Raw genomic sequence first — 72089 nt, 5'->3', positions numbered from 1 at the left:
GCACTAAACACGCGCTCCGATGCCACACTACTGGCCGGGCATGACAGCCTTTCAAGGGCAAATTCAGCTAGTTGGGGCCAAAGGTCAAGTTTCGTTGCCCAGTAGTCAAGGGGATTGTCTACCTCGGTTGGCAGGGTGCTGTCCAAGTAGGCCCAAGCCTGTTGTTTGAGCTCCTGCTCCAGGTCCACCTGATGCTGCTGCTGCTGCGGCTGGTTAGTAGTTTCCTCACTGCGCTGGTGAAGAAAGCTACTCATCATCGACTGCAGACTGAGGCAGCCGCTGCTGGTGGAGCTGCCACTGCTCCTACCACCCCACCCCTCCCCTGCTGCCATGGCAGCGGAACGCGAGCGCACAGGGCCCACAGTGTCTGAGGATGGAGATTGGCGCAGAAAGGCAGAGACCAACTGACTACATAGGTGGTTTTTATAGTACGTTATTTTGGCCTCCCTCTCAGCAGGTGTGAAAAAGGCCACCATTTTTGAACGGTAGCGAGGGTCCAACAAGGTGGACAGCCAAAAGTCATCCCTCTGTCTGATGGTTATTATTCGGCTGTCGCTACGCAAGCAACCGAGCATGCTATGGGCCATTTGTGCCAAGGAATGCGAGGGACTCCCTGCCTCCATCTCCACAGCATACTGCCACGGTGCGTCTGGGTCCTCTGTCTCCTCCTCCTCTACCAGATGCTCCTGCTCCTCCACTCCTGTCCGCTGAGTGGAAAAACCACCCATTTCACTCAATAATTCCTGAGCACAAATGTCCTCCTCTACCTCCTCCTCTTCTTCCTGTCCTGCCCCCACAGGGGTCATGTGGCGTTGAGATCTGTGCGCCACGTCTACCGCACCCTGACCAGCCATTGTTAACAGCATTTGTTCCAGGACGTGCAACAGAGGAATGACGTCGTTCATCCCATAGTCCTGCCGACTCACGAATAGCGTGGCCTCCTCAAAGGGCCTGAGCAAGCGGCAGGTGTCACGCATGAGCTGCCAATGGCTGACATCGAAGTTACACAGGGGAGTACCTTTATCCGCTTGTAACATCAGGAAATCGGTGATGGCCTTTCGCTGTTCGTAAAGGCGGTCTAACATGTGTAGGGTTGAATTCCACCTTGTTGCAACGTCGCAGATCAGGCGATGCTGTGGAATTCCGTTCTGCCGCTGCAGCTCAAGGAGGGTGTGCTTTGCGGTGTAGGAATGGCTGAAATGCATGCAAAGTTTACGTGACATTTTAAGGATGTCTTGCAGTGGGATGGAGGATTTTAGGAACCGCTTGACAACCAGATTGAACACGTGAGCAATGCATTGCGCATGGCACAACCTTACTTGACGCAGAGCAGACACCATGTTCTTTCCGTTGTCGGTCAACATGGTTCCGATTTTCATTATGCGCGGAGACAGCCATCTGTCGATTTCTCTGTTCATTACACTGAGAAGTTCCTCCCCTGTGTGACTACGTTCGCCTGGACCTGGCAGCAGCATGAGGAGGCGGTATAGGGGCCCATGGCAGATTAGGGGCCTGGCAGCAGCTATAGGAGGCCCGTAATCTGCCAGCACCCTATGTCAAAAAATTCAACACACCAGCAGTGTGTGAGGAGACCTGAAAGTGGCACATGGCAGAGTGTGGCGATGGAGACAGCAGCAATGGGAGGCCGTACAGGGACCCATGACAGACTCTGGACCTGGCAGCAGCATGAGGAGGCGGTATATAGGGGCCCATGGCAGATTAGGGGCCTGGCAGCAGCTATGGGAGGCCCGTAATCTGCCAGCACCCTATGTCAAAAAATTCAACACACCAGCAGTGTGTGAGGAGACCTGAAAGTGGCACATGGCAGAGTGTGGCGATGGAGACAGCAGCAATGGGAGGCCGTACAGGGACCCATGACAGACTCTGGACCTGGCAGCAGCATGAGGAGGCGGTATATAGGGGCCCATGGCAGATTAGGGGCCTGGCAGCAGCTATGGGAGGCCCGTAATCTGCCAGCACCCTATGTCAAAAAATTCAACACACCAGCAGTGTGTGAGGAGACCTGAAAGTGGCACATGGCAGAGTGTGGCGATGGAGACAGCAGCGATGGGAGGCCGTACAGGGACCCATGACAGACTCTGGACTTGGCAGCAGCATGAGGAGGCGGTATATAGGGGCCCATGGCAGATTAGGGGCCTGGCAGCAGCTATGGGAGGCCCGTAATCTGCCAGCACCCTATGTCAAAAAATTGAACACAACAGCAGTGTGTGAGGAGACCTGAAAGTGGCACATGGCAGAGTGTGGCGATGGAGACAGCAGCAATGGGAGGCCGTACAGGGACCCATGAGAGACTCTGGACTTGGCAGCAGCATGAGGAGGCGGTATATAGGGGCCTATGGCAGATTAGGGGCCTGGCAGCAGCTATAGGAGGCCCGTAATCTGCCAGCACCCTATGTCAAAAAATTGAACACAACAGCAGTGTGTGAGGAGACCTGAAAGTGGCACATGGCAGAGTGTGGCGATGGAGACAGCAGCAATGGGAGGCCGTACAGGGACCCATGAGAGACTCTGGACTTGGCAGCAGCATGAGGAGGCGGTATATAGGGGCCTATGGCAGATTAGGGGCCTGGCAGCAGCTATAGGAGGCCCGTAATCTGCCAGCACCCTATGTCAAAAAATTCAACACACCAGCAGTGTGTGAGGAGACCTGAAAGTGGCACATGGCAGAATGTGGCGATGGAGACAGCAGCAATGGGAGGCCGTACAGGGACCCATGACAGACTCTGGACCTGGCAGCAGCATGAGGAGGCGGTATATAGGGGCCCATGGCAGATTAGGGGCCTGGCAGCAGCTATGGGAGGCCCGTAATCTGCCAGCACCCTATGTCAAAAAATTTAACACACCAGCAGTGTGTGAGGAGACCTGAAAGTGGCACATGGCAGAGTGTGGCGATGGAGACAGCAGCAATGGGAGGCCGTACAGGGACCCATGACAGACTCTGGACTTGGCAGCAGCATGAGGAGGCGGTATATAGGGGCCCATGGCAGATTAGGGGCCTGGCAGCAGCTATGGGAGGCCCGTAATCTGCCAGCACCCTATGTCAAAAAATTGAACACAACAGCAGTGTGTGAGGAGACCTGAAAGTGGCACATGGCAGAGTGTGGCGATGGAGACAGCAGCAATGGGAGGCCGTACAGGGACCCATGAGAGACTCTGGACTTGGCAGCAGCATGAGGAGGCGGTATATAGGGGCCTATGGCAGATTAGGGGCCTGGCAGCAGCTATAGGAGGCCCGTAATCTGCCAGCACCCTATGTCAAAAAATTCAACACACCAGCAGTGTGTGAGGAGACCTGAAAGTGGCACATGGCAGAGTGTGGCGATGGAGACAGCAGCAATGGGAGGCCGTACAGGGACCCATGACAGACTCTGGACCTGGCAGCAGCATGAGGAGGCGGTATATAGGGGCCCATGGCAGATTAGGGGCCTGGCAGCAGCTATGGGAGGCCCGTAATCTGCCAGCACCCTATGTCAAAAAATTCAACACACCAGCAGTGTGTGAGGAGACCTGAAAGTGGCACATGGCAGAGTGTGGCGATGGAGACAGCAGCAATGGGAGGCCGTACAGGGACCCATGACAGACTCTGGACTTGGCAGCAGCATGAGGAGGCGGTATATAGGGGCCCATGGCAGATTAGGGGCCTGGCAGCAGCTATGGGAGGCCCGTAATCTGCCAGCACCCTATGTCAAAAAATTCAACACACCAGCAGTGTGTGAGGAGACCTGAAAGTGGCACATGGCAGAGTGTGGCGATGGAGACAGCAGCAATGGGAGGCCGTACAGGGACCCATGACAGACTCTGGACTTGGCGGCAGCATGAGGAGGCGGTATATAGGGGCCTATGGCAGATTAGGGGCCTGGCAGCAGCTATAGGAGGCCCATAATCTGCCAGCACCCTATGTCAAAAAATTCAACACACCAGCAGTGTGTGAGGAGACCTGAAAGTGGCACATGGCAGAGTGTGGCGATGGAGACAGCAGCAATGGGAGGCCGTACAGGGACCCATGACAGACTCTGGACCTGGCAGCAGCATGAGGAGGCGGTATATAGAGGCCCATGGCAGATTAGGGGCCTGGCAGCAGCTATGGGAGGCCCGTAATCTGCCAGCACCCTATGTCAAAAAATTCAACACACCAGCAGTGTGTGAGGAGACCTGAAAGTGGCACATGGCAGAGTGTGGCGATGGAGACAGCAGCAATGGGAGGCCGTACAGGGACCCATGACAGACTCTGGACTTGGCAGCAGCATGAGGCGGCGGTATATAGGGGCCCATGGCAGATTAGGGGCCTGGCAGCAGCTATGGGAGGCCCGTAATCTGCCAGCACCCTATGTCAAAAAATTCAACACACCAGCAGTGTGTGAGGAGACCTGAAAGTGGCACATGGCAGAGTGTGGCGATGGAGACAGCAGCAATGGGAGGCCGTACAGGGACCCATGACAGACTCTGGACTTGGCAGCAGCATGAGGAGGCGGTATATAGGGGCCCATGGCAGATTAGGGGCCTGGCAGCAGCTATGGGAGGCCCGTAATCTGCCAGCACCCTATGTCAAAAAATTGAACACAACAGCAGTGTGTGAGGAGACCTGAAAGTGGCACATGGCAGAGTGTGGCGATGGAGACAGCAGCAATGGGAGGCCGTACAGGGACCCATGAGAGACTCTGGACTTGGCAGCAGCATGAGGAGGCGGTATATAGGGGCCTATGGCAGATTAGGGGCCTGGCAGCAGCTATAGGAGGCCCGTAATCTGCCAGCACCCTATGTCAAAAAATTCAACACACCAGCAGTGTGTGAGGAGACCTGAAAGTGGCACATGGCAGAGTGTGGCGATGGAGACAGCAGCAATGGGAGGCCGTACAGGGACCCATGACAGACTCTGGACCTGGCAGCAGCATGAGGAGGCGGTATATAGGGGCCCATGGCAGATTAGGGGCCTGGCAGCAGCTATGGGAGGCCCGTAATCTGCCAGCACCCTATGTCAAAAAATTCAACACACCAGCAGTGTGTGAGGAGACCTGAAAGTGGCACATGGCAGAGTGTGGCGATGGAGACAGCAGCAATGGGAGGCCGTACAGGGACCCATGACAGACTCTGGACTTGGCAGCAGCATGAGGAGGCGGTATATAGGGGCCCATGGCAGATTAGGGGCCTGGCAGCAGCTATGGGAGGCCCGTAATCTGCCAGCACCCTATGTCAAAAAATTCAACACACCAGCAGTGTGTGAGGAGACCTGAAAGTGGCACATGGCAGAGTGTGGCGATGGAGACAGCAGCAATGGGAGGCCGTACAGGGACCCATGACAGACTCTGGACTTGGCAGCAGCATGAGGAGGCGGTATATAGGGGCCCATGGCAGATTAGGGGCCTGGCAGCAGCTATGGGAGGCCCGTAATCTGCCAGCACCCTATGTCAAAAAATTGAACACAACAGCAGTGTGTGAGGAGACCTGAAAGTGGCACATGGCAGAGTGTGGCGATGGAGACAGCAGCAATGGGAGGCCGTACAGGGACCCATGAGAGACTCTGGACTTGGCAGCAGCATGAGGAGGCGGTATATAGGGGCCTATGGCAGATTAGGGGCCTGGCAGCAGCTATAGGAGGCCCGTAATCTGCCAGCACCCTATGTCAAAAAATTCAACACACCAGCAGTGTGTGAGGAGACCTGAAAGTGGCACATGGCAGAGTGTGGCGATGGAGACAGCAGCAATGGGAGGCCGTACAGGGACCCATGACAGACTCTGGACCTGGCAGCAGCATGAGGAGGCGGTATATAGGGGCCCATGGCAGATTAGGGGCCTGGCAGCAGCTATGGGAGGCCCGTAATCTGCCAGCACCCTATGTCAAAAAATTCAACACACCAGCAGTGTGTGAGGAGACCTGAAAGTGGCACATGGCAGAGTGTGGCGATGGAGACAGCAGCAATGGGAGGCCGTACAGGGACCCATGACAGACTCTGGACTTGGCAGCAGCATGAGGAGGCGGTATATAGGGGCCCATGGCAGATTAGGGGCCTGGCAGCAGCAATGGGAGGCCCGTAATCTGCCAGCACCCTATGTCAAAAAATTCAACACACCAGCAGTGTGTGAGGAGACCTGAAAGTGGCACATGGCAGAGTGTGGCGATGGAGACAGCAGCAATGGGAGGCCGTACAGGGACCCATGACAGACTCTGGACCTGGCAGCAGCATGAGGAGGCGGTATATAGGGGCCCATGGCAGATTAGGGGCCTGGCAGCAGCTATGGGAGGCCCGTAATCTGCCAGCACCCTATGTCAAAAAATTCAACACACCAGCAGTGTGTGAGGAGACCTGAAAGTGGCACATGGCAGAGTGTGGCGATGGAGACAGCAGCAATGGGAGGCCGTACAGGGACCCATGACAGACTCTGGACCTGGCAGCAGCATGAGGAGGCGGTATATAGGGGCCCATGGCAGATTAGGGGCCTGGCAGCAGCTATGGGAGGCCCGTAATCTGCCAGCACCCTATGTCAAAAAATTGAACACACCAGCAGTGTGAGGAGACCTGAAAGTGGCACATGGCATGAGAGACTGTGGACCTGGCAGCAGCATGAGGAGGCGGTATAGGGGCCCATGGCAGATTAGGGGCCTGGCAGCAGCTATGGGAGGCCCGTAATCTGCCAGCACCCTATGTCAAAAAATTCAACACACCAGCAGTGTGTGAGGAGACCTGAAAGTGGCACATGGCAGAGTGTGGCGATGGAGACAACCCACCGACTGTTTTGCTCGCTGCCAAGCTGCCACCCTCTTCTCCTGATGATGCGGAAGCAATAGCCTGATGACGACGAGGCTGCCAAGTGCGATCAGCCTCATCATCATCAATTAGGGTCTCCGCCTCACTACTAGCCCCCTCGGCTGCGTGTGGGTCAGGAGACAGACCTGTCTCTACACCAGCTACCGAGCCACTCTCCTCGCCACTACTTCTTCGCCTGGCTGCTGAAGAGGCGGATGTCTCCCCCCGTTCCTGACCGCCCTCTGTTAGCTCTTCCTCACTGTACTGGATGACACCGGGATCACTAGCCTCTGGCTGCGAATAGTGCTGCCTCGACCCCTTCCTCTGCTGCCACGTCTGCTCGCTCCTAAAACATTGCCTCCTCTGCCACTCCTCTGCATGTTGTCTGACATACTCTTTAATTAAACGATTCTGTGTCCCTGAGTAACAATTCTGTGTCCCTGAGTAACGTTTCTGTGGCCCTAAGTAACAGTTCTGTGCCCCTAAGTAACAGTTCTGTGGCCCTCAGTAACAATTCTGTGTCTGTCCCTGAGTAACAATTCTGTGTCCCTCAGAAACAATTCTGTGTCCCTCAGTAGCAATTCTGTGTCCCTGAGTAACAATTCTGTGTCCCTGAGTAACGTTTCTGTGGCCCTAAGTAACAGTTCTGTGGCCCTAAGTAACAGTTCTGTGGCCCTCAGTAACAATTCTGTGTCTGTCCCTGAGTAACAATTCTGTGTCCCTCAGTAACAATTCTGTGTCCCTCAGTAACAATTCTGTGTCCCTGAGTAACGTTTCTGTGGCCCTAAGTAACAGTTCTGTGGCCCAAAGTAACAGTTCTGTGGCCCTCAGTAACAATTCTGTGTCTGTCCCTGAGTAACAATTCTGTGTCCCTCAGTAACAATTCTGTGTCCCTCAGTAACAATTCTGTGTCCCTGAGTAACGTTTCTGTGGCCCTAAGTAACAGTTCTGTGGCCCTAAGTAACAGTTCTGTTGCCCTCAGTAACAATTCTGTGTCTGTCCCTGAGTAACAATTCTGTGTCCCTCAGTAACAATTCTGTGTCCCTCAGTAACAATTCTGTGTCCCTCAGTAACAATTCTGTGTCCCTCAGTAACAATTCTGTGTCCCTGAGTAACAATTCTGTGTCTCTCCCTGAGTAACAATTCTGTGTCTGTCCCTGAGTAACAATTCTGTGGCCCTAAATAACGGTTCTGTGGCCCTCAGTAACAATTCTGTGTCCCTGAGTAACAATTCTGTGTCCCTCAGTAACAATTCTGTGTCCCTCAGTAACAATTCTGTGTCTGTCCCTGAGTAACAATTCTGTGTCTGTCCCTGAGTAACGTTTCTGTGGCCCTAAGTAACGGTTCTGTGGCCCTCAGTAACAATTCTGTGTCCCTCAGTAACAATTCTGTGTCTGTCCCTGAGTAACAATTCTGTGTCCCTGAGTAACGTTTCTGTGGCCCTAAGTAACATTTCTGTGGCCCTCAGTAACAATTCTGTCTGTCCCTGAGTAACAATTCAGTGTCTGTCCCTGAGTAACAATTCTGTGTCTGTCCCTGAGTAACAATTCTGTGTCTCTCAGTAACAATTCTGTGTCCCTGAGTAACAATTCTGTGTCCCTCAGTAACAATTCTGTGTCCCTCAGTAACAATTCTGTGTCCCTGAGTAACAATTCTGTGTCTGTCCCTGAGTAAGAATTCTGTGTCTGTCCCTGAGTAACGTTTCTGTGGCCCTAAGTAACGGTTCTGTGGCCCTCAGTAACAATTATGTGTCCCTGAGTAAGAATTCTGTGTCTGTCCCTGAGTAACAATTCTGTGGCCCTAAGTAACGGTTCTGTGTCCCTCAGTAACAGTTCTGTGTCCCTGAGTAACAATTCTGTGGCCCTAAGTAACGGTTCTGTGGCCCTCAGTAACAATTCTGTGTCCCTGAGTAACAATTATGTGTCTGTCCCTGAGTAACAATTCTGTGGCCCTAAGTAACGGTTCTGTGGCCCTCAGTAACAATTCTGTGTCCCTGAGTAACAATTCTGTGTCTGTCCCTGAGTAACAATTCTGTGGCCCTAAGTAACGGTTCTGTGGCCCTCAGTAACAACTCTGTGTCCCTGAGTAACGTTTCTGTGGCCCTAAGTAACGGTTCTGTGGCCCTCAGTAACAATTCTGTGTCCCTGAGTAACGTTTCTGTGGCCCTAAGTAACGGTTCTGTGGCCCTCAGTAACAATTCTGTGTCCCTCAGTAACAATTCTGTGTCTGTCCCTGAGTAACATTTCTGTGGCCCTAAGTAACGGTTCTGTGGCCCTCAGTAACAACTCTGTGTCCCTGAGTAACGTTTCTGTGGCCCTAAGTAACGGTTCTGTGGCCCTCAGTAACAATTCTGTGTCCCTGAGTAACAATTCTGTGTCTGTCCCTGAGTAACAATTCTGTGGCCCTAAGTAACGGTTCTGTGGCCCTCAGTAACAATTCTGTGTCCCTGAGTAACGTTTCTGTGGCCCTAAGTAACGGTTCTGTGGCCCTCAGTAACAATTCTGTGTCCCTGAGTAACAATTCTGTGTCTGTCCCTGAGTAACAATTCTGTGGCCCTAAGTAACGGTTCTGTGGCCCTCAGTAACAATTCTGTGTCCCTCAGTAACAATTCTGTGTCTGTCCCTGAGTAACAATTCTGTGGCCCTAAGTAACGGTTCTGTGGCCCTCAGTAACAATTCTGTGTCCCTGAGTAACAATTATGTGGCCCTAAGTCACAGTTCTGTGTCCCTCAGTAACAATTCTGTGTCCCTCAGTAACAATTCTGTGTCTGTCCCTGAGTAACAATTCTGTGGCCCTAACGTTTCTGTGGCCCTAAGTAACAGTTCTGTGGCCCTCAGTAACAATTCTGTGTCCCTGAATAACGTTTATGTGGACCTAAGTAACGGTTCTGTGGCCCTCAGTAACAATTCTGTGTCCCTGATTAACGTTTCTGTGGCCCTAAGTAACGGTTCTGTGGCCCTCAGTAACAATTCTGTGTCCCTCAGTAACAATTCTGTGTCTGTCCCTGAGTAACAATTCTGTGGCCCTAAGTAACGGTTCTGTGGCCCTCAGTAACAATTCTGTGTCCCTGAGTAACGTTTCTGTGGCCCTAAGTAACGGTTCTGTGGCCCTCAGTAACAATTCTGTGTCCCTGAGTAACAATTCTGTGTCTGTCCCTGAGTAACAATTCTGTGGCCCTAAGTAACGGTTCTGTGGCCCTCAGTAACAATTCTGTGTCCCTGAGTAACGTTTCTGTGGCCCTAAGTAACAATTCTGTGGCACTCAGTAACAATTCTGTGTCTGTCCCTGAGTAACAATTCTGTGTCCCTAACTAACGTTTCTGTGGCCCTAAGTAACAGTTCTGTGGCCCTCAGTAACAATTCTGTGGCCCTGAGTAACGTTTCTGTGGCCCTAAGTAACAATTCTGTGTCCCTGAGTAACAATTCTGTGGCCCTAAGTAACGGTTCTGTGGCCCTCAGTAACAATTCTGTGTCCCTGAGTAACAATTCTGTGGCCCTAAGTAACGGTTCTGTGGCCCTCAGTAACAATTCTGTGGCCCTGAGTAACAATTCTGTGGCCCTAAGTAACGGTTCTGTGGCCCTCAGTAACAATTCTGTGGCCCTCAGTAACAATTCTGTGTCTGTCCGAGTAACAGTTCTGTGGCCCTAACTAACGTTTCTGTGGCCCTAAGTAACAGTTCTGTGGCCCTCAGTAACAATTCTGTCTGTCCCTGAGTAACAATTCTGTGGCCCTAACTAACGTTTCTGTGGCCCTAAGTAACAGTTCTGTGGCCCTCAGTAACAATTCTGTGTCTGTCCCTGAGTAACAATTCTGTGGCCCTAACTAACGTTTCTGTGGCCCTAAGTAACAATTCTCTGGCACTCAGTAACAATTCTGTCTGTCCCTGAGTAACAATTCTGTGGCCCTAACTAACGTTTCTGTGGCCCTAAGTAACAATTCTCTGGCACTCAGTAACAATTCTGTCTGTCCCTGAGTAACAATTCTGTGGCCCTAATAACGTTTCTGTGGCCCTAAGTAACAGTTCTGTGGCCCTCAGTAACAATTCTGTGTCTGTCCCTGAGTAACAATTCTGTGGCCCTAACTAACGTTTCTGTGGCCCTAAGTAACAATTCTCTGGCACTCAGTAACAATTCTGTCTGTCCCTGAGTAACAATTCTGTGGCCCTAACTAGCGTTTCTTTGGCCCTAAGTAACGATTCTGTGGCCCTCATTAACAATTCTGTGTCCCTGAGTAATGCTTCTCTGTCCCTAAGTAACGTTTCTCTGTCCCCAAGTAACGTTTCTGTGGCCCTAACTCTGTCCCTAATACAGAGCGGTCTGCCTCTCTTGAATGACTGGAGGCAAATGAAGAATTCTAAAATGGCCGCTATTTATAGCTCGACCATTACACAGTGCTGGCTGGCTGGCTGCTGATTGGCTAATGCGATCACATGTCATTAAGGAATGCATTATGGGTCAGCGCGCCTTGTCTGCGCGCCTTCCAAGACATCCCCGCTCCGTCGCCGCACATGTCCGCCGCCATTTTAGGAAAAATTTTGATTCGCGCGTCCGAAGTAGGCTATTTTTCGGATTCGGCGCGAATCGAAAATTTTCCAATATTCGACTCGAATTCCACTTCGCCTACTTCGATTCGCTCATCTCTAAAGGTGACCAAACTCCAGAAACCCTCCTGGACCCTAATGTACTTCTCGCTGGTGATCCTTGGCTGTCAAAAGCCTCACAGCGGCCCCACCAATCTGGGGATTTGACATGCCTTTTGCTCTCTCTCTTCTCCGTACTGTGCTGTGAGGACCATTAACCAGTTCAATCCCAAGCCTATTCTGGTAGTTCTCTTTAGAGATGAGCGAATCGAACCAGGCGAACCGGAATTCGATACGAATTTCAGGAAAAATTAGATTTGCGTCGAATCCGAATATTTGCCTACTTCGGGTGCGCGAATCGGATTTTTCCCGATCAGCCGGCAAAAGTGTCCCTGCAGAGAGCTCCGCTATTTCTGACAGTTCTCTGACAGAAGGAACACATGTACAGCGGTTGAAACATTGTATCTATTAGTTTCCATTTAGGATACAGATGTTTCAACCGCTGTACATGTGAAGAAGCTGTCAGAAATAGAGGAACTCTGCAGATACACTTTTTGCCGGTTTGGAATTCTTATTTTCATCCTACTTCTTCTTCTTCTTCTACTTCTTCATCCTCATCCTCAGAAGAAGAAGAAGAGGATGAGGAAGAAGAAGAAGAAGTAGGATGAAAATAAGAATAATTCCAAGCCGGCAAAAAGTGTATGTGCAGAGTTCCTCTATTCTGCAGATACACTTAGAGGAGCTCTGCAGATACACTTAGAGGAGCTCTGCACATACACTTTTTGCCGGCTTGGAATTAATCTTATTTTCATCCTACTTCTTCTTCTTCTTCTTCATCCTCATCCTCAGAAGAAGAAGAGGATGAGGATGAAGAAGAAGAAGAAGAAGAAGAAGTAGGATGAAAATAAGAATAATTCCAAGCCGGCAAAAAGTGTATCTGCAGAGCTCCTCTAAGTGTATCTGCAGAATGTCATTTATGGAAACAAATAGATACAATGTTTCAACCGCTGTATGGAGTGAATGTCCCACAACTGTCAGAAATAGACTATTTATGACAGTTCTGGGACATTCCCTCCATACAGCGGTTGAAACCGCTGTATGGAGGGAATCTCCCACAACTGTCAGAAATAGACTATTTCTGACAGTTCTGGGACATTCACTCCATACATGTCCCAGAACTGTCAGAAATAGACTATTTCTGACAGTTCTGGGACATTCCCTCCATACAGCGGTTGAAACCGCTGTATGGAGTGAATGTCACAGAACTGTCAGAAATAGACAGAAACTGTCACAGAACTGTCCTTTTTCTCATCCTTCTCCTTCTTCTCATCCTTCTTCTCATCCTTCTCCTTCTTCTCATCCTCCTTCTTCTCATCCTTCTCCTTCTCCTTCTTCTCATCCTTCTCCTTCTTCTCATCCTTCTTCTCATCCTTCTCCTTCTTCTCATCCTTCTTCTCATCCTTCTCCTTCTCCTCCTTCTCCTTCTCCTTCTTCTCATCCTTCTTCTCATCCTTCTCCTTCTTCTCATCCTTCTCCTTCTCCTTCTTCTCATCCTTCTCCTTCTCCTTCTCCTCATCCTTCTCCTTCTCCTTCTTCTCATCCTTCTCCTTCTCCTTCTTCTCATCCTTCTCCTTCTCCTCCTTCTCCTTCTCCTTCTTCTCATCCTTCTCCTTCTTCTCATCCTTCTCCTTCTTCTCATCCTTCTCCTTCTTCTCATCCTTCTCCTTCTCCTTCTTCTCATCCTTCTCCTTCTCCTTCTCCTTCCTCATCTCCAAGGGCATTTAAATTAAAGGTACAGTGTTCTGCACTAATTTAAAGGCTCTCTGAAGCCTAGAAACCCTTTTTATAAGTTAACTTTGTAGCGAATTAATTCGCATCGAATCGAATTTCTTCCTGGAATTTGCCGAATCAGCCAAATCGAATTTTTGAAAAATTCGCTCATCTCTAGTTCTCTTCATGTAAAAATCAGACTTTTTTGCTAGAAAATTACATATAACCCCCAACCATTATATATTTTCTGTAAGCAGAGGCTGTAGATAATAAAATGGTGGATATGGCAATTTTTTATTTCACAGTATTTGAGCAGTGGTTTTTCAAACGCAATTTAAAAAAAAGAAATTAATTAACTTTAATGCACAAAAAACACAAAATAATACCCCGTTGTTTAAAATATAAAAGATAATGTGACGAAATATCTAACATGTCACATTTTAAAATTGCATATGCTCATGCAATGGTGACAAACTTAGGTACTTAAAAATCTCCATAAATGATGCTTTAAAAGCCTATACTGTTTACCAGTTTAGAGTTATACAGGAGGTTTGGTGCTAGAATTATTGCTCTTGCGGTGATACCACATTTGGTGCGATTGCTGTTTACATGTGTAGGACCATTACATGCATTTGCCTTTGCATGTGAGCACAGTGGGATGGGGGCTCTTTAAAAAGGGGCTCCAACCTAGGTGCATGCTGCTCGCAGTCCTGAGGTCAGGTGACATGGTAACTGTTACTGCATTGCACACGGATTAATTTGAATTTCTATTAGCAATGGGGTTGACGGAGCAGGCATCAGGCCATTGGCATCTGCTGCCTGCCTCCATCTATTCCCTCTGCCCAGTCGGGAGTCCATAGCTGGGAGTGGGTTTATATCTCCAAGCTGTCTGTATCACTTTTTTGTAATCATTGCCGGCGGCTCCGCCTGTCACCCAGTCTGGAATTTGATGCTGGGAGTGGGTGCACTGTGCTGCCTGTGCCAATCCTGTTACTGAATATGTTGGGCTTGATGTTCAGGCGTTCATGTGTTTAGCGAACATGCAAACAGTAAGGCTCTTTGCCCGCCATGCCGCATAATGCGAAATTTCCTTGCTACTAAATATTCTATGGTCAACTGTTAGTGGTATTATAACAAAGTGGAAGCAACTGGGAACAACAGCAACTCAGCCACAAAGTGGTAGGCTGCGTAAAATGACCCATGCTAAAGTGCACACTGTGCAGAAGTCGCCAACTGTCTGCAGAGTCAATAGCTAAAGATCTCCAAACTTCATGTGGCCTTCAGATTAGCACAACAGTGGCATTGGACTATAAAATGTGTTCTCTGGAATGACTAATCACGCCTTTCTGTTTGGCAATCCAATGGACGTGTCTGGGTTTGGCGGTTGTCAGGAGAACGGTATTTGCCTAACTGCATTGTGCCAAGTGTAAAGTTTGGTGGAGGGGGGATTATGGTGTGGGGTTGTTTTTGAGGGGTTGGGCTTGGTTCCTTAGTTACAGTGAAGAGAACTCTTAAGACATCAGCATACCAAGACATTTTGGACAATTTCATGCTCCCAAATTTATGGGAACAATTTCAGGATGGCCCCTTCCTGTTCCAACATGACTGTGCACCAGTGCACAAAGCAAAGTCCGTAAAGACATGGATGAGTGAGTTTGTGGTGGAGGAACTTGACTGGCCTGCACAGAGTCCTGACCTCGCGATAGAACACCTTTGGGATGAATTAGAGCGGAGACTGCAAGCCAGGCCTTCTCGTTCAACATCAGTGCCTGACCTCACAAATGCGCTTTTGGAAGAATAGTCAAACATTCCCATAGACACTCCTAAACCTTGTGGACAGCCTTCCCAGAAGAGTTGAAGCTGTTATAGCTGCAAAAAGTGGGCCAACTCAATATTGAACCCTACGGACTAAGACTGAGATACCATTAAAGTTCATGTGCGTGTTAAAGCAGGTGTCCCAATACTTTTGGCAATATAGTATGTGTGCGTGTGTGTAATATATATATATATATATATGATCTGTGCATCAGCCCGTTGCAGGTCACATGACAATTGTAAACAATGGATGGCTTTCTTTCATGCCATCCATTGTATACAATTGTGTTGCTAGCTGTGATTGGTCACAGCGATCACATAATACAGACTGGGACAATCACAGCCCAACTGTTACATAGTTAGTCTGGCTGAAAAAAGACCAATGTCCATCCAGTTCAACCAACAACAAAAAAAGTTATAATCCTATACCCACAGTTGATCCAGAGGAAGGAAAAAAACCCAGCAAAGCATGATTCAGTTTGCTCCTGCAGGGGGAAAACTTCCTTCCTGATCCCCCAAGAGGCAACTGGATATTCTCTGCATCAACTTTACCTATAAATGTTAGTATCTAGTTATATTATGTATATCTAGGAAATAATCCAGGCCTTTTCTAAAGACAATCCACTGAGCTGGCCAGAACCAACTCTTAAGGGAGTCTATTCCACATTTTTACAGCTCTCACTGTGAAGAAACCTTTCCGTGTTTGGAGATTAAATTTCTGTTCCTCCAGACGTAAAGAGTGCCCCTTGTCCTCTGTGATGACCTCAGGGTGAATAATTCTACACTGAGTTCACTATATGAACCACTGATGTATTTATACATGTTGATCATATCTCCCCTTAATCTCCTCTTCTCAAGAGGGAATAAATTCCACTCCTCTAATCTTTCCTAATAGTGGAGCTCCTCCATGCCTCTTATCAGTTTGGTTGCTCTTCTCTGTACTTTCTCCAGTTCCCCAATGTTCTTTTTGTGAATTGGTGCCCAAAACTGAACTGCATATTCCAGATGAGGTCTTACTAATGATTTGTACAGGGGTAATATGATATCTCTCTCTCTGGAGTCTATACCTCTAATAATACAAGAGAGGATTTTGCTTGCTTTATAAACCGCAGCTTGACATTGCATTCCATTACTAAGCTTGTGATCTACCAGAGCTCCCAGATCCTTCTTCCCCATTGACTTCCCCAGTTGTACCCCCCCTAGTATGTATGATGCATGCATATTCTTAGCCCCCAAGTGCATAACCTTACATTTATCAACATTAAACTTCATTTGCCACATAGTTGCTAATTAAACAGTTCATTGAGGTTGGCTTGTAAATTGGAGACATCCTGTAAGGACGTTATTCCACGGCACAGCTTGGTGTCATCTGCAAAGACTGAAATGGGATTTTTAATCTCAAACCCTATATCCTTTATAAATATATTAAAAAGGGTCCCAACACTGAACCTTGGGGTACACCATGGACAACCCTAGACCATTCAGAGTATGAATCATTAACCACTACTCTCTGAATACTGTCTTTTAGCCAGTTTTCTATCCATTTACATACGTATTTTTCCAAGCCTGTAGATTTTACCTTTCATACTAGCCGTGTGTGGGGAACTGTGTCAAACGCTTTTGCAAAATCCAAGTATACCGCGTCCACAGCCACCCCTCTGTCCAAGGTTTTGCTCACCTCCTCATAAAAAGAAATCAGATTTGTTTGACAACTGTTGCTTAAAATATTTTTTTCCAGCAAGAACTCATCCATGTGGTCTTTTATTAAACACTCCAGTATCTTCCCAACTATAGAAGTTAAACTAACAGGTCTATAACTACTTGGTAAAGATTTTGATCCTTTTTAAATATTGACACCACATTGGCCTTACGCCAATCCAGTGGTACTATGCCCATCATTAAAGAGTCCCTAAAAATGAGAAACAATGGCTTTGAAATGACAGAGCTCAATTCTTTAAGGACCTGTGGGTGTATGCCATCCGGTCCAGGTGCTTTATTCACCTTTATTTTGTCTAAATATTTCTGGATCATATCAGTTGTGAGCCAATGTGGATCATCTGGGGCTGTGTCACTACCATGCCCATTATGGACAAGAGCTCCCCCATGCTCCTTTGTATACACAGAGCTGAATAAGATATTTAATAAATTTGCCTTCTCTTTGTCCCCAGTCACCCACTCTAGATTTTTTTGTAAAGGGCCTAGATGCTCGGACCTGAGCTTTTTACTATTAAAATATTTGAAGAATTTTTGGGGGTTGGTCCTGCTATCTTTTGCAATCTGTCGTTCATTTTCAATTTTTGCGGCCTTGATTTCCTTTTTACATATTCTGTTATATTCTTTGTAATGTTAAAACTATGATAGTGTTCCCTAATTTTTCTATTTTAAAAAGCGCTTTTCTTATTATTTATAGCTTTTTCAACTTTGGCCGTAAGCCACATAGGTTTGATTTTTAGCCTTTTAAACCTGTTGCCCATGGGAATATATTTTGCAGTGTGCTCACATACATTCTTTTTGTAGAACTCCCATTTCTGTGTTGTGTTCATTGATGCCAATATTTCCACCCAGTCTATGTATTGGAAAGCAGCTTTCAGCCTTGGGAAATTTGCTCTCTTAAAGTTAAGCATTTTCTTTTTTCCCGTATGTGCTTGTTTACAGCTAACAATAAATGAAATCATGCTATGGTCACTGCTACCCAGATGTTCTTTTATATGGACATCAGTGATAAGCTCTGCATGGTTTGAGATTAACAGGTCAAGCAGAGCATCATTCATAGTTGGGGCCTCTATGAAATGTACCATAAAATTGTCCTGTAGTAGGTTTATACATCTTTGCCCTTTAAGTGTTCCTGCAGTGCCATTACTCCAGTCAATTTCCAGGTAGTTAAAATCCTCCATTATTATCACTGTCCCAGCCCTTGCAGCCTTTTCGATCTGTGACCTCATCTTTTATATTTTACAAAAAATAGGGTAATTTATTGCTTTTTTTGTGCCCTAAAATTAATTTACTTGTATTTTTTTTGAAATGTTGCGGTACTATCATGCGGCATAAAAAAATTGGAAGACAGTTGATTGATAAAGGACATTATGTAACAAAGAAAATCCCTTCCCATTTCATGCTGTCAGCAATGGCACCACATGGAAGAGAAATGTCACAAGGCCAAAAAAAGAAAATAATTTCTTTACACAAGAAAGGTGAAGGCTACAAGAAGATCAGCAAAGCTTTACTTATCAGTCAGAATACTGTAACAAAAGCGATACAAGACTTTAACAAGGATGGAACTGCAACCATTTCACAGAGACGTCCAGGCTGCTCACGGAAGTTAACACCTCAACAGGAGCATCTTCTGCATCAACTAATTTGAGTACGACTAAAGATTTTGCAATCTATGTGTGATGGAGGGTAGGCAAGACAGAACGCACAAGGCAGATGGCAAACACTTAAAGCTTTTATTAAAACAGACAACAGTCAATCAGTGGGAAGTAGTGCAGAGAGAGAGCCCAAAATACTTTGTAATCCAGTCCCGGGCGGGCAAAGTTAAAGTCTCTACAGCAGTTTGTAATCCAACAGGGAGGTAGGAGGCAGTTCATAAACAGTTCAGATAACACAGGAGAAGCATACACTCACGCAGAGCTGATGTTGTAGTCTCAGGCAGAGCTGATGTGAAAGTCTCAGGCAGAGCTGATGTGGCTTCTGGGGTCCCCCTTACTCAAATGGGGCTCAGGCAGGGTCTGGCCACAGCTGGGATCCCTCAGTGGCTGCACAGCAGAATGGATGCACGGGAAGAGCCCAGCACCAACCTCTTAAACCCCGGGGCAGGATGAGAGATGGAGGGGGGTCATTAGCAGGATGATAATGGAGGGAATGCCTTGATTGAGTTTAGGGACATTTTGGATGATAATGGAGGGGATGCCTTGATTGGATTAGGGAACATTTGGCAAGAAAGGCACTAATTGCATTGGAGATGGGAAGCACTTCCTCTGGTACAAAAAGTAAGGCATTAATTAGGGATGTACTACATTTGGGCACAAGCCAGGATGGACAGGAAAGTAAACACAATAATTGAATTTGTAGCTGTAAACAGGAGGACGGGGGAGAATACATTATATGAATCTGGGGACCTTTTGGCCGGAGGAGGGTGGAGGGGGCTTATTAATTACAGCTAGGAGCATTTGGCCCACAGGAGTAGAACACTAATTTGAGGATGTACTTTCTCTGGACACAAGGGATTAATAAAGGACTTAATAACTGGGACTGGCAGAGAACCCATCTCATGACACTATGTTATATTATTAACCTTATTTTCATGTACCGAGCTAAACAAATGTTCTATAAAACTCCAGTTTTTTCAAAATTAAGGAAAATTGTTCTTGTGTTTTTTGAGATATTGATTAAAATCTTACTTTTCAAAAGGGGTGTTCTCATTTATGCTGAACACTGTATATTACCTTTTATTATTTCACCTCTTTTCTTTCTCTTTTTGGGGTTTTATGAATAGTGGGTTATTTTTTCATTCGTTTCCACATTGGATTGCTGATTATTATAAATTTTTGTGGATTTTTTTTATTTGTTCAAGCATGTATGCATTTTGGATGTTTACACTTTTTAGTCATCTCTTAATTAATTATTGTTTACACTACTTATGCACAAATTTGCTTGTTTGATTTAGATGTGTTAGAGTGTCTGTCGGGTATTTACTGTTTTATATTGATTGTTAGATACACTTATATTTATTTATATACTCTTTTGATTTGTATCTATTAGCAATTGATTGGGGGGTGTTACACCCTCAGGTGGGTGTATTACCTTTATTGATAGTGCTGCACTATTTCTTATACATTTTTTTGTTACTGATTGGTGTGGGAACACTTGTGGGTGCCTACAACTGTAGTGTAGTCTCTTTGGCAGCGCATAAGACACTATTTATTCATTGTTAAGAAATTAAATGAAAGATTGATCGATTTTCTCTATAACTTTCCTACAGACTAAATAATATACACTGATTTGGGTTATTTTCACCCAAGAAATGTAGCAGTATACATTTTGGCCTAAACTTATGAAGAACGGTTATTTATTTGCAAAATTTTATAACAGAAACTAAGAAAAACATTTTTTTTTTTCAAAATTTTCATTTTAACCTCCCTGGCGGTATGATTATTTCAGATTTTTGGTGCTGAAAGCGGTACCATTATTTTGCATGGAAATATGTAGTTTTTTTATTGTAGGCTGTAATATTTAGGAATAACTCACTGAAATCTGTCCGAACCAGAGTCTATTAAACATCCCGGGTATGATAAAATTTGAAACACAAAATCATAAATTATAATTTAATAAATAATCATAAAAAATAATAATATAATAATAATACATTTAATTCAATAATATAATCAAACCAAAAACACTGAAATTTGAAATATAGCGCCATAATAAGTTCGCACATTGCTGAGCAAAGTCGCAAAATCGTTTTCAGTGTCTGATGACGAATTTCCCCACAAATCATTATCACTCAATTCTGCAAGTGGTTCTGATTTACTATCACTGTTCTCTAGCTGATCTAAACCGCTTTTGACCTAAAGGGACACTTTTTGGACGCCATGGACGTTTCTCAGTTTCCAGGCAGAAAGAACAGACAAAATGCAGGCGGGGCGCAGGACAAAGCACTCGGGACAAAATGTATGTGAAATTGGTTGAGACAGCAATGTTTTACTATGTAAAATGTAAAAAAAAAAATGACATTATTTAAAATTTTAAAATTTCCCGCCGCCGGCGGCGGCGCCCGTACGTCCCGACGTCACAGGGACAGGACACAGAAGCCGGATGCCGGCATCGGCTGAAGGAGATGGCCGGGGACGCTGCAAGGGACACATCATGGGAGCGCAGGTAAGGTAAGTGAAGAACAAATGCCGGAGCAGTGCCGCATGGTATTCCCGAGTGTAGCTCGGGGTTACCGCTCTTGGTACTGAAATGTTACCCCGAGCTACACTCGGGAATACCGCCAAGGAGGTTAAAGTGACCCAGTGATGCTTAAATAACCCCAAAAGAAAGCTCTACTTGTGTGAACAAAATTATAAACAATTAGTGTGGGTACAGTGTTGCATGGTCACTCAATTGTAATTTAAAGTGTGTGAGCGCTGAAAGCTGAAAATTGGCCTGGGCAGGAAGGGGGTAAAAGTGCCCGGTATTGAACTGGTTAAACTATTATTGCTTGTACAGTGATGATCACTCTTAAACCAATCGTTTTAACTGTCATGAATGGCTTTCATTCATGACAAATTGCTTACTATTGTGATTGCTGTGACTGGCTACAGCTATCACATGATACAGGGCCACTGTGAATGGCCCTGTACCATGTGATCACTTTGACTGATCACAGAGACCACAATAATAAGCAAGCTGTCATGAATGAAAGCCATTCACGACAGTTGTGTTTACTTGTTATCATGTACAGTGGGGATCGAAAGTTTGGGCACCCCAGCTAAAAATTTGTATTAATGTGCATAAAGAAGCCAAGGAAAGATGGAAAAATCTCCAAAAGGCATCAAATTACAGATTAGACATTCTTATAATATGTCAACAAAAGTTAGATTTTATTTCCATCATTTACACTTTCAAAATAACAAAAAACAAAAAAATGGTGTCTGCAAAAGTTTGGGCACCCTGCAGAATTTATAGCATGCACTGCCGCCGGCAAGTATCACAGCTTGTAAATGCTTTTTGTAGCCAGCCAAGAGTCTTTCAATTCTTGTTTGAGGTATCTTTGCCCATTCTTCCTTACAAAAGTCTTCCAGTTCTTTGAGATTTCTGGGCTGTCTGTCACGCACTGCTCTTTTAAGGTCTATCCATAGATTTTCAATTATGTTGAGGTCAGGAGATTGTGAAGGCCATGGCAAAACCTTTAGTTTACACCTCTTGATGTAATCCCCCGTGGATTTCGAGGTGTGTTTAGGATCATTATCCATTTGTAGAAGCCATCCTCTCTTTAACTTCAGCTTTTTCACAGATGGCATCAAGTTACCATCCAAAATTTGCTGAAATTTTATTGAATCCATTTTTCCTTCTACTCCCTGTGCCACTGGCTGCAACACAACCCCAAAGCATGATTGATCCAACCCCATGCTTAACAGTTGGACAGAGGTTCTTTTCATTAAATTCTGTGCCCCTTCTTCTCCAAACGTACCTTTGCTTATTCCGGCCAAAAAGTTGAATTTTAACCTCATCGGTCCACAGAACTTGTTTCCAAAATGCATCAGGCTTGTCTATGTGTTCATTTGCAAAGTTCAAACGATGAACTTGGTGAGGACATAGAAGAGGTTTTCTTCTGATGACTCTTCCATGAAGACCATATTTGTACAGCCAGCCCCCCAAAAACTCTGATAGTGCAGTATGTTTGAAGAGTTTTATTAAGCAATGAAAACACACTCACATATCATAAACCAGGAACAAAAGATGGCCGCCGGCCTCCACGCTGCTCGGACGGCATGACGTCACCGGTTAGGCTCCACTATCAGAGTTTTTTTGGGGCTGGCTGCACCATTGAGCCCTCTCTTTTAAGGTGGATTTCGAGTGTGGGCTTAGTCGCCCTGCATTGATGAGTCCTTCATTGGCTATGTGAATACCTATTACTGCATACTTGATGACCCCCTGCTGGCTGGATGAAGGACCACAGTTGCTAGAATTGGTTTGCTGATTACCTGCCGTGCTGACGGTCTGTCAGATGATCCCTACACCTTCAGTTCCGGAGCACCAGGAGTGGTCTGATAACTCAAATGCGCAGTCTTATGCGCTTTCTAATTAGTGCATATTATATATCCACCTAAGAGCACGGAATCCACAATATTTGCACCTGTCATTGGGACTATTGTTGCGTCGTAGGAGACGGCATTATCAATCACTATAAGCACTTTATCTAACACCACTGTTTTTATTATATTTTTATTATTTCAATTTAATTATCAGTTTATGCAACTTTTTTGATTATCTGCGTTTATGTTCATCTTAGCGCTGCATTTTCTATATTATTATACTGTGAAGGTCTGGGTTTATACCTCTATGCTAGCTGCTTATGATCAATTTTTTTCCAAGCGCTCGTAATACTCTCCCCTATTTGACTTGTTATCATGTGATTGCTGTGATTGGTCACAACAATCACAGAGTACCTGGGCCAATAACAGCATCCTGGTACTGAGCACTGTGATCCGCGGTGTCCTCCGAACACAGTGGTCACAGGATTTCACCAAAATGTCCTCCTGGAACAGGAGAACACTCACCCGGCCATATATTTACATTGACCTGGCAGGAAGTAGTAAAAATCCAGTAATACTCTGCATCATCCTGCTCTGCACATGCTCAGTTGTTCTATATTTTTCAGCATTGTGCAGTAAATGTAGAAACCAATCTGTTGACAGCCTAAAGATATACTGCTGCACAATGGCTCTGGGCTTCAGCAACATGGCAGCCTCCAGCAAAAATGACAATTTGGAGCACACACTAATTTTAGTAGCATAATTATTTTTGTGGAATGTATGTTCCTTGCTAAAGAACATTATTTTTTTATCAAGGTCTTATAAGTAAAGTTCTGCTTTAAATGGTATTTGTGAATATCGTTCAACGGCATTATTCAGAACAAAGTAACATTATTGTTACATTGGGGTTGATTTACTAAAGCTGGGGAGTGCGAAATCTTGTACAGCTCTGTATTGAAACCAGTCAGTTTCCAGGTATTATTGTCAAACCAGAATTGAACAAGCTGAAGTTAGAAGCTGATTGGCTGCAATGCAGAGCTGCACCAGATTTAGCAGTCTCCTGTTTTAGTAAATCAACCCCTTTGTATTTACTCTGTTTCATTCATGAGAAGATCAAAGTAGTGACCTTTGATTTGTATATGATGTCAGTTTAAAGAGGACCTTGCACTACATAAAAGGTCTGCTGTTTACCTTGGCCTCTCCTCCCCCTTGCTAAAACACTTGAAATAAAGGTATAGAAGATACCTGTAAGGGAAGACAAAAATATATCCTATCTACCTTTCCTCTGGCTTATGTGATGCAGTGGGTTACGTCCTACATGGAGGTCCCAGGACCATTAACCCTTTAATAATGCTTAGCTGACCTTAAACAAATCCTTTCCCCTCCCCCTTTAGAGGTTATTTTTCTGCTAATTTTTTTTTTCTATGAGCTTGTGACTTTTTTTTTCATTTTATGTTTGTTTTGCAAAAAAGTTACCTCTAATGATGGTGTAATCCTACGTCTTGACAGCTGCTGTATAGTGCACAAATGCCAGCTTCATTGATGTGACTAATAGTTCCAGCATTCGTACAGTGCAACTGGGTGGGTAATTTACTCTCTGCTGTCTCTCCACTTGTTCATTCACAAAATGCCAAACAAAACAAACAAACCCCGCCCCCCCCCCCAAAAAAAAACAATGTATGTATTTCTTTGTTATGTTAAAGTGTCATTAAACCAACATCATAAAAAACTATCAATAAATGCTGTGCTACATGCTGTTCATATACACTCAGAGACTATTGGATTTGTTTTGTATTCTGCAAAAAACCTGGTTGACCTTGCTGTTCTCTACTCCCCCTTCTGTCCATGTCCCCAGTGCAGTTGGGGATTTTGCAGAGCAGTGTTGGCAGCTACTGCACATGTTCAGTTTTCAGTATGTTTCTATGGTGAGCATTTCCTCCCTATCATATCTGAGCAGCCAATGTAACTATATGTCACACATGTGGGCGCATACACAGTGTAAAATGACAGCCCACTCCCTCTTCCATTCCCAGTAACCAGCTAAACAGAATGAAGGTGAGATATTACAAGTTGATTGATGGAGGCTTCACCTCCCTGCTATTCTAAAACACAGGCTGGAGGGGCGTGACACAGCCTGTGACTGGCAGAAATCCTCCCACTTTATTGCCAAAAATAATAAAGATTTGATCTCAAATATATATTTGTATGACAATTTAAACAGTTAACTGATATTATTTATTTATTTTTACTCTGTATCCCAATTTATTTTGAACATTTGACCAGCAGCAGAGGACTAGAAGCTCCTCCTGCCTATGTTTCCCTGCAGACAGGCTGGGAAAGAGCTTGGCCATGTGACAGCTGTATATCAATTAGCAAAAAGGTACTTAGACATTTTTTTTTAATATTATTAAAATAATTACAATGCCATCATATTCCATATACAGAAAGAGACAGGATAATGTAAATTAAACAGTGTGTGTGTTTAGTGTCATTTTCAGTAATGATAAAGGTGTTCTCAGAATCCATAGGTCAATAGCAGAAATGCTCATTTTTCAGGTGCATAGGTGGTGTACATGTGTGGGAGCAGTGGAAAACAAGTGGAAAAAAATGATATGTGCATTATTATTAAATATGCAGGCATATAAAATTAATATCAAGTGATTCTGCTGGCAGATAAATAGACTAATGATGTTCTACCCTGCTCCAAAATGTTATGTGTACACGTGGGCAAGTTTAGCATTCATGTGACTAATAAAGTTATTATCTGCACATACCTTAATGCGCCTATGTCTATCCGGCAATGGACTTCAACAAAATGGTGGCCTGTAATCAGCGGTGCGCCTCGCAGGCTATTTAACCACTTGCCTACTGGGCACTTATACCCCTTTCCTGCCCAAGCCAATTTTCAGCTTTCAGCGCTGTCGCACTTTGAATGACAATTGCGTGGTCATGCAACACTGCACCCATATGAAATTTTTATAATTTTGTTTCACACAAATAGAGATTTCTTTGGTGGTATTTAATCGGTTTTCTTTTTTGCACTATAAACAAAAAAGGGGCAAAACATTTTTCATTTTTTCTTTCTATTATAAAATTTTTCAAACAGGTAATTTTTCTTCTTCACTGATGTGCGTTTATGAGGCTGCACTGATGGGCACTGATGAGGTGGCACAGATAGGCAGCACTGATGAGCTGGCACGGATGATGCTGCACTAATAGGTGGCACTGATGGCTTGGCACTGACTGATGGCACTGCTGGGTGGCACTGCTGGGCAGCACTGATGGGTGGCACTACTGGGCACAGGTTGGTGGCACTGATGGGTACAGGTGGGCAGCACTGCTGGGCACAGGTGGGTTACACTGCTGGGTATAGGTGGGCAGCACTGCAGGGCACAGGTGGGTGGCACTGATGGGTACAGTTGGGCGGCACTGATGGGCGGCACTGCTGGGCACTGATCATCAGTGCCCAGATGATCAGTGCCAATCCCTTCACTAACAATGGCCAGTTCTCTGCAGCACTTTCCTGACACTGTGACAGCGTCAGGAAAGTGCTGCCGATAACCAGCAACTGCATTTACCAGAGATCTGCTGTGTCATTGGACACAGCTGATCACATGGTAAAAGGCCGCCTTGGTTGATTGGCCTTTTACCGTGATCAGCTGTGTCCGTAGAGGGCACGTTCTGGGAGGACGTCCATGGACGCCCTCCCATAACTAGACAACCGCGTTGTAGCCGTCTTTTGGCTATAGCGCGGTTTTGGAAGTAGCTAAATGATGTTAATATCTGATGTCGGCAATGGACGTACCCCTGTGTGTGCACGAATCACGCTGGGTGGAGCCTAAGTGCTGACGTCAGGCCACTGTGTCCGCAACTCAGAGCGGTGGTCATCTTGGTATGTGATGCACTGAGTGCTCCAAGAGGAATGCTTTATATGGGATACTTTTATTAAAACTTCTACACTATATATCAACCCCTGGGCTTTGTGTGGTGACCATTTTTCCTTAGGACCTAACCGGACTGGTAAAGTTGCTGAAAAATGGATGACATAGACCTCATGATATATATGCTACTGACCAAGTAGCTCTCTGATGAGTGCATAGTGGTGGAGGACCTTGCACTGGATAAAGAGCACTTTGTGGGATTGAACACTACTGGTCGTGACTACTATTGACATCACAGCTTTATATATTTACATTGGAAGGACTTTGTTGTCTACTATTTTGTTTGTTACACTGTGACATTTATTTTGTTTAACTCACTGATTTGATTCACTTTGTTAGTTTTCTTGTGTGCTGCACTGTTTTTCATTTTCATTTATTATGTGCACATTATTGGCTTTTGGAGCTGGGTGGGATAGCAGTACAGTATTTATTTCTCTACAGATTGAATACTAAACATGCCCCTATGTGTACATAACATTGTATGTGCATATAAGGGCACACGTTGCTCATTCTGCTGATATCTAAATTAAAGTAGTATTGCCCCACCCAACATCTAGATGCATAGCAGTGCACAATAAAATATTACACGAGCCTTCCCTCAAATGTACTGTCAAACATAATGCAATACAATGCAGCCTGTTCCATCTACAACTTCCCCTTACCTCCTCATGTTGATTTCTCTTCCAATAAGGTTCCTGGATTTGATCATATAGGGCCTGGGTTCTGCTTGGCTGCTCTTAGGGTTAACTGGCAATTTTACTAGAAGGGAAGTCAGAGATATTTTTGCCTTATTTGGGGTACCGTGTGCCCTAACCCTCTCTTCCCCGCCGACAGAGGAAAGGATTCCCCCATCAACACTGACTGTGTTGATGGGGGAATCGAGTGATTTTCTTTCCACCTGAAGTGGAAGGAGAGAAAATCATACCATCTATGCACTGCCTTACACAGTGTAAGATTAAACAGTTTGTCCTGTCCTCACTACACGTTTCCCTGTGTGTAACTCAACATGCAGCTAAACCCTCCTATTGTGCAATAAACCAAACTAAATGTAATCTTGAAATGTTATTACCAAACAGGGTAGGGTGAAACTATTAGGAAAAGAGAAGGAAATACATACAATCAACCTATGAAACATACAGAACACAATGAAATGATTAGGCTGTAGATGGCAATAAGTCCATGCTCACCAGTGATGCTGCCTGTAGGGGATGTAAGTTCAGTCCAGAACATTTGCTGCAGAGAATTATGGCAGGTTCCTTTCCCTCAGTTCTTAAAATGGAGTCTGAGCTTCCAGGATGCACCTGTTTCTTTTATTAGAATGAAGGAGTTTTTTTATTTAGGCCTATACCTACAGTAGGTCCTATGCCTACAGTTGATCCAGAGGAAGGCAAAAAACCCAAGCAAAGCATGATGTAATTTGCTCCTGCAGGGGAAAAAATTCCTTTCTGTTCCCCTAAGAGGCAATCGGATATTTATTGGATCAATTTTACCTATAAAGGTTAGTAACCAGTTATATTCTGTGTATCCAAGAAAGAATCCAGGCCAAGTTGGGCTTGACCCTTAGTTCCAGTAAAGGGAACTCTTAAGGCGTAAGCATACCAAGATATTTTGGATAATTTCATGCTCCCAATTTTATGGGAACATTTTGGGGATGGACCATTCCTGTTCCAACATGACTGCGCACAAGTCCATAAAGAAATGGATAAGCGAGTTTGGAGTGGAGGAAATTGACTGGCCTGCACAGAGTCCTGACCTCAACCTGATAGAACACCTTTGGGATGAATTACAGTGGAGACTGCGAGCCAGGCCTTCTCGTCCGACATCAGTGCCTGACCTCACAAATGTGCTTCTGGAAGAATGGTCAAACATTCCCATAGACACACTCCTAAACCTTGTGGACAGCCTTCCCAGAAGAGTTGAAGCTGTTATAGCTGCAATGGGTGGGCCAACTCAATATTGAACCCTACGGGCTAAGACTGGGATGCCATTAAAGTTCATGTGCATGTAAAGGCAGGAGTCCCAATTCTTTTGACAATGAAGTGTATCAACCTATTTCCTGCCTAAACATTGCTCTTAAAGAATATGTAAACCCAACATTTCATATTCTTGATATATGCCTGCTGTACCAGGTACTTGTATGAAAAAATATCCTGTTCTCTTTGTTTCACTTCCTTTGTGTGAAATCCCTGGTGTTCCTGTCAGTCCCTTTTGCTTTCCTATTAAAAACTGACCACAATAGGCAGGAGAGCACAGTGGTTAGTTTGGTCAGTTTTCTGGCTGTGGTGGAACTCTCTTCCAATGATCAGACTCCTGCTGCCATGCACCCTGTGCACAGCCATTCACTGGGAAAATCAGTGTGTTGCTGTTTCTCCTCCATGAACTCCTTATGCAGCTGAGAGCAGAGTAGATGTAGCCAGGTGGTGGCTGGGCAATGCTGTTAATCCAGAGACACTTCTCATAATGTCACAGGGAGGGAGCTTTCCCCCCTAGTGCTCAGCAAGTAGATATTCACATCATTTCCTGAAAGCAGCCACTTACTGGAAGCAGATGATTGTGAGACTTGTAGTCCAAGCCCTTTGATTTAAGATGGAGCTAAAACGGCTTTGAACAACAATACCTAGTGGCTGTGAGCATGTAAAGGACACAGTGTGGGACAGACTCACTTCAGGGCAAGCAGGACAAGGATCTAGAATGCTGAGTGCCGCGGTAGTGCTATGGCCTAGCTAGAAGAGGGACCTTCTCTATCAGGGCCGGAATTAGCTTGACACGGTGTCACTGCGGTTGTGGCTGAACCACGGGGATGCTGTCCATTCTCCCATCCCCGCACACACTGAGGTGGACATCTCTAGACCCCTGAGCCTAATAGGGGCCAGCCAGGTGCCCTGCAACTTGCTATGGATTCCCAAGAGTCTGTAGGAGGACATCTTGATCACCGAACAGATGGTCAATCGGAGTGGTGAATGGGCAGAGGCCCACCCTACCTTTCACACCATAATTAAAAGTCACGGCGTGTGGACACCTTTACACCCCATCACTTGGAGGATTACAATTGAAGTCCACATAATACCTGTTTACCATAAGCTCCATTGGTTTATTGTGGTAACACATTTCCCTAGGCTCCATCAGAGCTAGATGAAGACTGAAGAACATTCTTTCTTTGAAAATCATCCTCCTTTAAAAAGGAACTTCATCTCCCAGTCAGTTGTGAAATATAGCTCTCTTGATTGCTCAGTATTTTCAGTAAGGACTCCTACTCTAGCCTGTTTATTACTGTCTACATCATTCTTTTGACGTCAGGGTCTAGAAGGGGCAGATTGACTTAAAGTCTTCTCTTCCCTCTTTTGTTTCTGGGCTCACAACAACCTTATATAGCCTGTTTAGCATAATTATTTAGCTTATTGCATTGTCATTGTTTACATCATCTGCTACCTTTTTGACTTGTTAAAAATCCTTCATCCCAGGCCAACACCTGAGTTTTGCTACTATCAGTTAACCCAACTTAGTAAATCTTAATTGTTGGTGTCCTGCATTTCAGTTTTCATAGTTATTTTGAATAGAATATGGCAGAACCCAGAGTGTCAGAGGTGTTGGGGAGTTCACAAAGTCGGGGCAACCAATGGGAACAAACCATTTCCAGCAGCCCCCTCAGGGGTAGCGCTACATATGTGATCACTTATAAAAAGGGTAAAATAGGTATTTACAATGTTTTTTATATGTATACATAAATATTTTGCCTTCCATTCCAATTTTAAATTGAATGGGTTGTTTTATTAGGTCAGGGTTTATATATAATTTAATGTTATGCCATGCACCATTAGCCTTGCATATATTTATGCTTGTTCTGCATGTTTCAGCTTTGATCCTAGTCAGACATTTTATGCATTGTGAACTCCTGACAAATGGTGGAATGGCATCCTTTTTCATCCTATGTCCAGGAAGTGCACTGACAGCTTTTGGTAGGATAGCTAGGACAGCTAGGATTATTGGCTACCAATCTATAGAAGTGGGTGTATTTGGATTTGGGGAATACCCCAAATAAGATGAAGCATGCCTTCTTGAATACAATCCATAATAATATAATTGAAGGAGTTCTATCCTGATGAGATTGCTGCCCAGTGTTGTCCTCATTCACCCATATCTGCCTGTGGGAGTGGTTTTAAGGGTTCTAGTTCATTACAAATACTAAGTACTAAAGTTCTTACAGATATCACCGGTCTATCCTGAGGAAATAGGATGCCGTTCCATCATTTGCCTGAAGTACGCAATACAGTAGGAGTTGCTAAACATGCAACACGCATTTTCTCACACTTGCATTCTGTAGACCGTAAACAGATCTTGAGCTTGGTTTTTTTTAGGATTTTATTAGGGGATCTGAACTTGCATGGGGTAGGGGTGTATGGGATGCCCAAGGAACAGAAAACTGAGGACAAACTCTCTAGCAACTATGTACAAGTTCAAAGAAGGATTTCTCATCTTAGAGAGCTCTCTAGCCTCTCCTGGTGTACCACCCCAAACCCCAAATAGTTCTCCTCTATCCAGATGTCTGGAGAAATCCCTGGGCAAGGGGATCCAGTGCCTGCCACTTTAATATGAAACAGTCCCGGGTATGGAGCTAATCATGTTTCCCACCAGAGTGCTCTTTTCCCTTAACTGGTCAGGGGGTATAGGATTACTCACTTTTCCTGTGAGCTGATGTAGGTAGGTGGCTGCCTTCAGGCCTTCTGCTGGGCTGGCTCCTTTCCTGGCTCCTCATGTAGTCCTCCCTCCAGGGACTGGTGAGGCAGAGTGATCCTCCTGTCAAGGCCCTAAGCCTGTAGGTATGCCTCTTCCCACTGGGTTCTCTTTACAGATTCCTGCATCTCAGCCTTCCTCACATCTTCCACCTGAAATCTCCTACTGTTGAGCAGGCTCAGTCGTACTTAAGGGCTGCTCTGGTCCCATGCCAAGCCTCCTGCTTTGGGATTGGCCAGAGTCCCTTGAGTATGCAGACCAGCCCCTCCTCACCCCCACCCACTGCTTCTAGAATCTTCTCCAAAATTCTAGAGCAGGGGGGTATCAAGGAACTGACCTTTAGAGCCTCTCAGCCCTGACCCAAATTTGATCCTGCTGACCATTCCTCAGGCTGTTGTTCAGCCTCTTTATCTAAAAAAATAACCAGCTATATATGCAAGGACAACAGTGCAAGGTCTAACATTCAGGCATGAAATAATCTATTATATTGATCAAAAGGAACCTTTTTAATGCAATTGTATGATGTTGACTATTATACAGTATGTGTGCAATAATAAAAGCTATTGTTTTAATTTGAGGTATGTTTTCTTGTGAGGCACCTTTATTGTCTGGCTATCTATCTTAAATGCCATTACAAAAATATGGCTGTGATACCAGCCCAGCTCGTATTTTTATGTACATTTCTGCTGGGATTCCATAAATTATTGGTTAAACCTAGAAGTGCTTTTTTACCACTACTATTCCTTTATACTGGCTTTTCAAAATCAAAAAAGAAACATTATAGAGGTTGGATAAAAGTTTTAGTGCAGAATAACACTTTTGGTAGTTACCCCCCTCCCAGCAGAGTTTTATACTCACCTGTCTGTACTTCTGCGAGAGCCACACTGCACTGTTCATGGGGAGCCACCATTGTAAAGTTTCCTGGCTAGTCCCTCGCTTCTTTTGTGAATGTGCAGAAAAAGCCCATTAATTCCTCTGGAGAGGCCATCTATTGTTGCGCTGCACAATAGAGGGCCTCTCTACAAGAACTGTTAGGATTTACTCCATTTCTGCCCAGAATAACCAAAAGAATAGGCTGGGAATTTGTAGCTGTGGCTGTGCAGCATGATTCTGGCAGTATGAGGACTAAAACTTTGGGGAAGTCTATCCCCCCCCCCCCCCCCGAGTATATCCCAATGTTCTGTTTTTTTTGTTCCCCCTGGTTCAAAAACCTTGTTCAATACTTCATGTGACATCATCGCTAAGTTGGTATCAATTATTGCAAGGTGTCAGAAGTTCAGTTGTCATTGATATAAGCACACCTCCAGAACTACATCTCCCAAGAGCCCTTTCTCTACATAGTGTGTGGGCAGGTTTTTTGGAGTCAAGGTAACATACGGTAATTATTTTTCATAGGAACTAAATCGGGGGTCGCCAATCTCAATTGTGAGCTACCAATCGATCCCTTCCAGTTAACTGGTTGATTGCTGGATGGAAAACTGTCAGCCAAATAGCTCTTGCATCCGATCAGAGCTTGTTTGGGTACTCTGACACAATGGCTGTCAAACTACAATAAGCACTATGAAAGATTTGTCCATCTGCGCTGTATAGCACAGTGGAAGGAATCTGTTAGATTCTTGTTCCGCCCGCAAGCTGACCAAAAAAACATCTAACAGTGTATGGCCAGCTTAATTTTGGATTCCCACCTTTGTGATTTTGATGTGTTATCCATTAAAATGAATGGATATGTATTGTGACACATAGTTACATAGTTAGTCTGGCTGAAAAAAGACAAAAGTCCATTCAGTTCAACCATTAAAAAAAAAAAAAAAAAGTTATAATCTTATACCCACAGTTGATCCTGAGGATCAAACAAAATCCAGCAAAGCATGATCCAATTTGCTCCTGCAGGGGAAAAAGTTCCTTCCTGATCCCCCGAGAGGCAATCAGATATTACCTGGAGCAACTTTACCTATAAATGTTAGTATACAGTTATATTCTGTGTATCCAAGAAAGAATCCAGGCCTTTTTTAAAGCAATCCACTGAGCTGGCCAGAACCAACTCTTGAGGGAGTCTAATACACATTTTCACAGCTCTTACTGTGAAGAAACCTTTCTGTGTTTGGAGATTAAATTTCTTTTCCTCCAGACGTAAAGAGTGCCCCTTGTCCTCTGTGATGACCTCAGGGTGAATAGCTCTACACCGAGTTCACTATATGAACGACTGATGTATTTATACATGTTGATCATATCCCCACTTAATCTCCTCTTCTCAAGAGAGAATAAATTCAGTTCCTCTAATCTTTCCTCATAGCTGAGCTCCTCCATGCCTCTTATCAGTTTGGTTGCCCTTCTCTGTACTTTCTCCAGTTCCCCAATGTTCTTTGTGTGAATTGGTGCCCAAAACTGAACTGCATATTCCAGAGGAGATGTTACTAATGATTTGTACAGGGGTAAAATGATATCTCTCTCTCTGGAGTCTATACCTCTTTAATACAAGAGAGGATTTTGCTCACTTTAGAAACTGCAGGTTGGCATTGTATGTCATTATTAGGCTTGTGATCTACCAGAACTCCCAGATCCTTCTCCACCATTGATTCCCCCAGTTGTACCCCCCCAGTATGTAGGATGCATGCATATTATTAGCCCCCAAGTGCATAACCTTACATTTATCAACATTAACCCTCATTTGCCACATAGTTGCCCAATTAAACAGTGCATTGAGGTCGGCTTGTAAGTTGGAGACATCCTGTAAGGACGTTATTCCACGGCACAGCTTGGTGTCATCTGCAAAGACTGAAATGGGACTTTTAATCCCAGACCCTATATCGTTTATAAATATATTAAAAAGTAAGAGTCCTGACACTGAACCTTGGGGTACACCACTGACAACCCTAGACCATTCAGATTATGAATCATTAACCACTACTCTCTGAATACGATCTTTTAGCCATTTTTCTATCCATTTACATACAGATTTTTCCAAGCCCGTAGACTTTACCTTACACATTAGCCATGTCTGGGGAACTGTGTCAAACGCTTTTGCAAAATCCAAGTACACCACGTCCACAGCCACCCCTCTGTCCAAGGTTTTGCTCACCTCCTCATAAAAAGAAATCAGATTTGTTTGACATCTTCTGTCTTTCATGAATCCATGCTGTCTGTTGCTTAAAATATTTTTTTCCAGCAAGAACTCATCTATGTGCTCTTTTATTAAACTCTCCAGTATCTTCCCAACTATAGAAGTTAAACTAACAGGTCTATAATTACTTGTTAAAGATTTTGACCCATTTTTAAATATTGGTACCACATTGGCCTTACGCCAATCCAGTGGTACTATGCCAGTCATTAAAGAGTCCCTAAAAATGAGAAACAATGGTTTTCAAATGACAGAGATCAATTCTTTAAGGACCCGTGGGTGTATGCCATCCAGTCCAGGTGATTTATTCACCTTTATTCTGTCTAAATATTTTTGGATCATATCAATTGTGAGCCAATGTGGATCATCTGGGGCTGTGTCAATACCATGCCCATTATGGACAAAAGCTCCACCATGCTCCTTTGTATACACAGAGCTGAAGAAGATATTTAATAAATTTGGCTTCTCTTTGTCCCCAGTCACCCACTCTAGAATATTTTGTAAAGTTCCTATATGCTCAGACTTGACCTTTTTACTATTAATATATTTGAAGAATTTTGGGGGGTTGGTCCTGCTATCTTTTGCAGTCTGTCATTCGTTTTAAATTTTTGCAACCTTTATTTCCTTTTTGCATATTCTGTTATATTCTTTGTAATGTTTAAACTATGATAGAGTTCCTTCATTTTTATATTTAATAAAAGCTCTTTTCTTATTATCTATAGCTTTTTTAACTTTGGCCGTAAGCCACATAGGTTTGATTTTTAGCTTTTTAAACTTGTTGCCCAAGGGAATATATTTTGCAGTGTGTTCACATACAGTCTTTTTGAAGAACTCCCATTTCTGTATTGTGTTAATTGATGCCAATATTCCCACCCAGTCTAAGTCTTGGAGAGCAGCTCTCAGCCTTGGAAAATTAGCTCTCTTAAAATTGAGCCTTTTTATTTCTCCCATATGTGCTCGCTGTTTACAGCTAACAATAAATGAAATCATGTTATGGTCACTGCTACCCAGATGTTCTTTTATATGGACATTCATAATAAGCTCTGCATGGTTTGAGATTACCAGGTCCAGCAGAGCATCATTCCTAGTAGGGGCCTCTATGAAATGTACCATAAAATTGTCCTGTAGTAGGTCTAAAAATGTTTGCACTTTAACTGTACCTGCAGTACCATTACTCTAGTCAATTTCCGGGTAGTTAAAATCCCCCATCATCACTATCCCATGTGAACATACAGTATATTGATGTGTGTTAAGATGAGATAAGTCTCTCAGCATCTGTGATATCCCCAAATCAATATGCATTTGTGCTCCTAAAATGAATCCAGCTTCATAGAGACATTCTTTAAATCCGTGTGAGCCTGAAAAAGAAAATTCAATATAGTGCATTATCCCACAAAACATTGGGAAATATAATAACCCAGTGCTGATAAAGTGTCACACTGCTTAGTGGTCACTTCTAAATGGCTGTATTAAACACCCTTACCCTATCAAAACTTGTAAAACGACTTCCAATACACAAAAACTGGTGCTCCAAACCATCCTTTCCTCTCTTCAATATTACTGGACTGAACACTTCCACAAGCATAAATGCCTCTCCTCATCCAATCATCCCTGCTCTGTTCAATCTCTATATGGCAGCATGATATGGGTCAAAACAAAGTCCTTATAGTGTAGTAAGTCATGGAAAAATGGTCTACTTTACTTTCCCCAATCTACCAGGGCCACCTCTGAGCACCATCCCTTGGTTTCACCCCCCATTCACCTCCTAGTACCTCTCCTTTTAGAGAATACAAAGCCAAGTATCATTTTGTGGTGCTAAGTAATTTGTATGGAATATGTTAATGATAACAAGATAAGCAGTAAAATAGATCGTCCGTACCCAGCAGCAATATACCCCCCCCCCCCCAGCAATAATAGCTACCCCCAGCAAAAATTGACCCCCGCAAAAAAATACCATGCCAGCAACAATAGACCCAACAAAAGCAACAATAGATCTCCCAGTGGCCAGCATCAATAGAATATCCAGCAATAGAGCCCCCCTGCACCAGTAAATCCCTTCCAGCAACATTTGACCCCAAGCAACAATAGATCCCCTACCCGCAATAACAGACCTTCCCACTAACAATAGACCGCTACACAAAAATATATCCCCCCAAGTGACAATAGATCATCCAGGATCATTAGACCGTCCAGCACACCCCAGTTCTAGAGGTGCCGGAACTGCGTTCCCGCTGAAATAAAGCCCTGCACACTACTATTGCATCATATGACGTCATCTGAATAAAACCAATGCAATTATTCTGTTCTTTTTTTTTCCAGATTCATTGACTTTCGTTACTATGTCCATTCGCAGATTCGCATATATCCGTATCTCCGAAAATCAAACTTTTGTCCTAAAAATCAATTCGTAACAGAATGCACACGTCTGATACAAAGTGCGATACAAAATATGTTGAAATTTTGTACTGAGTGTCAGTATGTATCATAACGCATATCGGCATACACTGAAGTATGAAGCCTGTGCGTCTTCAACGCCTCCATTGTCATTGACACATTTGGATGTTTTTGTATTGATTTCAATAGAAAACACATCAAGCAAAAAAATGAAGGTGTTAATCCAGCCTTGATCAGTACATTTTTTAATTCAGCTGGATTCGCATCTTTGCTTGATGCACGTTCCATTGAAATCCAAAATAAATTTTTGAGGGCAAGGGACTGATGTGAATGTACAATATATATGTAAAGCGCTGCCTAGGTTGATGGTGCTATAGAAGTACCTGAAACAAGGTTAATAAATTAAATAAACGCAATAAAAACATATGTAAATGCCTGTGTTAAGACATATGCCATGATACACACAAGTTATCATGTGTTGACATTTCTTACAACGTGCATTGCGATACAGGTTGACATTTAAATGAGTTTCTATTTATTCCAGTGGAAAATTTGTCAGAGTGAAAAGTGCATAGGTGTGAATCCAGCCTCAGAGGTCTATGGCCCGCTCACACTAGCCACACGGTAAAATGCTCCGTTTTCATGTTCAGGCTGGAGTCTATTTTGCCAGGTGGAGCAATGTGCTGTGTCATTTCCACATGCCTTGTCCTATGCTGCCATCTTTGTTCCTGGCATCATGGGCGCTGGCTGTCTCTTCCTGGTCCATGCAGCCCAGCCCCTTATGATGTGTTCCAGGCCCACCCTCCTCCAGCCGCTGAGTAGAAAGTGAAGCAATGTAACGTACTGATCCCAGCAGGCTTCAGAGTAGAGGGGACACTATTTCTTCCTAGGCCACAATGGCAGCCGGAGGCAAGGGGGATGGAGATACAAAAATTAAGAAAAGGAAAAAAAATGACAAATTCAGATTTCAGGATTTGAGGAGAGAGCACCCAAATGTCCAAGATCCACTTTAAGGCTCTGTTCAGGAATGTGTGTTTCCAGATTGTGAAAAAACAAGCGTCATACTTGTGATGCCAGCAATTGTTAACACCCCATACAGAGGAAGCAAATGTGTTTTGCTGCACACAAAAAATGCACAAATCAGAAGCAGCAAAATGCTCCATGAGCTACTTGGCCGCATTTGTGCCATTGGAATGCCCTCGGATGGGAAATTCACCAAAAAAGTGTGAAAAATTGCGCATTGCAGCCATGGGAGGTGTGAATGGAACCTAGGCCTCGCCAACACATGTACATTGTGCTGTGTTTTTCCGCACTTTTCTGGCATTTTTCACACAACATAGGGGAGCCCATTCACTTACAAGGGACCCTTCTACCCGCCATTTCAGGTAGTGAGCTGCGTTTTTTTCTACCGCTCTTTTTTGGCGTGACAAAATGTGCCTCTCAGCTGCGTTTGGGATGCCATTAAGAATGAATAGAAGTGCACATATGCCGCACGTGTTCCTGGAACGTCCAGGGGTGAACCAGTCTCAGACCCAACACACAGACCACTGAGGAAGGATGGGGGGCAGGGAAATGTGACTCCAGGCAGGGGGCACCCATGTGGTGTTTTCTCTCCTATATTATCTATAGGGGAGATCTGAGATCACTTTGTATACAGAGGTTGGCATGCTCCCCTGTCCTATGGCTGGCAGTGTGGAGTGAATGGACCGGGAGGAATGCGGCCCTCTCTATGGACTCAGCAGAGCGGCCTTTGTCTCCTGCCCGCCGTGCTGAGTGGGAGTCGTCTCCCTCAAGGACCATCTGTCGCGGGAGGAATGTGAGCGGCCTCTTTAAGGACGGCCAGGAGGAGTTCCTGTCTGTAGATAACAAAGCCCCCGCCATCCCCTTTAAGGCTCTTGACTTAAAGGGATGATAAGGCCGCTGGAATGAGGCGCTATGGGGGATGGGAAGGAGCTAAAGATGGCTGAGCTTCTACAAGCGAGGTGTACTTCAGTTGGCTGAAAGTTTGCCGGAGCGGACTGGACCAGAGGGGGTGGCCCGGCCTCAGTGTTCTGTGCGGAGGGGGAAGGTAAAGTGTTCCGGGCATGGCGGGGGAGAGGGAAAGGCCGGGCACGGCGCCGGGGGACAAAGAGAGCCCGGGGGACAACAATGACTGGACACGGGGCACGGCGGGGCTCTAGGCCGGACACGTGCGGAGAGACACCGACCTGAGGAGGAGTGCGGGGAGAGTCGGGGGTGGGGGGCCGGGGACATGGCTCAGGGCTATAGGGGGGTGCCGTGCATTATGGGGAGTGCGGGGGTGCTGTGCATTATGGGGGATACCGGGCAGGGGACGTGTTCAGGAGGTGCAGGACGGGGATGGGTGGGAGCACTGCATGAAAGGGGGGGGGTATGGAGTGGATCATGGGTGCACTGCATGGAGTGGATCATGGGTGCACTGCATGGAGTGGATCATGGGTGCACTACATGGGTCATGGCTTGTGGTGGTAGAAGTAGCAGTGTATGGGTCATGGTGGAAGCACATGGGGGGAGGGGTAGACTGGATTGTGGTAGAAGTGGCAGTGTAGGGTATACTGTAGGAGAAGCAGTGATTTAGTATGGGCACTGTCCCCTGTGTGGGAGGGCCAGCATGTGGCCTGTGTGGTTCTTGTGGAGGAAGAAGAATATTTGCAGGGAAGGTGCATGGGCTGTGTGAGAGGAGCGATGTGGTGGGGGCAGCACGCGGGCAGAGAAGGGCGATATGGTGGGGGCAGCACGCGGGCAGAGAAGGGCGATGTGGTGGGGGCAGCACGCGGGCAGAGAGGGGCGATGTGGTGGGGGCAGCACGCGGGCAGAGAGGGGCGATGTGGTGGGGGCAGCACGCGGGCAGAGAGGGGCGATGTGGTGGGGGCAGCAGGCGGGCAAAGAGGGGCGATGTGGCGGGGGCAGCACATGGGCAGAGAGGGGCGATGTGGCAGCACACAGGCAGAGGGCGGTGATGTGGTGGGAGAGGTAGGGAGGGACTTTATGGCAAAGGCAGTACGTGGGCAGAGAGGGGCGATGTGGCAGGGGCAGCACGTGGGCAGAGAGGGGCGATGTGGCGGGGGCAGCAGGCGGGCAAAGAGGGGCGATGTGGCGGGGCAGCAGGCGGGCAAAGAGGGGTGATGTGGCGGGGCAGCATGCGGGCAGAGAGGGGCGATGTGGCAGCACACAGGCAGAGGGCGGTGATGTGGTGGGAGAGGTAGGGAGGGACTTTATGGCAAGGGCAGCATGTGGGCAGAGAGAGGTAATGTGGCAGGGGCAGCACTTGGGCAGAGAGGATTGGTGTGGGGGGAGCAGTATGTGGGGGCAGCATGCAGGCAAAGAGGGTTGGTATGGCGGGAGCAGTAGGAAGGGACTTTATGACAGGGGCAGTGTGGTGGGGGCAGCATATGGGCAGGGAGGGTTGGTTGCATAGTTAAGCTGCTTGAAAAAAAAAAAAAAAGACACAAGTCCACCTAGTTAAACCAATAAAAGGGGAAAGAAAAACATTTATACAATCCTACACCCACAGTTGATCCAGAGGAAGGCCAAAAAAACCTCCAAAAAAAGCATGATCCAATTTGCTTCAGCGGGGTAAATAATTCCCTCCCGTTCCCCTAGAGGCAATCAGATATTCCCTGCATCAACTTTACCTATAAATATTAGTATCCAGTTCCATTATGTGTACTTAGGAAAGAATCCAGGCCTTTCTTTAAAACAATCTAATGAGCTGGCCAGAAGTAGCTCATGGTCCACATTTTCACAGCTCTTACTGTGAAGAAGCCTTTCCATATCTGGAGATTAAATCTCTTTTCCTCCAGACGTAAAGAGTGCCCCCTTGTCCTCTGTGATGACCTCAGAGTGAATAACTCTACACCGAGTTCACTATATGAACCACTGATATATTTATACATGTTGATCATATCCCCCCTTAATCTCCTCTTCTCAAGAGAGAATAAATTCAGTTCCTCTAATCTTTCCTCATAGCTGAGCTCCTCCATGTCTCTTATCAGTGTGGTTGCCCTTCTCTGTAATTTCTCCAGTTCCCCAATGTTCTTTCTGTGAATTGGTGCCCAAAACTGAACTGCATATTCCAGATGAGGTGTTACTAATGATTTGTACAGGGGTAATATGATATCTCTCTCTCTGGAGTCTATACCTCTTTTAATACAAGAGAGGATTTTGCTTGCTTTAGAAACCGCAGCTTGGCATTGCATGCCATTATTAAGCTTGTGATCTACCAAAACTCCCAGATCCTTCCCCACCATTGATTCCCCCCAGTTGTACCCCCCCTAGTATGTATGAGGCATGCATATTCTTAGCCCCCAAGTGCAGAACCTTACACTCACAAAGAAACGATCAGTCTAAAAATCGAATGGTAGGTGTATTGTAACGCTGAGAGACCGAATAGCAACAAAAAACTCAAATGCATGTCTAACAAATTCTGCACTGATTTGCATGTTCATGAGGGAAATAAGTATTTGATCCCCTTCACAAAACATGACTTAGTACTTGGTGGCAAATCCCTTGTTGGCATTCACAGAGGTCAGACGTTTCCTGCAGTTGGCCACCAGGTTTGCACACATCTCAGGAGGGATTTTGGCCCACTCCTCTTGGCAGATCCTCTCCAAGTCATTAAGGTTTGGTGGCTGACGTTTGGCAACTTAAACTTTCAGCTCCCTCCACAGATTTTCAATCGGATTAAGGTCTGGAGACTGGCTAGGCCACTCCAGGACCTTGATGTGCTTCTTGAGCCACTCCTTTGTTGCCTTGGCTGTGTGTTTTGGGTCATTGTCATGCTGGAACACCCATCCACGACCCATTTTCAGTGCCCTGGCTGAGGGAAGAAGGTTCTCGCCCAAGATTTGATGGTACATTGCCCCATCCATTGTCCCTTTGATGTAGTGCAGAATGTTTCTACCACCATGTTTGACAGTTGGGATGGTGTTCTTGGGGTCATAGGCAGCATTCCTCCTCCTCCGAACACTGCGAGTTGAGTTGATGCCAAAGACCTCGATTTTGGTCTCATCTGATCACTACACTTTCAACCAGTCCTCTTCTGCATCATTCAGATGTTCAGTGGCAAACTTCAGACGGGCCTGGACATGTGCTTTCTTGAGCAGAGGGACCTTGCGGGCACTGCAGGATTTCAATCCTTGTCGGCATAGTGTGTTACCAATTGTTTTCTTGGTGACTGTGGTCCCAGCTGCCTGGAGATCATTGACAAGATCCTCACGTGTAGTTGTGGGATGATTCCTCACTGTTCTCATGATCATTGACACTCCATGAGGTGAGATCATGCATGGTGCACCAGACCTAGGGAGACTGACACTTGTTTTGTTTCTTCCATTTGCGAATGATTGCACTAACTGTTGTCACCTTCTCACCAAGCTGCTTGGCGATAGTTTGGTAGCCCAGTCCAGCCTTGTGTAGGCCTAAAATCTTGTCCCTGACATCCTTGGACAGTTCTTTGGTCTTTGCCATGGTGGAGAGTTTGGAATCTGGAATTTGATTGCTCTTGTGGACAGGTGTCTTTTTATACAAAATGAGATTAGCAGCACTCCCTTTTAGGAGACTGGTTCTAATCTCACCCTGTTACCTGTATGAAAGACACCTGGTAGCCAGAAATCCTGCTGAATGATAGAGGATCAAATACTTATTTCCCTCATGAACATGCAAATCAGTGCATAATTTGTTAGACATGCATTTCTTTTAAATATTTTGTTGCTATTCTGTCTCTGTTACACCTACCATTCGATATTATTTATATATATATATATATATATATATATATATATATATATATATATATATATATAGTTCCCAACCCTGAACATTGTTGGTGTGTTGGAAGCAGTACGCAGGCATGGAGGGGCAGTGCGCGGGCAGTGAGGAGTGGTATGGCGGGAGCAGTATGAGGGCATATAGTGTGGTTTGTGGAGAAGGTCAGTAATGCGCAAAGCATCTGGCTGGACCTGTGGACAATGTGTTTCCCCAGGAACTGATAGTATGGCTTTTGATGGTAATGGCAGTAGTCCAGGAGCACTGCAGCTTCTATTGGAATCAGCAGAACCATGCCTGGAGTGGGCCTCATCAGTACATAGGAAATAAGGATGGTGAAATCTATTGATGTAAAGATTGGAATGGTGATTGGTTACTTGTAGGGATTCATTCACACAGGCCCACACATTGAAACCATCCATTGTGAATAGCAGTGAGGGGTGGTGCTATGCATCTTTTTGCTGCTGAAAAGCACCTAATGTAGTTATTGCAATCTTTGCACAACTCCGTTATCTGATTATCATAGTGTCACAGCTAAGTCTTTGTTGCCATCTGACAAGGTAGGGTAACTGTTCCCCAAAATGTGAGCATAGAGAATTAATTTTTTATTTTTTTATGTTCAACAAATAGGACAAACGGGGGGTGGCCTTTTGTTGATATGACCTTCTGAACACAATAAACTAGTATGAAGGGATGTTGGAAAACAAACTGAGGTTACAGGGATGAGGGAGGCTGGATAATGTGCAAGGTCAGCTTCTGTTGTGCCCTCAGAAATCAACTTGCATGCTGGCAGATGATTACGAGAACCCATTCTGAACCTGGGTAGCAGCCGAAAACTGTACATTGAAGTTATCACTGCCTGCAGTGCCAACAGCCACCACTAGAGGGAGACCTGCACAAAATATCAGTCTGGTTGGACAGAGGCGGAATCCTAATCCTACAATCTGGTCTAATCTATGGGCTCATTCATGTATGTGGAGCATTTTGTGGGAGCGTTTTAGACATGATTTCAGGCATGTTGTCTTTGTGCATTAGAATGCAAATTTTCACGAAAGAGCATCAACGATACAGCATGCCGGGCTCTTGTATGCTTTTATCAAAACTTGCATTCTAATATAGTTCAATGGTAGCTACGCATGTGTAAAATGTGCATAAAAATTGGATACACCAAAAACATTGCATAAATGGGAATCTGCCTTGAGGATTGTGTAGCAGCTAAGTCATTCCCAAGCGCGTCTGAGATCCTGCATGGTAGAATCCTTGTGTGGGGGGGGTGATGATGGCTTAGTGGTTAGCATGTCTGCCTTGCAGTAAATGGGTCATGGGTTCAATTCCCGACCATGGCGCCTCCTGCATGGAGTTTGCATGTTCTCCCTGTGCTTGCGTGGATTTCCTCCTACACTCCAAAAACATGCTGGTAGGTTAATTGGATCCTGTCTAAATTGGCCCTAATATGTGTATGTATGAATGTGAGTTAGGGACCTTAGATTGTACACCTCTTGAGGGTTAGGGACTGATGTGAATGTTCAATATATATATGTGTAAAGCACTGCGTAAATTGACAGCGCTATAGAAGTACCTGAAATAAATAAATATAGTGCCAGCAGTTTGCGCAGCGCTTTACAACATGAGGGCAGACAGTACAGTTACAATACAAATCAATACAAGAGGAATCAGAGGGCTCTGCTGGTTAAAGCTTACAATCTAAAAGGGGAGGGTCAAGTGATACAAAAGATAACTGTGTGGGATGAGCTGAGGGAGAGAATGAATGTACAGTTGTTAGGTGGAGGCATGATAGGCTTCTCGGAAGAGAAGTTTTCAGGGATTACCTAAAATTCGACAGAGTAGGAGATATTTGGACAGATAGAGGTAAGGGATTCTATATGATGGGAGAGGATCAGAAGAAGTCTTGTAGGTGAGCATGGGAGGCAGTGATAAGGGAACTAGAGAGCAGGAGGTCTTGGGAGAAACTAAAAGAGCAATCTGGTTGGTATTTTGAGACTAGGGTAGTGATGTAGCTGGGGGCCAAGTTGTGGATGGCTTTGTAAGTTGTTAATATTTTGAAATTAATTCATTGGGTGAGTGGCACCCAGTGCAGGGATTGGTAGAGAGGGATGGCATCCACTGAATGGATGGTAAGGTGGATGAGCCTGGCAGCAGCATTCATGATGGACTGGAGGGGGCATGGCCTATCTAAAGTTAGACCAATGAGGAAGGAGTTGCAATAGTCAAGAGAGAACCTGGGAGTGAATTCGTTTTGCGGTGTCATTGGTTAGGAAGGAGTCTATTTTGTAGATGTTGCGGATGTTGACAGCAAGCTTTGGAAAGTGATTGGATGTGGGGCCAAAAAGAGTCTAGGACAGCAATGGGCAAACTACGGCCCGGCGGACCTTTTAATCCGGCCCGCGGAGCTATGAGGATCTGTCCCCCTCGACGTATCTGCGCATGTGCCGGAGATCGCCGATCGGCTGCTAATGCCTGAAACTGGCACATGCGCAGATACGTCGAGGGGGACAGATCCTCATAGGAGACAGATTTTCATGCTACACCGGAACGGCGCGGGAACACTGCGAGAGGAACGCACAGAGCAAAGGTAAGTGAATTGACACAGGGGGGACTTGGGGACTTAATATGGGGGATGAATTACTATAGGGGGGGATGAATTACTATAGGGGGGGATGAATTACTATAGGGGGGATGAATTACTATGGGGGATTAATTACTATGCTTACTATGGGGGAATATTACTATACTTACTATGGATGACACATACACATCATTCATCTACTCTTGGTCCGGCCCCCGGGTCCAATATATGAACCCATTGCGGCCCTCAAGTCAAAAAGTTTGCCCACCCCTGGTCTAGGATTACACCTAGCAACCTGGAATAAATGGAAGGATTGATGGTTGGTTGTTCCTTTGACCTTGACAGAGAAGTCAGGGGAAGTGGCACGTGGCCGAGGAAATATTAGGTGCTCTGTTTTGGATAGACTGCGTTTTGAGTAAGTGGTGTTACATCCAGACTGATATGTCAGTCAGTAAGTTAGTGATGTGTGAGGAGACTGATGTGAGTTGAGGGGTAGAGAAAGATAGATTTGGGTGTCGCCAGCGTTGACATGATATTGGAGGCTATCGGCTGACCCAGGGAGGAGGTGTAGCTCCTTGAGAATAGGAGAGGTCTAAGAACAGAACCCTTGGGGGACCCCAACTGAGAAAGGAAGATGAGGAGGAAGTAGAATTTTAAGTGACCATTGAAGGTGCAGTGGGATAGGTAGGATGAGAACCAATGAAGAGCACAGTCACAGATACCATGGAAGTAAAGTTTTTTTTTTTTTTTTTTTTTCCTCTTAGTACATCGTTTGAGTTTTAGGAGAGCAGTTTCTGTGGAGTGTTGAGGGCGAAATCCAGATTGAAGGGGATCAAGGAGGTTATTCTTAATGAGGTGGTCACTCAGTTGGTTGTAGATCAGGCATGCAAGGAGTTTGGAGGAAAAGGGGAGCAAGGTGCCAGGGTGTAGGTTGAGGTTGGTGGGGTCCAAGGAAGGCTTTTTAAGTAAGGAGAGATTGAAGATGTGAGTTAGGGTGTAGGATAGAGCCAGTGGGTGACTGAAGTATTTGAGAGGGAATAGGGTCCAGGGGAAAGATGGTTAGGTGGGTGTTAGAAAACAGTTTAGCAACGTCGTCTGTAGTAAAAGGGTTGAATAAGGGTAGTGTTGAGTGTATCTGTGGACATGGGGTGTTAAGTGGGGGAGTTTTCTGTAGAGTGGAGATTTCATCGAGAAATTGTAAAGATGTGATTGGCGATCCCCTGGCTAGTGAGTGAGTTAGTGGGAGGAGGCAGCGGAGGACAAAGAGAGTTAGTTGACGGGACTGGATGAGAAGGTGTTGATGAGAGTGATAAGAGGTGTGCTTGGCAGTGTGGAGGCAAGAATTGTACTTCTGGAGGGCAGTTTTATATTGGTTGAAGTCTTTGTGAGACTTAGTCTTACACCACAGACGCTCAAAAACACGGCTATGTTTTTTGGGACTTCTGGTATCGTATCTTTGCCAGGGTTGTGGATGTCAGGGCCTGATTCTGTGTGTAGTGAGAGGGGCGAGCTCATCCAGGGCGGAGGACAGGGATCTATTGTACACGGCAGTGGCTAGATTGGGGGCAGGACAAAGGTGTTGTATAGTCATAGAGGTGATCAGTAGCAGAGTGAAGAAAAGAAGGGTTAAAGTGGTGAAGGTTTCTACGTGAAATTGTTAGGTGGTTGGAAGCAGAGGTGCTGCAAAACTGGGATCGAGCGAAACTAATAAAATGGTGATCAGAAAGAGGAAAAAGATGGTTGAAGAGGTTGGATGGAGTGCATAGGTAGGAGAATACAAGGTCAAAAGTGTGGTCACTTTTTCTCACTGCCCCCAGGCACACATGAGGCACTATTCACAAGGTAGTGTCACCACTTGCAGTTTGTCAGCTGACTGATCTAAGTAACCATTCCCACAGATCTGTCTCCGCCTCTGCCTGTGACCTGTACAATATTTCCATGCATTGACGCTAAACTGCATGCAATCAAATTGACTGCCTCTTCTGTCAGCCAAACACACTGCAATCTCACACAGATTAGCAGCAAAGTAAGCATTCAGGCACTAGTAACACAATGCAACCATCTCTGTATTTGTTTCAAGTTCTTTGCTTAAACTGTGTTATTTTTTATATTTAATATCTGCAGCAAGCGGTGCATAGAAAGGTGTACAAAGATGAAAAAAAAATACAAAAAGACAGCCAATCTTTTCTACAGATAATTTTCTATAAAATAAAAGGGAGGAAAAACAGAAATGAGTTTATAGTTCACCTTTTCCGGAAAATAGCCCATGATCCCAGAAGTATGTGCCAGTTACGTAAAAATGATCTGGTGGATCAACAGCTGCCCTTTTACTTTAAAGCCAGGATCCCACAGATAAAAGTTAAAACAAGATCACAGCTGCTAGTGCAGCGTTTAAACCTGTGCACTTACCAGACACCTCTAAAGAGGTAAACTAGTTAACCGCTTGCCCTGCAGAGGATTTACCCCCCCCCCCCCCCCTCCTGACCAGGCCATTTTTTGCAATGCGGCGCTGCGTTACTTTAACTGACAATTGCTTGGTCATGCAATGCTGCACCCAAATGAAATTATTCGCACCCCCCCTCACAAATAGAGCTTTCTTTCGGTAGTATTTGATCGCCTGTGCAGTTTCTTGTTTTTTTTGGGTTTTTTTAATATATATATATATATTGCAAAAACAAGACAATTTTGCAAAACAATATTTTGGACTTTTTGCTATTAAACATGTCCAGTAAAAAAATTAAGTCAAATTTTGTCATACATTTAGGCTGAGGCCGCAAATGGCAGCTCTGGTAGGGGCATGCGCCCCCTACCCGGAACTGCAAAATCACGTGTGTGTGTGGTGGGGGAACTCATAATTTCCACTTTAACGGCTATGATGCCTTGTCAAATGACTAATTCTGTTTACAATAGAAATGTTTATGTACGTTTATAATTTCCTAGTCCTTTCTAAAGTACACCGTAACAGCCACATACCAGAACTATGACATTTTGGGGTAACATACACTTTAACTACTACCTGCCAACTTGGCAGATATATGCGGCCTCTTGGTAGGTGGACTTTAATGCTGAGAGAGGGTGAATATGTGGCCCTAGGTAAAAACTAGCGTTCACAGTGCAGTAATTAATGGGTACTGGAAAGCTTCCAATAAATACTTGCAATTGGGAGCTTTCTGATCTTGTGATCGCTGTGACTGCCAATCCTAGCGGATTGAATGCTCGCCTCTACCTCCCGACACTTAGATCCTCTTAAAGTGCTGGGACAGCGATGCAGGAGGGGGTTAAGCCAAGGGACCCTCCAAAAGCATGTCAGTGCAGTGACCTTCTCGCAATGCGTGAGCCCACTTGGCAATGTGGTTGTATCACAAAGTAAAATAACTTTTAAAAACTCAAGATGTTTGGCTCAAATGTGATGACCACTTGTATACTATAGTTGTTGACCAGAATACATTGGCCACATTTCTGATATTTTTCTTTCTGTTTTTTTTTTTCTGTGTTTCCACAAATAGGACAGTCCATTCAAATAAATGCACCACAAAGGTGCATACATTATTTTTGGCAGTGCATGGGGAGGCATGTTGGTGTGTTGCCACATACGGTGTCGCTGTAACGCATGTCAGTTGAGAAGGTGCTTTGGGCTGCCATTCAAACATGAATGGCACCACTTTGCATTCATGCCTGTGAACAAGTCCTCAGTGATTTTCATAGCTGCGTGTGTGTATGGAATTATTCATGAGCTACCTGATACACATGTAGTTGTACAATTAAGTTGCGCCTAGTTTCTGAAACTAATAAGTTAGGGCAATGTTAAGCCAATGTCTTTTAAGTAATGCAAACACACAAAAAGTGTATTACTCTATTTATCTTCAGGGCCGCATGATATTAATTTAAATCGCTATTATTTTTGCATAAAGACGATGATGCTACAGATGTCAAAACCAGTCAGTAGTCTCTGCATTAAAGCAGAGGTTCAGTCGGTTTTCTGAAAACTAAGTCAGCAGCTACAAAAACTGTAGCTGCTGACTTTTAATAATCCAGACATTTACCTGTACCAGGATCCAGCTATGTGCTCACCCGAGGGGGCATTGGGGAACGTTTTTGGTGCTCGGCATGGTAACTGTGGGCACCTAGCTGTAGCAGCTTGCGGCTTCACTGCCTGGTGCCCAATGTGCATGTGTAAGCCGTGCTGTGCATTGTGAATGATTCTGCAGTCTTCTGGGACCTGTCATGTGTCTGAGAAGACTGTGGGGAGGGAGGGGGAACAAGAACGTCCACTTCTGATTGTCTAGTGCTTAGAGCAAAAGTGCGAGTGGGTACAGGTCAAAAGCAGCTTGCTATGGGGGCACTTGGAAGGGAGAAGGAGCCAGCAGCGGATCCCAGAAGAGGAGGAAAGGGACTGCTCTGGGCAATACCAAGTATAACATGCTTATTTAAATTTCAAAAAAAACTTTTCAGTAACTTTAATTTGAGAAAACAATTATTGGGCTTTGAAATGTAACAGTATAGTGTTTTTTTTTTTTTTATATATATACATACATACATACATACTTTGAAATTTCCACTCGCCAGCTCGCATTGGCGAGTTGAAATTATGGTGGAGGCGAGTGTCCCCATGGCCGTCTTGCTGATCAGGCCGGATCTGTCACTCGCACATATCTTTTTATAACCTGAAAACTGTGCTGAGAGCTGCATGTGACCTACCAGTTTGTAATGCCTAGTTTACCTGGACACTGTTACTGAATCTGTGTTTGTTTTTTGAGACTTTGGTGGTCTACTTTTAGATCATATGGAGCATTGAGAAGGAAGATATCTATGCTTATAATACCGCTATTTAACCAATATAAAGTATTTAATTGTGCAGCAACCCAATAGACGAAATCTACAAACTGTGTTAGTGTATGTTTTTGAGTTATCTTTGTGTAATATTTTATTTTTACTTCTGTTTTAGGGTTTTTTTCATGTTGGAGAGAGACCAATTTCTGAGCAGGAACATGAATGATTGCTCTGCTGTGCAGGTAGAAATGTTCAACAGCTTGGAGAGTGAGGACAGTGTGAAGGTCAAGTCGTGTTATAAAGATACTGAAGTTTGCGCAAAGTCTTCATCATTCAATTGCCAGGTGGTGATGAGTACTTCTGTACAAAGCCTTCATGATGGAATGGCAATGAAAATAGGAAACTTGCAGAAGTTAGAAATGTCGGATAACCCAACATTAACCATCAAAGAAGAGAGTAGTGACATTGAATACTATCAAGAGCAGCCTGTGTCTAGTATGGAACTCAAATGTAGTATTTGTTCTGAAACATTTCATTATGTTTCAGAGCTGATGTTCCATGAACAGCTCCATAATGGCAGCAGTCGCTTTGAATGCCAGTTATGCGGGCAGAAGTTTCAGAGCTCTTCCAACCTGAAAGATCATTATAATGCCCACACCGGTGAACGACCTTATAAGTGTGAATTATGTGCCAAAGCTTTTACACAATCTTCCTCTTTATTGGCTCATAAACGTACTCATACAATGGAAAAGCCATACAAGTGTGAAGTATGTGGAAGACTTTTTAAAGATGCTTCTAATTTTATAAAACATAGACGTCTTCATGGTGAAACACTAGATCTAGCTCAACAAGTGCAAGCAGGAGGTCTACTTTTGAATGAAAAGCCCTATGCCTGTTCATACTGTGATAAAGCCTTTAAGCGTACTTCTGATTTGAAAGACCATGAGCGTGTCCACACTGGGGAAAGACCTTACCGTTGTAGAATATGTCAGAAGTGTTTCACTCAGTCTTCAGTGTTAACTGGGCATATGCGCATACACACTGGAGAACGGCCATTTCACTGTAATGTATGTGGCAAAACCTTTAACAACTCTTCCAATTTTAAAAAGCACCAGCGTACCCATTCCATGAAGGACATCCTTGCAAATGTTAAAGTAGAAAATAGCTTCTCTCACCAAAAGCAGCCACTTCAAAGTAAAAATGGCATGACCTGCCCAAAGGCCATTGGAGCCATCTTGTGTGACAACAGCTTGAGTAATAATCACCATCCAAGAACATTACCCAAAATGATGCTGGATGACGATGACTGCAAAGTTGTGCTAGAAAAAGGCCCTGTTGAAGTGAATGGAAACAAAGTATTAAGCATGGATGTTTTGCAGTCATCATGTGATGGAATGACTAGTGCCGTGAAAGACAAAGATGCAGCTTTTTCCAAAATGACAGAAACAAAGGCAAAAGCGGTGGTGCTTATTGAGGACGATGTAGTCCTAGATTCAGACAGCTCGCTCTCGAATATTGACACTGAAGCCAAAGGAAATGCAGGTAAAGATAAATTGGAGAAATGCATCCAGCCAAAACTGACAAAGGCTGTGGAATATGGCTATAACACTACTTCATTTATTGTTGAAAAAGTGCAACATGGTTCAAAAGAGCATGAGATATATGTGGAAATATCTGATGATAGCACTACTGATGATGATGATCACTATGAGGATAATGTTGGTGCTCTTGCCAAAAGTTCATTTCAGTGCCAGGATCGAGGTCTCATAAATCCAGCAGATGTAAAATTAGAGTATTCTCACTCTCTGGAAGAGGAAATCTCTTGTGTTGATGAACCTACACAGAATGTAACAAATTCTCAGAATTTAAAAGATGGTATTTGCAGTGTTACAGACCTAGCAGAATCGGATGACATGCTTTTTGAGAGATCCATGCAATGTTGGGATTCCCAGATTGATGACTCTCTCGATGACCAAGATGACTTACAGTTTTTGGAGATGGATCCCAAACCATACATTTGTTTTGTATGTGATAAACGGTTTAAAAGGGCTACGGATTTAAAGGAACATTTGCGAGTCCACACAGGGGAACGACCTTTTGTGTGCCAAGTTTGTGGTAAGGGTTTCACGCAGTCATCGGCCCTCTCCAGCCATCAACGCATCCACACCGGTGAAAAGCCTTTTCAGTGTGACATATGCTATAAAAGGTTTAATAATTCTTCCAACTTTTCTAAGCATAAGCGAGTTCACACAGGAGAACGCCCTCACAACTGTCCACTCTGCGGAAAGAGCTTTCAGGAAAAGCGACGAGTAAAGCGGCATATGAAATCTGTTCATCATGTCCAAGAATGAGACAGTATACTGTTTACACACTTACTGACTGTTATACAAAATGTATAATTCAGACAGTGCTGTATTATGAACTATTGTAGCAAGTTAGATAATTTTCTTATGGAAAAGATAATAGCTTTACCAGCTACACTAAGCTTCATGTCATTGTAACTGTAGGAAATTGTTATGCCTTTTAACCAAGCTTTCCCATAAATTATTTTCTAAGTATAAATATTAGTTTTAGATTTTCTGTAACTGGTCTGAAGAATATGATCTGAAAATCTGATGCTTGTGTAAAGGTATAGCATTTGCACAACATTCAGTAGAGGAGCTTTTCTTTATAGAAACCGAGCCCTCTTTTGAGATGTGAATACATTTTTAATCAAAGTAAAATTGGTGTCAAGTATATGCATGCACCAAATGCGTAGATGAGATACGAAGTTTTGGAAAAATGGTCATTTTATTCCACTTTTTTTAAATTTTATTTCTCATGTTCTGATTCCATTTAAAGACTTGACATTATAATTGATAAACTGATGTTCCTACCCTATTCAGTTTTTAAATTTTAGACTTGCTGTATTTGCAGGAATCTTGCAGATGTTTGCAGTACATAACTTTGACAGTCATTGCTAACAAATGCCTTACCCATCTACAGAAGCTGTATGCAGTATTCCACATAATGCTAGAAGTGTGTTTTCTTACAAATGATTTTAGTCAACCAAAGTTTCACATAAAGTGTTAGGAGAACTAGCACCGCTGCAGATGTTTTGGATGTGTGTTTTTTGTATTTTTTTTTTTTTCCCCTACAGTTTTCTTGGGGGGGGGGGGGGGGGGTCTAGGTAAATGGGGTTTCAACACCCATTGCTGAAAATACTAAGACTTTTTTTTATTTTTAGTAGAAACTATTAATTGAAATTTGATGTTTGCCTCAAGCGTAGCGCTACATGTCTTTATTGTAAGCAAAACAAAATAAAAGTTCTTAATAGTGTACAGTGGCCAAACAGTTGGTAAATTTAATGCAACGGCTTATTTAGTTTCTGTACAAAATTTTAATTCGGTTTAGCATACATCCTTGGTCAAAAGTAACATGGGGTGTGCAGTTTAATTATATCCTATTAATGAAAACATGGCACAGTTCACAAAAAGAAAAGAAATCTATATATTTTACTGAAGCAGTACAAACTGTGCTGTTGTGACAATGCATGCATTATTTATTACTTCTAGGGGTGTGCAATAGGGTTTTTCCCCTTCCCTGTAATACCATAACAGTGACACTTTTAGGATGACTAACTTTAGTAAATGTCTCCTTAGTGAACTGTCTCAGATTTGTCAGAAACCATATTGAGATAAAACTGACTTGTGGAAAATAGACTTAAGGATCCACCATTTCAAAGATCCAGTGCAGGCAGTGGCTTTGTGTTGATGACTGCATAATGAATTACTGACCTCTTTGGGTTCAGTTCACTGTGGGAGAACCCTGCTGCTGGATATCGCCTCCCCCACTTCCTAGTGGAAACATTTCCAATATAATGCCATAATTTTGGTTTCTTCTATGACTATTTTTTTTTTGTTTCACAGCTGAAAACACCGTTATTGCATGCCTATTTATTTTCACAAAAATTTTAACATTATAAACTGTATTAAATAAAACCTTTTTATACTAGGATCTAAAGATTCAAGTTGCCAGGATATTTATTTGTTGCATATTCTGCATTTGATTGCCCCAAACACTGGTATTTTTAGCAGGTGGATGTTAAATTTCTATTATCTTTAATTCTGAATTTTTTTTATTCAGGTTTTGATATAAGACTTATTCTTTTCAGTTATATTTGTCTATTTTACTAAATACAAATTAGCATACCAAAAGTAAGATGAAGTGCAAGTAGCTAGTTATGTTGTGTGCCCTTAATAAAAACTATATCTGGTCCCTAAGAAGATAATGTAATTTTAATCTCTTGTACTGTACCCAAGGATCATAAACTTTACAAATCTAAACTGCTGTATTTGTGGTTCAGGGCAGTCCCTACATATGACCAAGGATAGTGTAACTGACTGCATTGTTTACTTTTATCCTGTCTGCTTTGCAACATAACTGTAGATATGGACTGGGAAAGTCAACTCCTCATACCTCTTTGACAAAATGTCTTAATGCACAAAGCCATAACTGCTTTCTTTGCTGAACTTGTAATCTCTGGAGATCGGAAGTAGTTATCTTCATAAATTACAGAAACCCTCTAATTAAATGGCCTGTGATTTTTCATTCAGCCAGTTGTGGAAATCGGAATCTGAAGGGATCACTGTTATGTGCCTAGTTCTCAGGCCATGATTATAGTTGCATGCTTTATACAGTTTTGCCCAAGCTAGATAGGTACTGCCTGCTTTTGCAGTTTGTGATCTCAAGTGCCCTCATATCCTGTCCCACTGATGACCTTCACATTGCTGAGATTGCAAAAGTGTGTGGTTTTCTTTTTTTTTTTTTATGTCATGGATGAAGTCATCTGCCCAGCAGAATGGCCTGATGCAATAACTTCTCCATTATACAGGCATGAAGAATGGATATTTGCTTAGCATTCTAGAAGATTTCGAAACACATGGCACAAACCAGTGCCTATTCTGTAACATAAACCGATAATAGCAATGTATACAAATAGAGTTCAAAATGTTTGCTTCATATGGTTTTCGATCTAGCAATCCAAAGTTTTTCAGACATTGACAACTTGCAAAGCTTGCTAAATGGCTTGTCACTGTTGTCAGCAGAATAGAAAGTTGAGGGAACTTTCTTAAGTGGATAGCAGTAAAAATCAGGCAAGTCCTAAACCTTTCCTGCTCTATCTGAACAGAGAAAGGACTTTTTCAGAGTGCCATACACTTTAACTAAGTCCTGGTCTTCTGCTTATGTCACTTCTATATCCTATCTTTTTATTTAACATCTACCGGGCTTGCAGAACTCTTCATATTGTATCATCGGTGGACCAGTAGGTGAAGCTGCCTCTGAATGATGCCCTTTAGCTAGATGACACCGGAAACTTGGAGACAACCTCAAAATATTGCTTGTGGATAGATTAACTAAGGCAAGCTATATATTATACAGTTTTCATGGGGGAAGGAAAGAAAATATGCCCCCCCCCCCCCAACACAATTTTTTTGTGTTTTGCAGGTGGCAGAACAAAAAGATAGCTGCCAGTTATAGCTGGCACCACTAATTGGGGAAAAACCCAACAAGCAGATCGACTTGTGTACAGCCAGGTTGCCCATACACGGATGGAAAATCTCTTCCCTGCTGAACCAGTAACATGTATGGCCAGCTTTTAGATGATTCTGCTTGCTTTAAAAAAAAAAAAAAAAAAAAACCCTCCTAAAAGTAAAAACTATTATTCTTAATCCAGTGTTAAATTCAGAGTTGCTGTATACTTTTTATCTGCACTAACTGTTCATTTCTCAGGATGTGCTTTTAAGAGGTCTGCTCTTTAACAGGTACAGATTCAGAGGTTTACTAAATCTCATACAGGCTTTAAAATGTTAGTGTAACTAAAGGAAAAACCTTTTTTCTAGTTTTAGACAGGGTGGAGAGGGATTAGAACACCTGTCGGCTATTATTGAGGTCTGTTCCTTTTTGTTAGGGAGATTCACCCTCTAATTGTACAGTATCAGTGAAAGTAAAATTTTGGGTTGACACCAGAACAGTAGTACAGGGAAATCTGCCAGTAGTGACACTAGTTCTGGTGACACCCTGGGATTCCCTCCCTTTTTTTGAAAGGATTTTCTTTCACCTGTTATGGCTATGGGACAGGAAGTGAAAGGAAATCTCCCCTGTGGGACACAGATGGCAAGAAACTGAAAGGGGGTTATAACCCTCCCTTACTCTATGTAGAATGAAAAAGAAAAGTGTTGTCTTCAGTTCTACTTTACTAATATTGAAAATTACTTTTGAAATCAAATTAAACATGTAGCTTTCATTATATTACCTGATGCTGCGCTAAAGGTGCCAATTGTGCCCCCGTGTTCTTACACAGGCTTCCAATGGAGATTGTAAGTAACCGTTTCAACATGCGTTATGCAGGCATGGTCTTCTGGTGTCGTCATCGGCTGTCCTGAGAAATGCTATGCAGTCCGAAAGTGGCTGCTACAAAGGCTTTAGGAGGACAGCAACAATGAGGTGCAATGAAGAATAAATAAAGGTATTGTATTTTTATTTTATAAATGGAAATTGTTTGATACACACAGATGCACCCCATAAAATTGATATTTTTTGTTGTTACTCATTAGAAATGTATTTGTAGTACAAAAAAAGTTGCAACTTACAACAATCTCATGTAAAGTGTCAGTAAGGTGGGCATGAATCCTTTGCACAATTGTCTCAGAAGATAACCTATGAAACCATAGGTATATTTTAGATGCAGGAGAAATGGATTTAGTAAGTATGAAAGAGTAGAAATGCACTCCTGTCACCACAGGAAACCGTACTTGTAAATGGCAAGCATGCTGTTTGGGGGGGCAGAATAAGCCCCCAAAACACATTGCCTGAGGTTACCACTCTAAACAAGCAGAGGGTTAACATATCATTAAGCTGGGCTGTTGTCTCTGGGTGTGAGGAGAAGCACAGAAGTGGGTATGCATCATCCTTTTCCTGGTCACATAGTAATCTGGAGGTGGAGGGGAGGACTGACATATTGCATGATCTGCTGACCTCAAATGACTGCTCATCTCCCCTGCATGCTGGCACTCTACCCTGTGCGCATCACTACTGTGCTTTTGTTTCATTAAAGGAAATGTTCCCCTTTTGGGAACATGTTCCAGCTATTTTTTTAGGATGGAACGTAACACGTTTCCAATGCTGCTCCCACAGACTGGCTATGTGATACACAGATTAGTCCTGTCAATTTAGAAAGGTGCTCTTAATGACAACTCCTTATGTGTATAAAAGACACCTGTCCACAGAATCTTTCTTGGGCAAGACCAAAGGGCTGTCAGCACATCAGGGACACGATTGTAGACCTGCACATGGCTGGAATAGGCTACATTGAAACTTGGAGAGGAGGCAACTGTTGGAGTGATTTATTCACAAATGGAAGAAATACAAAATAACCATAAATTGCCCTCGGGCTGTAGCTCCATGCAAGCTTTTGCCTCACAAGGTAAGGATGATCATGAGAAAAGTGAGGGATCGGCCCAGAACTACATGGGAGGAGCTTGTGAATGATCTCAAGGCATTTGGGACCACAGTCGCCAAATGAACCATTGGTAACACAATACGCCGCCATGGATTGAAATCCTGCAGCGTCCGCAAGGTCCATGCCCGTCTGAAGTTTGCTAATGAGCATCTAAAGGGTTCAGAGAAGGACTGGGAGAAAGTGCTGTGGTGACGAGACCAAAATAGATCTCGGCATTAACTCGACTCGCTGTGCTTTGGATTCTGTCTATCATTTTAAAATACACCTATGATAAATATTGTAGACCCTTAATTTCTTTGTAAGTGGGCAAACTTATGAAATTTTTAGGGGCTCAAATAATTCTTTCCCCCCCGAGATGTGCTCTGACACATGCCAGGAAGTAGATCCAAATTTACAGGAAGTAAAGGGAGATGGTCATCTGTCCTTACTGAAAATGGCCACCACTGGACAAATTCTCCAAAGAAGGCACAAAAAGGGTTTTTTTTTTTTGTTTTTTTTTTCCCCCACAGTGGAATATTTCAAATCCCCCTTCCGCTGGAGACTTTACGTCAAAACACAGGGCACCTTAATGCTCTATCCATGTTTCTACTTCAAAGCCCAAGTTTAGCCCTTTTGGCATAAGACATGGCCCACAAAGCCCATCAAGTCTTCCAATGGAGGGGTGCCCTCACTGCTAAGTGGATGATGTGAAGGAGATCAGAAATTGTTGTTTTTGTGCTTGTTGAACTGGACAGGGGTGTCAAGCAGGCTGCATGTCTGCTTAATTAAATTATACACCGCAGGGGGTGGGAGATGAGGTTGATCTCAGCAGGAAGTGCAGACAGCATGGTTTCCTGTGGCTGTGAAAAGCCAAACGTTTCGGAACCGTAGGCTTGGGGAAATGGAAAGGACCTATGTGGGGAGAATGACTCTTAGAAAATGCAAAGCTTGAGTCAGGATGGACAGAGCAGCTCATGGCTGCAATCCTAACTAGGAGATGCATTGAACTGTGCCTTGCTTTGTGCACTGCTGGGACTTGTGGTTCTACATTGCCTGCGTGGTTTTGAAGCTGTGGCCAAAACACACAGCCCTCTGAAGACCCGTGCAGAGTTGGTGCCTATCTGCCTAGACTTCCCCTGCTGAGGCCACTGTTGGCTGGTGAGTCCCTGAATTGCTACCCTGTACTCTGCCTGTCTGCCACCCCCTGTGCTGAGGATCCAGCCTGGACTTAATTCTTGCCCACCTGAGTTCTGCCACCCTATTGGGTGCCATTCGGTTTTAACACATTGCATGCCAGCGACTGCTTCCTGTTGTGTGCTCCTTGCTGCTTCCCCTGCTGGTATAAGCGAGGTCTAGGCTAAGGTCAGACCTCCTCACTGATCCAACCCCCCCCCTCTCACTAACCCTTCGGTGCCTGGATCGCTCCCCTGTCTGGGATTAACTCTTTGCTGCCTGTGTGGACTGTAACCCTCCGTGTCCGGCTCCCTGCATCCAGTAAGTGGACTAACCCCATGCTGCCCGAAAGACTGAGCCCAATTTTCCCCATGAGCCCCTATTCCCATAGAACCTCCACCTCTCTATCCTGTTGAACCTGGTGGACTATCGGCCCCCTGTTGTTCCATATTGCCTTCCAGAGAACTTTGCTGTGTCTTGTGTGGATCTGTGAACTAACGATTCTATTGTCTGTACCCCGAGAAACTCCCCAATAAACACCCGAATGTCTGGTTCCGTGCAGTCTGTCTCTGTGTGCTCTCTCTCTGCGCTCCTGGTATGTTACAGGGGACATAATTTTGCTGTTTCCTTCTCTTTGGGCCACAGACTTGACCTGTGGTTTTCAAAGGGGTTCAAAACTCTTAGGCCCCTTTCACACGAGCAGACTGATGGAAAAACAGGCGGCCTCTATTGGTTCATCCATAGACTTCTACGGACTGGCTGGTGTCAGAAGACAATAGTTCGCTGACACCTGCCGGCATCAGATCCTGTACGCCAAAAACAGACAGATGGGGATCCATTCCCCATCCGTCCAGTGGATAGGATGACAATCAGGTGGAAACGGACAGGCGGTCTGTTTCCATCTGACCTATTGAAATCAGTGGGAAATGTCTGTGTCTGCTCTGCAGCACACTGATGGATCCACCCCATCTAAAAGGGGCCTTTAGCCCTCACTTTCCTCCTTTTCTCCAACCAAAATCAGCCCAAGTGCAGTCAGTTTTGCAGAATCCTCGGAATCCTCTCTTGTGCCCAGGAGATAGTTGTGCCAGTACCTTTTTTACAGAATTGGTTCCAAGGGTTCTATTCAAATTGAACCAAACTCAACAGAACATTTGGTCTATCCTGGACCTAAAAATCATGGAATCTGTATTATTATTATTATTATTATTAATAATTCAGGATTTATATAGCGCCAACAGTTTGCGCAGCGCTTTACAAAATGAAGGTAGACATTACAGTTACAATACAATTTGGTACAAGAGGGAACAAAGGGCCCTGCTCGTTTTGAGCTTACAATCTAGGAGGAAGGGTTGAGTGATACAAAAGGGAATAGCTGTGGGGGGATGAGCTGATGGAGGAAATAAAGGGTAGTTTACTAGGTAGAAGCAGGATAGGCTTCTTTAAAGAGATTTTCAGGGATCATCTTAAGGTGGATAGATTAGTAGCTGAACGGATTGGGGTAGGGAGTTCCATAGGATGAGAGAAGTCCTGGAGGCAAGTATGGGAGGAAGTGACATGGGAACTAGAGAGCAGAAGGTCTTGGGAGGGTCGAAGAGAGCGGTTTGGTTGATATTTTGAGACCAGGTGGGTGATGTAGCTGGGGGCAGAGTTGTAGATGGCTTTTTAAGTTGCATTTTATTCGTTGGGTGAGTGGAAGCCAGTGGAAGGATTGGCAGAGAGGGGTAGCAGACACTGAATGGTTGGTAAGGTGGATGAGCCTTGCAACAGTATTCATGATGGACTGGAGGGATAACCTATAAAGGTAAGCCAATGAAGAAGGAGTTCTGCAGTAGTCTAGGTGAGAGATAACCAGGGAGTGAATTAGGAGCTTTGTAGTATCATTGGTGTATTCTGGAGATGTTGAGGTGGCATGATTTGGACAGGGATTGGATGTGGGCCTGAAAGGATATTTCAGAATCCAGGGTTACCCCTTTGCATGCAGGGATGGGTTGATAGTGGTGCTATTGATCTTGACCGAGAAATCGGGGGAAGAGGCATGTGGGGGCGGAAATATTATGAGATCAGTTTTGGATAGATTGAGCTTTAAGAAGTGGTGTGACATCCAGTCTGTCTGTTAGTAAATCGATGATATATGTGAGGAAATGGATGGAGTGAGCTGAGTAGAGAGATTTGTGTCATCAGCATAGAAATGGTATTGGAAGCCATGGGAAGCTATCAGCTGACTCAAAGAAGAGTAGATAGAGAATAGGAGAGGTCCAAGGACAGAACCTTGGGGGGGACCCCCGACAGTAAGAGGAGGATGAAGTAGACTAAGTGACACTGAAGGTGCGGTGAAATAGGTAAGATTCGAACTGACTGAGTACAGTCACAGAGACCAAGTAAATGGTTTTGTTTTTTTGAGGAGGGGGTGGTCAACTGTGTCAAAGGCAGTAGAGAGGTCCAAGAGTAAGAGTACGGAATAGTAACCATTGGTTCCAGCGAATAGTCAGTCATTTGAGTTTTAGGAGAGCAGTTTCTGTGGAGTGTTGTGGGCGAAATCCAGTCTGAAGGGGATCGAGAAGGTTATTCTCAATAAGGTGGCAGCTCAGCCGTTTTTGTAGACTAAACGTTCAAGGACTTTTGGAGGCAAAAGGGAGTAAGGAGATGGGTCTTAGGTTGTTACGATTGGTGGGGTCCAGTGAGGCCTTTTTAACCAGTTCCCTACCACACTATAGTCAAAGGATGGCTTCAGCACAGTCGTCTGGTTCTGGGAAGACGTCCATGGACGTCATTCCAGAACACTCCCCCTGCGCACCGCTGGTGATTGCTGATCACGGGATACGGTAAATGGCCAATCACGGCAGCCTTTAACCACGTGATCAGCTGTGTCCAATGACACAGCAGATCACAGGTAAATGCAGTTGCTGGTTATCGGCTGCACTTTCCTCACGCTGTCACAGCATGAGGAAAGTACTGCCGATAACCGGCAATTGTCAGAGGACAGATCGGCACTGATGATCAGTGCCCTGATGAGCAGTGCCGCCCATCAGTGCTACCTATCCATGCAGCCTCATCTATGCACATCAGCGAAGAAGAAAAATTACCTCTTTGCAAAATATTTTACAGTAGAAACACCTTTTTTACTTTTTTGCTTCTAGCGCAAGAAATAAAACATCCAGCGGTTATTAAATACCACCAAAAAGCTCTATTTGTGTGAAATTATAAAAATGTCATATTGGTACAGTGTCGCATGACCGCGCAATTGTCATTCAAAGTGCGACAGTGCTGAAAGCTGAATATTTGGCCTGGGCAGGAAGGGGGTGTAAGTGCCCAGTAGGCAAGTGATTAAGTATGGGGGTGACTAGCGCATGTTTTAGAGAGTTGAGGAAGATGCCAGTAGAAAGGGAGAGATTGAAAATATGAGTTAAGAATGAAGGATAAAGTCAGAGGGTGACTAGTATTTGCAAGGGAACAGGGGGGCAGATGGTTAGGTGGGCTTTAGAAAAAAGTTTACCAAACTCCTCTAGTAGCTGGGTTAAACAAGGGAAGTAGAGATTGTGCAGCTGAACAAGGAGTGTAGCAAGAGGGAGATATCTGTCCAGTGGATCTTGTCACAAATTGTGTTTAATCATATTTTTGAAGTGATTAGTGATCTCCTGGGCAGTGAGTGAGTTAGCAGGTGGAGGTAAAGGACTAAGTCAGTTAAAGGTAGAAAAGCATTGATGGGGATTGCGTGAGAGGGTGTTAATGAGATAAATAGGTGTAAATGTAATAAAATAGGTCTGTTTGGCAGGGTAAAGACAAGAATTGTGTTTTAAAAGGGCATATTTATATTGGTCTAAGTCTTGCTGAGTCTTAGTCTTACGCCATAAATGCTCAAGAGTACGGCTACGTCTTTTGAGGCATCTGGTAATCTGTTTGCCAGGGCTGTAGCAGTCGGGGCCTAATTCTGTGTGTAGTGAGGGGGGCCAATGTGTCCAAGATGGATGAGATTTTGTCATCGAGACAATCTGTTGTTGAAAAAAAGAAGGGTTAAGATAAAGGTTTTAATGGGTAACTGTTCAGTAGTTGGAAGCCAAGGAGAGAGTGAAGCTAATAAGGGAGTGATTAGAAAGAGGAAAAGGAAAGTTGGTGCGGTTGCAAGGAGTGCATACGTAGGAGAATACAAGGTCGAAGCAGTTACCATTCGAGTGAGTAGAAGCATGTGTCCATTGTTTTAGGTCAAAAGAATTGGTTCAGCTCAGAAGTAGCAGGAGTTTTAAGACTGACAGGGATGTTGAAGTCACCAAGAATGATTATGGGAATTTCAGAAGAGAAAAAGTAAGGCAGCCAGGCAGAGCAGTAATCAAGAAAGCTTGATACCAGCCCAGGAGGTTGGTAAATCACGGCAATTCCTAAAGAAACTGGTGAGAATAGACGAATAGAGTGAACTTCAGATGAGGAGAGGAACAGAGAGGGAGGTGAATGAAGGACCTGAAAAGTGCTTTGAAGGGATAGGAGGATTCCAACTCCACCTCCTTTCTGTCCACTAGGCCTGGGAGAGTGTCTAGCGGAGACCACCATAGGAGAGGGAAAGTCAGATTCATGAAACCAGGTTTCTGGAAGTGCAAAATAGGTTAAAGGAGTTTGTGATAAACTCGCCTCTGTCCATGACCTTTTTTTCACAGACAGAGCAGGCATTCCAGAGGGCACAAGAAAAGGGGAGGCTGGTTCTAGGAAGAAGAGGAATTGTAACTAGATTGTGTGGATTGCGGCTGCTTTTAGAGGATAGGGGTTCAGAATTAGCGAATTAGCAGGAGTTGAGTACAGTAGTAAGGTGAAGACAGGAGTGAGATAGATATATGCTGTGTGGTGGTGAAGAGGGGTGAAGGAGAGAGTGTTTGTTTTTTTTTTTTTAAAGAGCGGATTCAACTGTGAGGAGGAGTAGGGAGTGCATGTTAGAGTGGTGAGATGAAGAAGCAGACTGGATAAGAACTGAATGGGGAAACGGGTCACCTGTAATCCGTTTAGTATTTGAAATTTTCTGCTGTGGTTTCTTGCTTTTGTGCATTCGCTGAAGTACAGAGCTGAAGTGCAATGCTCAATACTTAATCCAAGATTAATACTTTTATCCATGATGATAGTTGCCAGTGCTGCCTCTGGCTGTAGGGTCAATTATTGTCTCTGAGACGAGGTGCATTCTGGCAGCTGTAGACCTCCCAAATGCCTATTTTTATATATCCCCTTTTTTATCCACCTCCTCAGCAATTTCTAAGCTTTGCAGTAGGAGATAATTGCTTCTAGCTTTGCATTGTCATTTTGGCTTATCCACTGCTGCCAGAGCCTTAGGTCATCCAGGTGAAAGGTTATCTAGATGGCCTTCTAAAGTACTCCTCTCCTTTCCAGCTATCGGCAAACATCCACAGGACAATTAAGATGCTTCTGGTTGGGTGATCGTATTACAGAAATTTTTTAACTTTTCAACCTACTCTTCTCTTAGAATACTTTTGGGTCTGATCCCAAACAAAGAAATTCCTTCCAGAGAAGAAATTTCTTTTTCTGAGTTTACTCTTGGGACTTGAGGCCAAAGAGACATCCCTCCTGTGAGATTCTCCATGAGAGATCTAGATCTCATGGTGGCCTCCTTCAAAGTTGTTCTGTTCAAATTATCATGTGAGACCTCTCAACACAACATCTTATTGGCATGGAACAAGTATGTTCCTCCTTGTCTGATGCATACTCCCATATAGTGATGGGCTTTATGTTTGAGTCGCACATAAGCTTGACTCAAACATTGAGTACTTATGTGTTCGGCGAACACATGAACATCACGGGCATTCGGTGGGCTGTTCGCTCCCAGAGCCCCACAGGCCAGGTGCAATGCTTTGACCAATCACAGCTGAATTCACTGTGAGAGCCAAGATTGGCCAAAGTCTCAGTGACTTTGGCCAATCATGGCTCATGGGCTAAGTCCACACCCCACACTATATAAGGCTGCTTACACAGCAGCCTTGTGTTGGTACACTGTCCTCACCTTAGGTGAGGACAGTGATGTGTTAGGAGACGGTGTAGTCAGAGTGGAGCAGTGTAGTTGTCAGTGGTTTTAAAGCACTTCTGGCATCACTCATGTTGCCATATTTATTTTTGTAGCATCAGGTTCTGTTGCTGTATCTTTAGTGTCCCCCCTTCTGTGTCACAGGGGTTCCTCCTTCTGTGTCAGCAGTGGTTTCCTCCTCCCCCCTTTTTTTTTTTTTCCCTGCTGTGGCAAAAAAAAAAAAGTTTTATATTTGCTGTAGCCCCTATTTTCTGTAAAAATGAATATTAAAATGGTTTATAGTGCACAAAAGTATTGCACTAAAATCCCAGTCCACACTCAAAAATAAAGTTCTAAAAATCCCCCAGGAGAGGCATACACTCACCGCAGCTAAGAGAGGGTAAGCAGCTTCTGTGTCCACAGTGAAAAGTGGTTGTTGTGGACATGGTGTATTCTGCAGGCAGCGCACAACTGTTTCCCCCCAGGTCTTGGCTGTTTTCTTAAACCACAACATGCAGAAGAGGTGGTGGAGTGGATAACTAAGCCATGCTCATCCTCTGTCACCCAGGCTCATACTAATTTGCCTTCCACCACAGCTGCCAAAATGACATATTCCACAGGCTCCATGTCCACCACAGCTGCTTCTGCTGTAGCCCTTCCATCATACACGGAGGTGTCTCCAGAATTATTTGATCATAGTGTCAGTTACATGCTGTTGGATGATGTGCAACAATTTGAATGCTCCAATGTTGGTTCCCAGGTTGAGGAAGGGAGTGATGAGAGCCTAGAGAGAGGGGTGCCAATGAGGGAAAATAAATTGTCAGTCATGTTCCCCCAGCCGCAGTACAATGCCAAAGTGGCTCAACTGATGAGGAGGGACGGGATGATGTCACTGACTGTACTTTGGTGCCTGAGAGAACAGAGGAGGAAAGTGGGGAAGAGGCACAACTCCATTGAGGCAGGTGTAAGGGCAGCCACCCTATGGCATCAGATGACACAGCTCCACAAGGACAGGGTGCCACTGACTTCCAAAAATTCTATGGTGTGGGCTTTTTATCAACATGTGCAGCAGACCACAGCGTTGCTGTTTGCAGTCTGTCTGAAGTGGATCGAGCATGTCCGTCGGTACGCGGTGACAGGACTTCTGGTGCGTGGTGACGTCAGTTCTGGCGTGGGGGCCATCTTGGATCACCTGGAACCATGCATATACACCCATAGTATGGGTAAAGGCTGGATATTGCTGATTATTATGTGAGTGGGTATTTTTTCTTGGTTTATTGGAGTAATAAATACTGATTCACACTATGGAGGATCTCTGTTTGTTTCTGCTATGATCCTTTGTGGGCGAACGACCATGTAAAAGTACCAGGGGATTGGAGAACTCAGGAGGATTATTAGTCTGTGGGAGTATCCAGAAGGGTCCATCTGGTGGTGATGAGGCTATTCCTGGGAAAGCGTGGCTTACCCTAAAGCAAGCTGGACCTTGTGGTCACTGTAAGGAGGTGAGGGGGGCACTTTGGCTATTTTTGGATTCACGAGTTGTTTGGCACTGGATTCACTTCACGTTGTGCTGAATTTATTTACACGCAGGTTACTTTGTGGAGCACTATTCAGCATTATTTGTGCAGCGTGTGGACTTTTATTTAGATTGGACATTTATTTTTATCACTGAGTGTTTTTTGTACACTTGCATTGTTATTCTCAATAGGGATCATATTCACATTCATTTGATCCCCCAGGTTGGGGGAATCATTCTATATTCTTTGCTATGTTTGCATTGTATTATATATCACTTTTATATGTTGACACTTTTATATATTGACATGGTCTAATTAGTGTTATGTATTTTTTTATATACATTCTAGTTGCTCAGGGATTTTCTCCAGCACTTGCCTTGTCCTGCGATGTCCCCCCTGCATCGTCCCTCCGGCCGATGCCGGCATCAGTCTTCCGGGTTCCGTTCCCTGCGAGTGTCGGGATGGAACCGGCGGGAAATTCAATAATTTCAAAATGTGACATTCCCTTAATACACTAAAATCTCATAGTGTAACATTACTGTATCAAATCATTTCACATACATTTTGTTCCGAGTGCTTTGTCCTGCGCCCTGCCTGCATTTTTACTGTTCTTTCTGCCTGGAAACTGAGAAACGTCCATGGCGTCCAAAAAGCATCCCTTTTAGGTCAAAAGTGATTTTAGACCAGCTAGAGAACAGCGATAGTAAATTAGAACCACTTGCAGAATTGAGTGATGACTCGTGGGGAAATTCGTCACCAGACACTGAAAACTCTTTTGCGACTAAGCTCAATGATGTGTGAACTTGGCGCTATATTTCAAATTTCAATGTTTTTGGATTGAATTAAATGTATTTTATTTTTAAGTTTATTAAATTATTATTTATGATTTTTGTGTTTTCAAAATTATCATACCCGGGATGTTTATTAGACTCTTGCTTGGACAGATTTCAGTGAGTTATTCCTAAGAATTACAGGCCTACAATAAAAAGAACAACAAATTTCCATGCAAAAAAAGTACTGCTTTGAGAACAGAAATACTGACATAATTAGACCGCTAGGGAGGTTAAGCAATGAAAAATGACTGCCCCTTTTTAAAAACTGTTTTTTTGTTTTTTTCTTTTGCACTGATTCATGTCCCTCAGGGCAGTACCTGAGTTCCCATACCCCTTTTTAGGGCCAGTAACTTGCATATAAGCCTTCACAATGGGCACTTTTGAATTCACAAGTTTGAGTCCCATAGACTTGCATTATGTTCAACGTTCACGGTCGAACTTTCGTTAGTTTGGAATGTTCGAACGCAACCTGAACAGGGGGTTTTTGGCCCATCACTGCTCCTGTATAGCCAAGCATGAAATTCCCTAGGTTAATGGATCTCCAGCCCAGCCTTAACAATTGTGAAGTCTTTCCTTCCTTATCACTGCAAAGTGATCAGGACAATGGCTGGTCTTTTCAGGCTGGGTAGGAATGTTCCAGTCCCTCACACTTCAGGGAACATAGTCTTTGGTGGAAACTAGGCTCCCCATCAACATCCTGCAATTTACAGTAATAAGTGGCTCTGCAACACTGGACCCTCCTCAGTGGCTGCTGAGTATATAGTTTCACCCAACCACATTTACAAAGTGTAATGTTCGCTTCACTCTTTGATAAATTGGAGAGCAATATCCTATCTTTGAGAGGAGTCAGTCACAAACCTCTTCAGTAGGACATAATCTCCAACAGATATAAGATGGCAGGGGTCATTGAAGCTATTAGATACCTTAAATTTGAAATTGTAACGTTGGGATGTCAATTACCTTTTTAAAAGGATGCCTTAGATATGTATTTGTCTAGACCGGTAGTCTCCAAAGTGTGGCCCAGAGGCTGGATGTGGCCCTTTGCTTGCTTTTATCTGGCCCTTGGGGTATTATTACCCCCACTCTCCGCAACAGTGAGGCATATTCCAGACAATGATAGTGGGGCACTAATCCTCCCACTGGCACCAATGATGGGACACTATTGGTCTCATTGATACCAATGATGAAGCACTATTTCTCCAACTGACATCAATGGTGGGGCACTTTTCCTCCCACTGACACCAATGATGAAGTACTATTCCTCCCACTGACTCAAAAGATGGGACACTAATCCTTCTACTGACATCAATGATGAGGCACTAATCTTCCCAAGGACGGGGCCCTGTTCCAATGACACCAAGGATGGGGCACTATTCCTCCCGTTACCATTGATAGGGCATTGTTTATTCCCACTGATGCCAGGGGCCTTTCTTTTCCCACTGACCACAGTCCGTCCCCCTGTAAAGTTAGAAGTAAGATGACCTGCATGCAAATCAATTAAATTTATTAGCATGTGTTAATGTTTTGAAAGCATTGCTTATAGGTATATTTTAAATATACTACATATGTATTTGTTGGCTTTGCAGTGCTATACAATATTTTGTGCTTTTTGGCTTCTTTTGAACCCCTTGCTGCCCCCTACAGTAAATGTACTGTGGATGGGCAGGCTGGATCAAGAACATGTATGTCACCAGCTGATTGGCATCCAGCGTGCCACTTCCACAACCACAGTGTTCACTGGAATCAGCGGATTGCGGCTCCTGATACCTGGCCATTGAGTGTGCGGAGGATCACATGCTCACTATGCGGTCACATGATGACAATTTAACACAACTGTTATGAACGCATTCCATTCATAATAGCTGTTTTCAGTATTTTGATTGGCCCACAGCTTACACATGATACCTGAACCAATCACAGTACCCTGGACCATGTGATAGCTGTGGGCCAATCACAGCACACAATAGTCACAGGTGTTATGAATGTAATGTAAATATATATTTTTAAGCAGTGTCACCATTCAGTATCCCTGACCATCACCACACCAGTCATATGATGATGATGTAAGAGAAAAATTGTGAAAAAAGTATTTAATGGCTTCATTTTCAAAAACAAATTATGCCTCATAATAAAAACCTCAGATTTTCCAAACAGGGCTAATTTGGGGGGGATGGGTATTTGTACTGTCCTGGCATTTTAAGTGCCTCAAGAAATGAGATAGGTTGTCAAGTCCTGATGTACTATCAGTTTTTGAATATACAGTATATATCATAGCTTGTAGACAACTTTCACACAAACCAATTAATATACACATAGTGGGCTTTTTTTTTTTTTTAACCAAAGATATGTAGCAGAATATGTTTTGGCCTAAATTTATGAATAAATTCGATTTTATTGGATATGTTTTAGAATAAAGTAGTTTGGTTTATTTTTTTTCCATTTGATAGTGCAAAAAAATATAAAACCCCAGTGGTCATTAAACACCACCAACAGCAGTTGGAAAATAAATATATATATATATAATTTTTTTTTTTTTCTCCCAAAAATTTTGTCTGTTGTGTATATACACTGCTCAAAAAAAAAAAAACACCTTGAAAACACATCAGATCTCAATGGAGGGAAAATATCCGGCTGGATACAGTGCCTTGAAAAAGTATTCATACCCCTTGAAATTGCCCACATTTTGTCGTTACAACCAAAAATATAAATGTATTTTATTGGGATTTTTATGTGATAGACCAACACAAAGTGACACACAACTGTGAACTGGAAGGAAAATGATAAATGATTTTCTAAATGTTTTCCAAATAAATATCTGAAAAGTATGTCGTGAATTTGTATTCAGCCCCCTTTTACTCTGATACCTCACTAGCAAATAAAGTCCACCTGTGTGGAATTTAATTTCAGAATAAATACAGCTGTTCTGTGAAGCCAAACAGCATCCTGAAGGCCAAGGAACATACCAGACAGGTCAGGGATAAAGTTGTGGAAAAGTTTAAAGGCTTGGGTTATAAAAAAAATATCCCAAGCTTTGAACATCTCCCAGAGCACTTTTCAATCCATCATCTGAAAATGGAGAGAGTAGGGCACAACTGTAAACCTACCAAGACATGGTCATCCACCTAAACTGACAGGCCGGGCAAGGAGATCATTAATCAAAGAAGAGGCCCATGGTAACTCTGGAGGAGCTGCAGAGATCCACAGCTCAGGTGGGAAAATCTGCCCACAGGACAACTATTAGTCGTGCACTCCTCAAATCTGGCCTTTATGGAAGTGGCAAGAAGAAAGCCGTTGTTTGAAAGAAATCCATAAGAGGTCCCGATTTGCAGTTTGTGAGAAGCCATATGGGGGATACAGCAAACGTGGAAGAAGGTGCTCTGGTCCGATGAGACCAAAATGTTACTTTTTGGCCTAAACGCAAAACCTTACGACGCTAAACATACAGCCAGAGCTAAAATGGAATGGTTTAGATCAAAGTATATTCATGTGTTAGAATGGCCCAGTCAAAGTCCAGACCTAAATCCAATTCCAATCTGTAGCAAGACTTTAAAATTACTGTTCAGACACACTCCATCCAATTACAGGCAGCATATTGTTCTCCACGCCTTCTCCAGAGCCTTGTCACGTGATCAGGGTGAACCTGCTCTCATCTGTGAAATGCACAGAGCGCCAGTGGCGGACCTGCCAATTCTGGTGTTCATTGGCAAAAGCCAACCAATCTCTATAGTGCTGGGCTATTTGCACAGGGCCCACTAGATGACATTGGGCCCTCAGACCATCATGAAGTCTGCTGGAAGTCATTTTGTATGGCTCTGGCAGTGCACATCCTGTTCCTACTTGAACAAATGAGCAGATGCCGGTCCTGCTGATTGGGTTAAGGAGCTTCTACGGCCCTGTCCAGCTCTCCTAGAGTAACTGTCTCCTGGAATCTCCTCCATGCTCTTGAGACTGTGCTGGAAGACACAGCAAACCTTCTGGCAATGGCACGTATTGATGTGTCACCCTGGAGGAGTTGGACTGTCTGTGCAACCTCTGTAGGGTCCAGGTATTGCCTCTACCAGTAGTGACACTAACCCTAGCCAAATGCAAAACTAGTGAAAAATAGTCAGAAAAGATGAGTAGGGAAAAAAATTATAGTGGCATCCACCTGTAAAACCATTCCTGTTTTGGGGGTCGTCTCATTGTTGCCCATCTAGTGCACCTGTTGTTAATTTCATTAACACCAAAGCAGCTGAAACTGATTAACAACCCCCTCTGCTACTTAACTGACCAGATCAATATCCCGGGAGTTTAATTGACTTGATGCTATAATCTGATAAAGTGCTCCCTTTTTTTTTTTTTTTTTTTTTTTTTTTTTTTTTTTTTTTTTTTTTTTTTTTTGAGCAATTTATATACATATAGTGCCAAAAGTATTAGGACATCCCTACAAATCATTGGATTCAGGCATTCCAAACAACTCCTCGACCGCAGGTGTACAGTTGTGTTCAAAATAATAGCAGTCAGACATCACTAACCTGATCAATCACTGTTTTTGGTGGAAATGATATTTCTACATGGCAAATAATTTACTAGCAGGTGTAGTAGAGTAATAGAAATCCAACAAACCCAACAGTCGTAACATGCATGCTGCTGATTCTGTGTAATTAAATCGCTAATTGAAAGGGGCATGTTCAAAATAATAGCAGTGTGGAGTTCTATTAGTGAGGTCATTCATTCTTTGAAAAACAGGTGGCAATTATTGCCCTTATTTAAGGAAGGAAGGCAGCAAATGTTGTACATGTTGGTTACAGTGCATTTCTCTCTGAAATTCTGAGGAAAATGGGTCGTTGCAGGCATTGTTCAGAAGAACAGCGTACCTTGATTAAAAAGTTGATTGGAGAGGGGAAAACATATAAAGAAGTGCAGAATATGATAGGCTGCTCAGTTAAAATGATCGCAAATGCTTTAAAATGGCAACCAAAACCTGAAAGACGTGGAAGAAAGCGAAAAACTACCAAATTATTATTATTATTATTCAGTATTTAGCGCAAAAAGGTTTGCTCAGCGCTGTACATTGTAGTGGGGTACAGTACATGGGACAATACAGTAACAAAACAATACACGAG

At 44.1% G+C, this 72089-nt stretch overlaps 1 protein-coding gene across 1 annotated transcript; it reads left to right on the top strand.

The window, feature by feature from the left end:
* Window positions 1–38678: 38678 nt before the first annotated feature.
* LOC149441727 (uncharacterized) lies at window positions 38679–53991 on the top strand. The gene is made up of 2 exons (XM_089656984.1): window positions 38679–38919; window positions 50165–53991. Exon 2 carries the CDS (start codon window positions 50175–50177, stop codon window positions 52338–52340), a length of 2166 nt encoding a protein of 721 aa, XP_089513110.1. The 5' UTR covers window positions 38679–38919; window positions 50165–50174; the 3' UTR covers window positions 52341–53991.
* The last annotated feature ends 18098 nt before the right edge of the window (window positions 53992–72089 follow it).

Source organism: Staurois parvus, unplaced genomic scaffold (genome assembly GCF_062004578.1).
Source record: "Staurois parvus isolate SC_StPar_1 unplaced genomic scaffold, SC_StPar_1.0 ptg000953l, whole genome shotgun sequence".
NCBI lineage: Eukaryota > Metazoa > Chordata > Amphibia > Anura > Ranidae > Staurois > Staurois parvus.
Note: the sequence above shows the minus strand (reverse complement) of the source record. Positions and strands in the feature narration are given on the sequence as shown.

Coding starts and splice junctions, on each gene's coding strand:
- LOC149441727 (XM_089656984.1), top strand. CDS start 50,175: ATGTTGGAGAGAGACCAATTTCTGAGCAGGAACATGAATGATTGCTCT.